The 60,948-nt window shown below is 42.0% G+C and overlaps 1 protein-coding gene across 3 annotated transcripts; it reads right to left on the bottom strand.

The window, feature by feature from the left end:
* Positions 1-3,477: 3,477 nt before the first annotated feature.
* LOC149290129 (seizure 6-like protein) lies at positions 3,478-28,151 on the bottom strand. Of its 3 annotated transcripts, none has more exons than XM_089490015.1 (16): positions 27,940-28,151; positions 20,085-20,603; positions 18,385-18,518; positions 16,962-17,169; positions 15,497-15,682; positions 15,082-15,414; positions 14,623-14,817; positions 13,389-13,527; positions 12,182-12,378; positions 11,157-11,402; positions 10,886-11,077; positions 9,834-10,028; positions 9,649-9,681; positions 8,775-8,889; positions 5,228-5,330; positions 3,478-4,940 (listed from the first exon to the last, which is right to left on the bottom strand). In XM_089490015.1, the coding sequence occupies exons 1-16, from the start codon at positions 28,013-28,015 to the stop codon at positions 4,911-4,913; spliced, it is 2,901 nt and encodes a 966-aa protein (XP_089346141.1). In that variant the 5' UTR covers positions 28,016-28,151; the 3' UTR covers positions 3,478-4,910. The 3 variants fall into 3 exon arrangements, with proteins under 3 accessions (XP_089346141.1, XP_089346142.1, XP_089346143.1); XM_089490016.1 differs by having other exon boundaries at positions 11,157-11,351; XM_089490017.1 differs by lacking the exon at positions 20,085-20,603.
* Positions 28,152-60,948: the final 32,797 nt, after the last annotated feature.

Here is a 60,948-nt window from a genome sequence, read left to right as displayed (position 1 = left end):
TTGGGAGCGATCATGTCTATAGCTCTGGTGACGTTGTTATTCCATAAATTAACCAGAACTTCAACAGAGTCACTGGCACTGCCAACCATAGAACCCCCTAGGGCTTCTTGGAACCTAATGGGTTCCATCAGCCTTCGAGGTGGACCATTCTAATTGGTCCTCCACCCCTAGAGGGAGGAATAGTAGTCTCCAGACCAACCTTAACCAGGAAATGATCCGTCCATGATAATGCGCAGATACTAGTTATTTCTGCCCACGGATATGCCTGTTCAGTACAGAAGACCACATCAAGAGTATGACCTGCAGAATGCGTGGGCTCAGAGACTATCTGGGAGAGGCCCATGTTTGTCATGAAACCTATGAACTCCCGAGCCGCACCAGTAAGATTAGTCAAATCACCCTTGAGAGGGATGTTGAGGTCACCCAGGACTAATAGCCTAGGCGATTCCAACATCAGCTCTGAGACTAGTTGTGTATCATTCTTATGTGAAAGTATTGAGCTGCCAAATGCCAAAACCACCTATAAAACGTTCCAAAATCAAGTAAATAAATGACCACAGACCCAGAAATAAACAAGGATTTTTAATAATAATAATAATAATGATTATTATTATTATTGCACCAGGTACAAGAGCCACAAACATTTCCCAGGGACTTCCTTTTAAAAACATGGATTTTTTTTGCCCTAATTTTTACCCTCTCCCAAAATTAAATATCAAAATTATTTTTTTAAACAATCAATTTTAAAATTAAAATTTAAAATCAAAATTAATAAATAATTTAACAAATTCATATTGTTATTTAAAATTTAAAATCAAAATTAATTTTCTTAAATTAAATTTTAATATTAAATTTAAAATCAAAATTATTTTTAAATTAAATTTTAAAATTAAATTTAAAATAAAAACCAAAATAAATAATTTAACAAATTATTTTATTATTTAAAATTTTAAATCAAAATTATTTTTTTAAAAACATTAAATTTTAAAATTTAATTTAAAATCAAAATTAATAAACAATTTAATACATTATTATTATTATTTAAAATTTTAAATCAAACTTTAATTTTTTAAAATTAAAATTAAAAATTAAAGTCAAAATTAATAAATAATTTAATAAATAATAATAATTATTAATGTTTTGTTAAATTGAGGGGAAAGAAGCAAACAGACAATAAATGACATTAAACTACACTTCGATACTAAAACGAATTAAAATTATTTTGGTGAGAACATGCCAAAAATTATTATTATTATTATTATTATTATTAAATTTTCGGGGTTTAAACAGCACAATTTTTTTTCCAAATGCTTTTTAAATTCTGCATCCAGTGAAATTCTTTAAAACTCTTTTCTTTTAAATTTTTTGTTTTAAGGATTAAAATATTTTTTAAAATATTAAATTAAATTAATTAAAATTTTAAAATAATAAATACATGAGTAATCAATTAAAATAAAAATGAATTTATTTATTAAATTTTAAAAATTAAGTAACAAATAAATAAATTCAAATAAAAATTAATCTGTTAATAAATGTAATTAATTTAACTTTAACGGATTATTTATTTACTTATATTTTACTTTTAAAATTTAATTAAAGTTATCTAATTAAATTAAAAAATTAATATAATTAAATAAATAATAGATTAAAATTAAATTAATTAAATTACATTTCAAATAAATAAAATTAAAACCTAAAAATAAATGTAAATAAATAAAATAAAAATTATTAACAATTAAATTAAAAATAAATAAATAAGTAAATTAAAATTCATCAAATTTAATAACAAAACAAATTATAAACATTCAAATTAATGAAATTCAAATTAAAAAGAAATAAATTAAAAATTACAATATTAATTAAATTATTATTTTTTAATCAAACGCTGGGACGATTTCTGAGTGCGAATGGCAGATGCAGAAATTTCCTCTTAAACTTGATTATTCTTGAAGCTAAATAACAGGAATATTCAAGACACAAATCCTCTAGAAAATAATTAAATTAAATTAAATTAAAAACCCTCTCAAAACACGTTCCCCCGACATTTAAAAATATATTTGTATATATATTTATATTACAATACCTTTTATATCAAGGTTACTCACAACAAACTCTGGTTTTTATAGTTTTAAAAAATAAATTTAATCCCTATCATGTCTTATAAAAAATAGAAAAACGAGGAAAAATTAAAAAAAAGGAGAGGAAAATAATTTGGGGGATTTATTGAAATTTATTTATTTATTTAAAATAAAATTTTAAAATAAAATTTAAATTCAAAAGTACTTTTTTAAAAAAAATTAAATTTAAAATCAAAATTAATTTTTTTAAAAATTCAATTTAAAATCAAAATTAATTTTTTAAAAATTCAATTTTAAAATTCAATTTAAAATCAAAATTATTTTTTTAAAAAATTCAATTTAAAATCAAAATTATTTTTTTAATTCAATTTTAAAATTCAATTTAAAAATCAAAATTAAATTTTAAAACATTAAATTTTAAAATTCAATTTAAAATCAAAATTAATTTTTAATTAAATTTTAAAATTAAATTTAAAATCAAAATTTAATTTTTATAAATTAAATTTCAAAATTAAATTTAAAATCAAAATTAACATTTTAAAATTTTAATTTAATTCTCGCTTTCGACACAAAAATCCCTATTTCTTCTTTTTAAAAATAAAAAAAATTAAAAGGACAAAAAGAAATAAATTAAATAATTAAATAAATTATTAATTAAATCATAATTCATATTATTTATTTTATTTAATTTGATTTAAATTAATAAAATGATAAAAATTTATTTGTATCCTGCTTCTTCAAAAAAAAAAAGGGGGGACCAATGATAAACATCCATAAAATACAATTAAAATACAATTATAATTATTAACGATCATTTAAAAAAACAATTAATAATTAGCAAGTTTTCTGGAAACGCCCAAATATCAAAGGGTTTTTATCTTCCTTCCTCTCTTTACATTCTGCTCTCTCTCCCTTTCTCCTTCCTTCCTCCTCCCTCCTCCTTCCCTTCCATCCCTCCTTCCTTCCTTCCTTTATCCCTTCCTTCTCTCCCATACACCATCTTCCTTCCTTTCTCACTTCCTCCTTCCCCCTTTCCTACTTACTATCTCCTTCCTTCCTTCTGTTTGTCCTTCTCCTTCTCTCTTTCCTACTTACCATCTCCTTCATTTCTTCTCTCTCCTCCCTTCGTCCCTCCTTCCCTCTTTCAATCTCCTTCCTTCCTTTCTCCTCCCTTTATATCTTCCTCTTTCCTTCTTTCCCATCTGCCATCTCCTTCCTTCCTTCCTTCCTTCTCCTCCCTTTCTCCTTCCCTCTTTCCCATCTACCATCCTTCCTCCCTTTTTTTGGCTCTTCCTTCTTTCCCATTTATCCTCTTAATTTTTTCTCCTCCCTTTGTCCCTTCCTCCTTCCCTCTTTCCCATCTACCATCTCCTCCCTCCCTCCCTCCCTTTGTCCCTTCCTTCTTTCCCATCTACCATCTCCTTCCTTCCTTCTTCCCTTTGTCCCTTCCTTCTTTCCCATTTCCCATCTTCCTTCCTTCCTTTTCCTTCCCTCTTTCCCATCTACCATCTCCTTCCTTCCTTCCTTCCTTCCTTCCTCCCTTTGGCCCTTTCTTCTTTTCCATTTCCCATCTTCCTTCCTTCCTTTTCCTTTCCTCTTTCTCATCTACCATCTCCTTCCTTCCTTCCTTCCTTTTCCTTCCCTCTTTCCCATCTACTATCTCCTTTCTTTCTTCCTTCGTTCCCCTCCCTTCCTCCTTCCCTCTTCCTTCCTTCCTTGTCCTCCCTTTATCTCTTCCCCTCTTTCCCACCTTCCTTCCTTCCTTCCCCCTTTCCTAAAACCAGTCCTTATGAATCATGGACCGCCATGGAAGGCAACCAGAGAGTCAGCTGCGCAAGGGATGCTTTCTCCGCGCGGCGGCCATATTGGTTGCCTCAATAGACCCCCTCGGTCCGAAGACTTCCTTCTCCCGTTCTTGCGGCCAGTCTGAATAACAGCGTCTCGTGACGAGAGGATCCCTTCTCGGCCCTTTTGTCCAAAATCCCAAACAAATCGACGCGATGGTCGGCCGAGGATCACCCAAATCCCTTGCCGTATTCCTTCCTCGCGAGAAAACGAAGAACCGGTCGGCTCCTTTCCACTCTAAAGCCCATCATCCTGCGCCTTAAAACCCGGCGTTTCTTCCCCGGATCGAACTTTCCCAGTACTTCCCGTTCCCTTGCGAGAAAAATCTCCAATGGTGAACAATCCGGCGAGTGCAAAAACGAGGCCGTAAAACTGCGCCGATCTGTAACGTTCGCCGTTAACTATGGTGACCCGTTGAGAACAAGATGGCGTTTCTTGAAAGACTTTGGAAAAGACTGAAATCAGTAGGAAAATTAAACGATCGCAAAATGTCCTGCGATAAATCCCCGTTTTCCAGAAGTCCTCTCCGAAATCGATTGATCCGAACGAATCAAAATTAAAAATTAAGAGTAAAAGGAAGGCAGTAAATATTCACAAAGGGTTTATTCCAATTGCTTCCCTCCTTTTAGGAGATTACGAGCTGATTAATTACCTCCCAAATAACCTCATAATTTTTCCTGATGCTCGGGCGACTTTCTGACAAGTCACAATAAACAAATAAATAGGTAAATAAATAATCCATCCGTCAACGAACGAGAGCCTTCTTTGTGAAAAGGTGTGACTTTTGAAGACTTTAAATCGAATATACTGTTTAATTACGGAAAACGAGAGGAGAGAAAAAACGAGTCCAAAAATGAAGGAAATCTGGACCAGAAAGTAAAAGGTAAAGAAAAAAACGAGTGTCCAAAAATATATAGATATATATGTGATTTGTGTGTATTTTTGAAAGACGGAGACCACGATGACAGCCGACGCAGCGGATGTGATTTATATGGAGACTTCATATTCCCGTGTTTCCTACGGAAAGAGGAATGATCCACGGTTAGTGCCTCCGAATCGGGCGCCGTTTGCTCATGGGGGAAAGGGACCTGAGCCTAATTAACCCGAACTTAACCGACCTTAACCCTGACCAACCCTAACCCTAACCAACCCTATTCCCAATCCCAACCCTAACTAATCCTAATCTAACCCTAATCTTCAAAAGAGCCTTGACGGTTCACATTAAAACCCGGGACAGACGCAGGAGGTGGGCTGAGGAAGAGACGGCAAACCCAGGTGTCGCGTGCTTTAACCCGCCGACTCACCCCGGTTTCGTAAATGGGGTTGTCGAACTCGGTCTCCACCGTAATCTGGCTGTACGGGTGCGAATAGATGAGCGGGAGCCGGAGGCTGGAGTAGTAGCGACACCTGGATGGAGAGAAAGGGAGAAGAAAGGATGAAGAAAAAGAGGAGGAAGGGTGAAGGAAGGACGGAGAAATAGAAGAGCAAGACCCAGAAGAAAAGTCCTCCGACCGCAAACTGATGGATGAGTAGAATGGGTAAATGCTATAATGGACAATTAATTCCCCCGTTCACCGTAAACCGAAGCGATTGACGACGGAGATAGTAAACGATGACGACAACAACAATGACGACAATGACAACTACGACGACAACTACGATGACGACGACGACGACAACTATGATGACCACGATGAAAACGACCGCAAACTGATGGATCAGTAGAGCGGGTAAATGCTATAACGGCCAATGAATTCCCCCATTTGCTGTAAACCGTGGTGGGTTTGGGCTGTTTGAAGACCTGTGAGTGTTTGTTCCTCCCTTGCTTCACCACCTGCCTCAGGGAGGATATAAGCAAGCCTGCCTTTTTCTTTTCTGTTGGACTAAGGCTGCTTGAAGACCTGTGAGTGTTTGTTCTTCCCTTGCTTCACCACCTGCCTCAGGGAGAATATAAGCAAGCCTGCCTTTTTTCCTTTGTGGGTTTGGGCTGCTTGAAGACCTGTGAGTGTTTGTTCCTCCCTTGCTTCACCACCTGCCTCAGGGAGAATATAAGCAAGCCTGCCTTTTTTCTTTTGTGGGTTGGGATGCTTGAAGACCTGTGGGTGTTTGTTCCTCCCTTGCTTCAACACCTGCCTCAGAGGAGCGAGAGGCAGAGGACACCGAGCAACACCAGTAGCAGACCTGCTCCAGAGGAAACTCCCAAGACACCTGTGGACTTTTGGGGCTACAAAAGGCCCTCTTACTCTTATGTTTTGTAGTTGGCCTTACGTGCTCTTTTAATAATAGTCCGATTAGGGATTTTACCTTGTATTTTTGCTCTTTCCCTTACTATAAGAATTCTGTTGAGGTGCCTTAGTTTGGTTGGATACCTGGATATCCAATGACAATATGGTAGTCAAGAATAGCATTAAGCGGAAAAGGAGGTTAGCTAAAAAAGACATTTGTTCAAATTTTAAAAGGCCTAAGAAACCTGGTAAGAACTCAATTGCAAGTACAATGAACCCAGAAGTATTGGAGGCTGCTACTACTCTGAAACAATTAACAATGGAGGAGCTATTCCTTCCTAAAGACATTGATAAGTCCACTACAGGCCGGTTACAAACTGGCACTTGGGACGTCCGCAGGACATCCCATTTTAAAAAAGGGGCGTCTCTTCTAGACGCCCCTGGGTCTAAAACGGACTCTGTCCGTACAATATGGCGCCGGCCGTTCCACACGGCCGGCGCAATCTTTACGTATCGGACGCTGTGCATCCGAACGTGTCGCGGCACCTGTGACGTCGCGAATGCGCCCCTGGTGCCTCGCGACGTCACAGAGGCACCGCAGAAAGAAGCTCCATTTTGGAGCTTCTTTTTTGCTCCGTAAGGGAGCCGCGCGGTGTGGCTGCAACGGCTCCCTTACGGAGCAAACGGCGGCGGAGGCAGACCGCCTCAAAGCGGCAGTCTATAACCCACCACAGAAACATCTTTTCTTGCCATGCATGAAGCGCCAGCCCTAAACCTCGACACAGATACCAGCATTAACCATATGACTGATTTAGACACAGTTGCTAGGAATTGTTTACTTACTGCAAGAACGGTAATTGCTATTTTTGGCAAATTAACAAGCATAGATCAGAAACTCGATGGGTTAAAAGACCTTATGACCAAGCCCAAACATTTATCAAATTCAGGAGCATCACTCAACAAAAAAGACTCTGAACAAATACAAAAGGAGCCCTGGTGGCGCAGTGGTTAAATGCCTGTACTGCAGCCATTTACTCAAAACCACAAGGTTGCAAGTTCAAGACCAGCAAAAGGGCCCAAGCTCGACTCAGGCTTGCATCCTTCCGAGGTCGCTAAAATGAGTACCCAGACTGTTGGGGGCAAATTAGCGTACTTGCTAATTAGCTTACTTGCTGTTCACCGCTATGATCTTTGCAATAGCGGTATATAAAAAACAAAAACAAAAACAAAAAAACAATGCTAAAGCTAGGAATAGGGATAAGCTAGAGCTATCACAAAATAACATAGCACTATTAGTGGCCAACAATCACTACAACCATGCCAGATGGCACAATAAGCTCATTATATTACATTCACTTTCTCTTCTTTTACACCGGCACCTGCAATATAATGAGCTACTCGGAATTGATTGGCTGCCTTCCCATAACAACTTTAAGAGAATTGTTTTGCGGTTTAAAAACGCCATAATACCCTCCCTGATTTTGAAAAATTGGAGTTCATTTAAGGAATATTCAATTACGCCAGTACGTGTTTTCCGGAATACCAATATCCAGCCTTTGTTTAAGTCCAACTTAAGATGTGAAGCTCCTCCCCAGAAAGTGAACTCCAATGAGGACGGCAGGAGGACAATACCAATCCCTGAGAGTCTCCTTGAAGATGATGGGCAATTGGCTGAGATGTTTGGCTCCCTTTCTGGTGAGGAACAAAAGCAAATACTAAACAGACTCGACGCTGTTAAATCTATGCTGATGTCAGTAACAACTGCAACTATGACTATTAAGGATTTATTGTCCACTAGCTGCTCCTTACCTGATCCTCTGTTACAACCTAAAAATGGACTTAAAAGGCGCATTGGTGAGGAGGAGAATGATCTGATCCCTCTAATGTACATGTCTCCCAAACGCCCAGTGGACCACCTAGCAAATCCCCTCATTCCATTGACTCAAACTTCTTCTAATCATATGATTGATTACCATAGTGAGTCCTTACAATCTATAGCCTAAACCCACCAAGTATCCACAATTCCCCAAGACTAAGAAAAGGAGATGTCTTAAATCAAAACCCTCTGCAGTAATGACAATTAACCAGAATTTATCGGATAGTCTAATCAACCTAGTTTCAGAGAAGGGAACTACACCTAGTGGCAATATAATTGTCAATGAATCGCAAGCCTCCTTACCCCTGGAACAGTCTGTGATAATCTCAGATAATTGACATTCAATCGACCTGTCCCTTCTGTCTATTATTTCATGGAACGTAGCTGGTTGGAAGCCCAGATGCAAGGACCCTACCTTTATGCCTTTTGTCAACAGACATAATAGTATTCTTCTACAGGAAACGTGGCTGTAAACTGAAGCGATTGACGATGGCGATAGTAAACGACAGTGACAACAATGACGACAACAGTGACGATAACAACAACGACAACGACCACAAACTGATGGAGCAGTAGAGCAGGTAAATGCTATAATGGACAATAAAGTCTCCCGTTTGCCGTAAACCGAAGCGATTGATGACGACGATAGTAAACGATGACAACAACAACTACGAAGATGATGACTACGATGACAGCAATAACGACAACGACGAGAACAATGATGACGCCAACAATGACAACAACAACTACCTTGTGATGTAGACGTAGGCGCCGCCAAGGAGCAAGGAGACGACCAGGACCGGGATGAAGATGGCCAGCGCCATGTTGCAGCCTTCCAAGGAGGTCTCCGCGGCCGCTTCAGCTACTAGAGAGAAAGAGAGTTTCGGGGAAGATGTTTATCTATCTGTCTGTCTGTCTATCTATCTATGATCTGTGTGTCCATCTATCCATCCATCCGTCTGTCAGACGAGTATGCCATCTATCTGTATCTATAAATAACATAAGTATTATTTATCTTCCTATCCAAACATGAGTGCTATCTATCTATCTATCTATCTATCTATCTATCTATCTATCTCTATCTACTATCTTCTAAAATCAGGATGTCGTCTATCTGTTTATCTATCTTCAGCGTGTCATCTGTTCATCTATCTATCTATCTCATCTAAGATTAGTGTGTCAACTATTTGTCTGTTTATCTACAGTGTGTCATCTATTCATCTATCTATCTATCTATCTATCTATCTATCTATCTATTATCTTCTAAGATCAGTGTGTCTGTCTATCTATCTATCTATCTATCATCAATCAATCTATCTATCCATCTATCAGTCTATCATCTATCTATCTATCTATCTATCAGTGTAATCTATCTATCTACAGCCGTGGGCCATCTACAATAACAATAACAATAATAATTTCAATAATCCCCAATTGACACAGTCCTGAACTTTCACAGATTGGCCACTATCTGTCATGTATGTATATCATCTATCTGTCTGTATCTATAAATAACATTATTTATCCTTGATCTTCATTCCAAAGGAACCCCCCAAAACTTGGGTCCCTTTGTCCCTTGACCGCCCAATTCCGGCCGGTGATGACTGACTGACTGGCGGCTCACCTTCCAAGGCGTGTTCGAAGCTCTCTTGGTTCACTGGGAAGAAAAGAAGAGAAGAAGCAGAAGAAAGAAGGGATGAAAATACTCAAAGGGTTAAGCGTCGCAAGAAGGTACTAGGTCCCATCATCCCCAGCAAAATGCCATAGCGGTCAATGGAGGCAGGAGGTGAGTCTGTGGATGAGGGTCACCTTTGCAGATGGGGAGAGGTCCGCTCCATCGGGAGGGCTGTCCCAGGATGCACTTGATGGTCACTTGGCCGGTCAGTTGGAAGCCTTCGTAACACATGAAGGTCAGGGATTCGCCCGGGAGATAGAGCCGCTTGTAGAGGATCTGGTAACCATTCTCCGGGAGACCCGGGTTCTCGCACGCCAAGGACTCCTCCGCTAAGAGGATAGAATGGAATAATAATAGAATAATGATATAATAATAAAAATAATAATTAATTAATCAATTGATCAATACAATTAATAAATATAAATATAATAACTATAATATAAATATAATAGATAAATATAACAAATATAATAATATAGTAATAATATTATAATAATATAATAATAATAAATATAGTATAAATATAATAAATAATATAATAAATATAAATATAACAAATAAAAATAAATAATAAATATAATATAAATATAATATTATAAATAAATATGAAAGGTATAAGAAATATAATAAATAAATATAATAAATAGATAAATAGATAAGAAATATAAAAATGATAATAAATAAATAAATAAAATAATATAAATATAATAAAGAAATATAAAGAAATATAATAGTGATATAAATAAAGAAATATAATAAATATATAATAATTATAAATGTAATAACTATAAATATGATAAATAAAATAAAGAAAAACAATAAAGAAATATAATAAATAAAATAAATACAATAAATATTAATATAATATAAGAATAAATATAAGAAATAAATATAATTAATATAAATATAATATAATAAATAAAATAGGTAAATATAAAAATAAATATATAAAAATATAAATATAAATAAATAAATATAAAACTATATCAATAATATAAATATAGTAAATAAATGTAATAAATAAATATAATAATAAATATAATAAAATACAATAAAGCATGCACAAAATGGCCGCCGACTGCAATGACCACCCAATGGTCAAGTATTCCCCAATGATTCCCTATGGGTCAAATTTTCCCCATCGTCTCCCTCCGTGCAAACCGCCGCGGCAGAGGTCCGAACTCACAGACGCAGTGGGGGGTCCTGGAGGTCCAGATGGGGGTCCCGGTCTCGCGGCTGTAGCAGGTCAGGAGCGAACTCCCTTCCAGGACGAAACCCACGTTGCAAGTGTATTGGATGGTGGTCCCAACCAGCAGGACTGGGTCTGAAATCAACCGGGTCGAGTGGTCAACCTGACCGGGGTCCGTGCAATACATAACTAGAGTGGAGACAAAATGGCGGAACGTCAATACAGAGCGCGATGCAACACGATTCCAACCGCCATGCGTTTTACGTACTCTTCTCGCAGAATGGCAGTTCGCTGCTCCAGGTGAGGTCCCATTGACAGGTGAGGGTCTCGCTCCCGACGACATCATAACCCGGGTCACACTGGTATGTGATTTTCGCCTCGCGGACGAGCTCCGCATGTGAAGTCGTCTTCCAGCCATTCTGGATCTCTGGCAAGTCGGCGCAAGAGTCGTTGCGGGAGATTTCTGCGGCAGGAAAAAAATGCGGCGAGGACGCAAAAGCGAGATTAATAACCTCTGCGAGGAAATATAATGAGACGGAAATTAATAAATATAATAAATGTAATAAATAAATAAATATAACAAATGTAATAAATAAATAAATATAAGAAATAATATAAGAAATATAATATAAGAAATAAATATAAGAAATGTAAGGAATACATAAATATAATAATAATAAATGTAATAAATAAATAAATATAATAATAAATAATATAAGAAATAAAGATAAGAAATATAAATATAAGAAATATAAGAAATAAATATAATAAGAAATAAGAAATATAATAAATAAATATAAGAAATGTAATAGGAATACATAAATATCATAAATAAAAATAATTATAATATAAATATATAACAAATAAATGAATAAATAACATAAATAATATAAATATAAATAAATAAATATCACATATATTAAATAAATAAATATAATAAATAAATAAATATAATAAATGTGAAATAATAAATAAATATAAATATAATAAACATAATAAACACAATAAATAAAAATAAATAAAAATAATATAAATATAAATAAATAAATACATATATAAATATATAAATAATATAAATATGGATAAATATCAGATAATAAATAAATGAATAAACATAATAAATATAATAAATAAATATAATAAATGTTAAATATACATAAATATAATAAAATATAATAAATATATATTAAATAATATAATAAATATAATATAAATATAATAATTATACATATAATATATAAATAATATAAATATAAATATAAAAACGAGTGCTAGGAAAAGGGATTGACCCACCGATGTAGTTCATGACAAACCCCTGTCCCTTTCTGAACAGGACTCCGGCCGGATCGGAGTGGAACTGGACAGTCAAGTCCGGAGTGGAAGAGTAGAGCTTCTGAGGACCGCCGGACCCCAAATACTGACCCAGGATGTGGTCGCTGGGGTCGTCCCCGTCGTAAACGGTCAGGATGTCGCTGTTGCTGAGGTTCAATCTGGGAGTATTATGGCGCGGCCGGGGAAAAGGAACGAGGGATAAAACGAAGGATAAAATGAGAGAAATAAAACAAAATAAATTATGTAATTTCCACTGCCTTTCTAAAATAATAATAATATAAAATAATAATAAAATATAAAATAATAAAAATAATAAATTCTATAATAAAAGATAATATTAATAAATAAAATAATAATTATAAAATATAAAATAATAATATAAAATAATAGATAATAATATTAATAATAAATAAAATAATAATTATAAATTATAAAATAATAATAAAATAATAAATTATAAAATAATAATAATAATAAATTATAAAATAATAAAAATAACCCTAAAATAATTAAAATGTAAAATAAATAATAAAATTAATATTCCATTGCCTTCCTAAAATAAAATAAAATAATTCCATTTCCATTGCCTTTCTAAAATAATAATAATAATAACGATTCCATTAATTAAAACCCTAACCCTAAAATAAAACAATTAAAATAAATAAAACAAGTAAAACACAAACTAAAGTAAATTATTCCATTTCCATTGCCTTTCTAAAATAATAATAATAATAATAAATCCCTAAAATAAAATAATTAAAATAAAATATATAAATTAAAATTAAAAATGAAATAAATATTTCCATTGCCTTCCTAATAAAATAAATAATTCCATTTCCATTGCCTTTCTAAAATAATAATAATAAAAAAACTCTAAAATAAAATAATTAAAATAAAAAATATAAAATAGATTAAAAAATAAATAAAAATAAATAATTCCATTGCATTGCCTTCATAAAATAAAATAAATAATAAAATAAATAATTCCATTGCCTTTCTAAAATAAAATAAAAAATAAAATAAATAATTTAATTGCCTTCCTAAAATAAAATAAAATAATGTAATTCCATTAATTCCATTGCTGTCCTACGATAAAAATAAAATGACCATTGGGCATCGCTACCATTTTGGACCACTCCCCAGTATGTACTGGTCCCATTAAACTCACAGCTGGATGTCCAGCAAGACCTTCTTCTCTTCTCCGACGCGGACATGCCAGACGCAGTCCTCCCCTTCGGCATACGGCTCCGGCCAGTTCGGCGAAAGTATGACCCCTGTGGCCGCAGTCAGCTCCCCTCCGCACACAGCTGGAAGGACAAGAGGCGTTTCCTTGGGTGAGTTGTCGCGATTCGAACACAGAACTGTTGTTATAAATGGTATTCATATAAAATTTATTTATTTATTTATTCATTCATATAAAATTGTTATTTTTATTAGAAATTTCTAGGAAAAGCTAAGATAGCAAAATTGATTCATTTATTTCATATATATATATATATATATATATATATATATGGCTTTGAAGATTCAGGAAGGACTCATCCCGCGCTTTGTACAAGCAGCATTGGTGACTAAAAAGGCCAATCCGGGACAAACAGGTCCGGTTGCAGAAAGCAGATTGGAAAGTCTCCTTGGGTGATGTTTCCGGGTTGCAGTTCTTTCTGCGTTGTCGTTTCTCTTCGGGACTGGTTAGGCGTGAGCTTTCGGAAAAAAGCTGCAGCATTGTGGATAGTGCGTCTCCATGCCTCCCAATGCAAGGCCAGGGCAGACCATTGTTGGTGATCAATTTGGCCAAGCCTGAGATGTTGTTTCAGGGAATCCTTGTATCTCTTCTTTGGGGCGCCCCTCTTACGCTATATGTATATATTATAATTATATATATTATTTTATTTATTGCATATAATATAATTTATTTATTTTTTATTTAAAATTTTATAAAATTTTTTCGAGTGAATGGCTGCAGTACAGGCATTTAACCACTGCGCCACCAGGGCTCCTTATATAGTATAATTATTATATATTATTATTAAATATAACTAATTATAATATATAATTATATACAATTATTATATATAATAAAATTATTTATTATATATATATATATATAATTTTAGTATATCTAATAATAATTTATAATTATTATATATTATCATTTTATTATATATATACTATATAATAATAGTAAAATAATATATAATTATAATTATATAATAATAATTATATAAAATTAAATGATATATTAATATATGTATATATTATAATAATAATTAGAATATACTATAATATATATACAGTATATATATAATTTATTTATCTATTTAATATTCTATTTTTTTAGACATTATTTTTTCCGTTGGTGTAAATCCCATCGTCCTCGCCGTCCTTCGTCGTCCTCTGCCTACCTCTGCACAGGGGCTCCGTGTCATTCCAATACGGATCCCGGATGTTGACACACTCGATGGCGGCCGGCCCTTGCTCCAAGGTGTGCCCCGGGTCGCAGGCGAACGCCACCACCGCGCCGAGGTCGTAGGTCGGGTCGGAAGTCGTGAAGTTCCCATTCTGGAGGTACGGCTCGTAGCAGTGGCCCTTCGCGAACGCTGGAAGGCAACTCTATAGTCAATTCGGCCCTAATTGAGTCATAGACTCGCACTGGAGGACCTAGAAACTCTATTCTCAATTGGCCCTCAGTGAGTCATAGACTCGCATTGGAGGACCTCGAAATGCCTCTCTAGGAATCCCCCAATGCAACTCTATGGTCAATTGGCCGTAAGTGAGTCATAGACTGGCATTGGAGGACCTAGAAATGCCTCTCTAGGAATCCTCTAATGCAACTCTATGGTCAATTCGGCCCTCATGTTTACCTTCGAAATGGATGTTAAACGTCGAACCCACACCGGCCACGTCGAACTCAAACTCAACCCGCAAGGATTCCCCGTCGCTGATCAACCCCTCGAAGGGGACGCCATCACCATTCCGCGAGTCGTAGAGCGCCGTTGAATGGTTTACGTTGCTGCCGTAAACCGCCAACCGCTCTTTCTCTCCCAGCACCAGCCGCTCGAAATGCAAGTGGAGCCTCTGTCCCGGCGGCGCAGCGACATCCCAAACGCACGCCATGCGCTCCGTCAGGTTCACCGAACGTGTCGGCGCCAGGATGCGCCCGATTGTGGCATTGTGGACCGCACCGCCGCAAGGCGCTGGGAATGGAGAGCAATGGTTAGAGTCCCGAAACGAACTCAGGTTTCCGCTTTAACCAGGTTTCTAGACCCAGTCTCTCACCTGCGCAGACGGGTTCTGGAGCACTCCAGTGCGGCTTGGAGGCATTGACGCAGGTCAGGGTTTCGGGGCCCTCAATCTGGTACCCCAAATGGCAACGGAAACGGGCCTGTCCCCCCGGGTGCAGGCCCAAAACAGCGACGTCCCCAAACTCGGGTCTCCGCGGGAAGCCGCAGCTGAGCATAAAGACTGCGAGGAGGATTATATATATAAAAGTATTAAATATTAATATTATTAATTTGATATTAATAATTAATATTAATTAATGTAATAATAGAATAATATTAAAAATAGAAAAAATAATTAGAATGATATGAATAAATGAATACTTATTAATATTAAACATTAAAATATTTAATATGAATGATATTAATATTATTGATTTAATATTGATAATAATTAATATTAATTTAATTTAATAATAAAATATTAAAAATAGAATAAAAATAGTTAAATAAAATAGTATAAATATATATATTTATTAATATTAAATATAAATTTATTTATAACACATAAACAAAAATTGAAAAATAGTAAAATACAATAATAAAAATATATTATTTTATTCTATTAATATTTATTAATATAAATATAAATTCATTTATAAAATATAAAAAATAGAATAAAAATAGTAAAATACAATAATATAAATGTATATTTATTAATATTAAAAACATAAAAAATAGAATAAAAATAGTAACATGATATAAATAAATGTATATTTAATAGTAAATATAAATTTATTTATAAAATATAGACAAAATAGAATAAGAATAGTAACACAATAGTATAAATAAATGTATATTTCTTAATATTAAATATATTTTCTAAAATATAAATAAAATAGAATAATATAATATAAATAAATGTAAACAATATTAAATATAAATTTATTTATAAAACATAAATAAAAAATAGTATAAAAAATAATAAAATACAATATATACATTCGTATTTTTGTATTTTCTATTTGTATTATATTAATATTTATTAATATTAAATATGAATTCATTTATAAAATATAAAAATAGAATAAAAATAGTAAAAATAAATGTATATTTATTAATATTTAGTTGTAAAACATAAATAAAAAATAGAATAAAAATAGTAAAATAATATACATTTATTTATATTATTGTATTTTACTTTTTTCTATTCTATTAATATTTATTAATTGTAAATATAAATTCATTTATAAAATATAAATAAAAATAGTATAAAAATAGTAAGACAATAAATGTATATATATTAATATTAAATATAAATTCATTTATAAGATATAAATAAAAATAGAATAATAAATAGTAATACAATTTATAAATAAAAAATTAAATAAAAATAGTAAAATACAATAATAATAATAATAAATAGAAAAATAGGGAAATAATAATAATAATAATAATAACAATAACAATAATAATTATTATTGTGTCCCTATATTATTATTATTTTGGACGCCGGAGCTGACCTTGGTAATGGAGCTGGAAGTTTCCCGTCATGGCATTGTCGTCGTCGTCGTCCCGGAATGCGCGGAAGAAGACAGAGATGGTGTTGGTCAAGCTCCGGATGACCTGCCCTTCCACCAGGAGGGTCTGGTTGGCCAGGACCGCCATCCGGCCGCCATCCACGCCACGGATAGACAGCAGCTCGCCCTCCGAGAGGTTGACGCTCTTCACCTGGAAGGACAGTCGCATTTGAATCCACCCAATTGATTGCATTAAGTGCAATGCAGCCCATAAAGCGACACGGAAAATGACGTGGTACGCCGTTATTGGGGTCGCGGGGAGATCTTCGCCGATCTTCACCGGGTCTTTTCCTCCTCCAGATGTGTTTGAAAACATCTCCCTTTTTTGCAAATTATTTGCAACTGGTTTATTTTATCTATAATATATATATATATATATATTAAATATATAAATATATATGTAAAATATAATATAAATATATATATAATATATACATATTTTATATATATATTACATATAAAATATAATAAAATAAATAAAATATATATGTATATAATATATATTAAATATATATTATATTATTTTATATATTATTTATATTTATATATTTATACCTATATATTATATTTATTATAATATATTTATTGTATTATATTTATAATGCAATAACATATAATATAATATAATACAATAATATAATAATATATTTATATTTATTATATATTTATATTGTAACTATATTTTCATATATATTATTTATACATACACACATATATATAATACATATATATATATTCAAATTTATATATTTTATTTTATATATTGTATATTTTAATAATATATAATATCTGTAATATATAATATATATTATATTATATATTACAGATATTATATATTATTAAAATATTTATACATTATATATATATTATTTTATATGTGTATATATATATGTATTTATATATATTATGTTTATATTTGTATATCATATTTTTACATATATATATGTAAAATATATATATCGTATTTATAAATTGTATTTTATATATTTTATTACTTTATATATTTTAAAATAAATAACTTATAAAATAATTTATTTATAAACAAATTTTTAATAAGTTCTCTATCGAGAGAAAAGCGTCCCGTGAATAAAAACAAAAACCAATAAGAATAAGAAACTGGGAAGGGAATTAAATCCAATGCAAACTGACTGGCTTCGATACTTCTGACCAATATTCACCCAAAAATGCAAAGAAAACACTCCTATTTGTCCCCATTTCAAACAGTCATGCTGCAGCAACGAAGGCGAATACGATCCTATTTAACATTAAAATTATAGCTCCCAGGATAGAGACAGAGACCTGGCGTTTTGTCCGCTTAGGAGAAAGGAGAGCAGGGTTTGAACGCAACCCCAAACCCGGGTCCTACCTGCAACTCGACCCCGAATCCGGTGTAGACTGTAACGTTGTAGGTACACTCCAAAAAGCGGCCCCGGGGCGACGGCGGGTAGTCAGTCGAGTCCAGGTAGCCCTCAGGTTCGTAGAAATTCACCCCGCAGAGACCTGGAACGAAAAAGACACTTCATGAGATCGTAAAGTTCGGAGTAGAATCCGGAGGGGATTTGCCCAATAGATTCATTAAATCCATTCATTTTTGGACTAATGTTCGCTGTTAACGTTTGGAGTACAATCCGAAGCGGATTTGCCTAATATGTTCATTCATTAATGTGTGAAAGTAAAGTGTTTTTGGAAAAAAATACACGATACTATACAAAAAAAAAATAAGAGTTAAATAGCCTATGACACCGGAACTCTATCTCCTTAATATGACCACATTTATGGGGGCAGAACCAGAAAAAAAAACATTGAAAAACAATGCTATATTTTGTAACAGCGGCTAGGATACTCCTAGCCAAATATTGGAAAGTTAAAAAATTACCTAATATAGATGAATGGATACAAAAGGTATTGGAAATCCAAGAAATGGACAAGCTAACTGCACTACTGAAGGACGAGGATTATGAAAGTAACATTTGGACACCTTTTGAACAATATGTGAATAAGAAGTGGAATGTAAGATTGTAGTGCATTATGTTAGAAATAAATGATGGATGTATAGAACAAGGGAAAGAATGTTTGAAACAGAAGATTATGCTGGTACATCAATACATTTGTAATATATAGCACATGTTGATATAAGGAGAATGTATAAATTAATATAGGAGTGTTATGCAACGAAGAGTTATAACATAATTAGAGTTTAATAGTGATTGACAAAATGATTCAAATAGTGAGGATCAGCAAGGATGTATTTAGGCTCATTAATTATATTTCTGTACTTAAGATCGGTAACGGATAAAGAAGATGAACTGGATAATATTGGATTGATAGGATCTAGACTTAAGTTGTATACAACTATAATGTCAAGTAAGATAATGTAGTGATATGGAATTGATGTAATATTATTTCAATCATATTGATTTGTTTGTTTTATATATATTGATAATAAAGATATTAATCGGAAATTTTAATGTTTGGAGTAGAACCCGGAGCGGATTTGCTGTATAGGTTCATTAAATCCTTTAATGTTCGGAGCAGAACCCAGAACGGATTCATTCCAGTTCACCATTAACGGTCGGAATAGAATGCGGAGCAGATTTGCTTAATAGGTTCATTCATTAATTTAATGTTCAGAGTAGAACCTGCAGCGGATTTGCCTAATATGTTCATTAATTAATTTAATGTTCGGAGTAGAAGCCAGAAGGGATTCACTTGATAGGTTCATTAATTAACTTATTGTTCGGAGTAGAATCCAGAACGGATTTGATCAATAGGTTCATTAATTAACTTAATGTTTGGAGCAGAACCCGGAGCAGATTTGCTTAATAGGTTCATTAATTAACTTATTGTTCGGAGTAGAACCCGGAGCGGATTCGATCAATAGGTCCATTAATTAATTTAATGTTCGGAGTAGAACCTGGAACCGATTTGCTTAATAGGTTCATTAATTAACTTAATGTTTGGAATAGAACCCAGGGCGGATACGATCAATAGGTTCATTAATTAACTCAATGTTCAGAGTAGAACCTGGAGCGGATTTCCCCAATTAGCTTTAATTACAGGCCTTACTCGGACTTTGCTTGGCGGCGTTGACCACGGCAGTGGTGGTTGTAGTGGTCAGTATGGTGGACGTAGTACTGGATGCTTGACCGCCTTCCTTGGTGGAGGAAGACCCTAGCTTCTCCTCTGTCTCCTCCTTCATCTTCTCCATCACCATCCAACTCGATCTGTCCTCCGCGACTTCCGCCGCGTCCGACGGCGCGATCTGGAGATGCGAATGCGTCGTGATGCCATCTTCAGTGGCGGTCTCGCCGTTGCGAGCCACGGCGGACATGACGCCTTCGAAGCCGTCCGCAGAGGCCGTGAGACCCGAGTTCGAGTGTCCCCGAGTCTCTTTCAGTCTCCGATACCCCCGTTGCGGTGGCGGCGGCGTCTTCCGTGTCCTGGCGGCGTACGGCGACGGGAGACTCTGCGTCGGGGCATAATTCAAACCTGGAACCTCTCCGAGGAGCAAAGTGCGGTTGGCGGCTTCTTCCGAAGGCGAAGGGAAAGCGTCGGGGGGACTGCCATTTTCTGCGGAATTCGCGTCTGGAACGGGGATATTTCATTTTATTAAATTTATTAATTCCATTTATTAATTAAACAATTTATTTAGTTAATTATTTATCAAATTATTAATTTTATTAATTGAATAAAATAATTAATGAAATAAATTATTTAATTAATTCATTTATATGTTTTTATTTTATTTAATAATAATAATTTAATAAATGTATTAATTAATAAGTAAATGAATAAATTTCAATAAATTTATAAAATAAATTTAATAAATTTATGAATTAAAGTTATTAATTAAATAATTCACTGGTTAAATAATTTATTTTTTATTTTATTTAATAATAATAATTTAATAAATGTTAATTAGTAAATGAATAAATTTCAATAAATGTATAAAATAAATTAATAAATTTAATAAATGTATTTATTAAAGATATTAATTTAATAATTTATTGGTTAAATAATTTAAATGTTTTATATTATTTATTAATAATAATTTAATAAATGTATTAATTAATAAATGAATTTCAACAAATGTATGAAATAAATTTAATAACTAATGTATTAAAGTTATTAATTAAATAATTCATTGGTTAAATAATGTATTTGTTTATTTTATTTAATAATAATTTAATAAATATATTAATTAGTAAATGAATAAATTTCAATAAAAATATAAAATAAATTTAATACATTTAATAGTGAATTAATAAATGAATAAATTTCAACAAAGGTGTAAAAATTTTTATAAACAATAAATGTCAATTAGTTATTAATTAAATATTTTATTCGTTAAATAATTTATTTATTTTTTATTTTATTTATTAATTAAATATTTTTAAAAATTAAATAAAAATTAAATAATAAATAAATATATTTTCAATGGATGATTTTAGAGCAAGCTTAAAAATTAGGGAAGCAAGAGGAAAGCTTTCTCTCTTGTTTCCACAGTTTTATTTCCCTTTCAAAAGCATTAGGAAGCCTTAAAAACAGGGTTGATTACAGGTCTTTTGATGGAGAATTGTTCCCAAATCCACCCAAAAAACCCAGTTTTCACCCCAGGAGCGATTATTTGCAAGCCAAAAAGTATTTTTCTTTTTTCCGGAGCAATTTTCCCAGTTGGGTGGCTTTCGAATACGTGACCAGAAATAATAATAATAATAATAATAATAATAATAATGGAGCAAAAAGCCAGACGCAGGAATAATTTTGGAGCTGATTAAAAATATGGACAAAATGTGGGAAGCGATTGCAATTAAATTAAATTAAATTAAAATAATTCCATTAATTCCATAGTCTTTCTAAAAATAAAATAAAAATAAAATAGTTCCCTTATTATTTTATTTTATTTTCCCTTTTCTAAAATAAAAAATAAAAATAAAATTATAAGGGAATTATTTTATTTTATATTTATTTTATTTTCTATTACCAAAATAAATAAAAAAAATAAAAAATAAAAATATAATTGTAAAGGAATTATTTTATTTTATTTTTATTTATTTTCCATATTTTATTTTATTTTATTTTCCATTACCTTTTCTAAAATAAAAATAAAATAAAATAAAAAGGGAATTATTATTTTATTTTATTTTCCATATTTTATTTTATTTTCCATTACCTTTTCTAAAATAAAATAAAACAAAATAATTCCATGGCCTTTATAAAATAAAATAAAATAAAAATAAAATAATTCAAAATAAAATAAAATAAATAATTGTATGAATTCCATTGCCTTTCTAAAATAAAATAAAACAATTCCATTAATTCATTTCCAAAAATAAAATAAAATAAAATAAAATAATTCCATGAATTCCACTGCCTTCTTAAAATAAAATAATTCCTTTAATGCCACTGCCTTTCTAAAAAAAAATTAAAAATCCCATTGCCTTTGTAAAATAAAATAAAATATATTTTTTCCTATGCATCTATAGTTTGCAGTATTTTCCCTATGCATTTATAGTTGCATCCTCCTTCCCTATACATTTATATATTCTTCCCTATGCATTTATACTTTGCATTATTCTTTCCTAGGCATGCATGGTTTGCAATGTTTCTTCCCTTTGCTTTGCATTCTCCTTCCTTATGCATTTATGGCCCTTAAGCATCAAAGGAGGAAAAGGTCGGCTCCCCAATGGAGTGGCAAAAAGGGAGAACTAGAAATCCCCCGCGGAGAAGCCAAGTACATGCGGCGCTTTCAAAAAGACGCCGGAGGAAGATGGCAGGAGGCGCAAAGATGAAAGATGCAGCACGGCGCAACCGTGCTGCGCAAACGGTTGCTTTGCAAAAGATGTGACGGAGACCTTCGTATTTGTTTTGTTTTATTATATTATATTTCAATGTATTTATTTTATTATATTATAATGTTTTTAATTTATTTTTATTTTAGAAAGGCAATGGAATTATTTTATTTTATTTGTATTTATTTTATAATGTTATATTTTAAAGTATTTATTTTATTTTTATTTTGGAAAGGCAATGGAATTATTTTATTTTATTTTAATGTTTTTATTTTATTTTATTTAAAGTATTTAATTTATTATGTTATATTTTAATGTATGTATTTAATTTTTATTTTGGAAAGGCAATGGAATTCATGGAATTATTTATTTTATTTTATTGTAATTATTTTATTGTAATTATTTTATTTTATTTTTATTTTAGAAAGGCAATGGAACTAATGCAACTATTTTATTTTATTTTATTTTATTTGTTTCATTTCATTTCATTTTAGAAAAAGTAATAGGTTTCCTGGAATTATTTTATTTTATTTTAATTATTTTATTTTTATTTTAGAAAAGCAATGTAATTAATGGAATTGTTGTATTTTATTTTATTTCAGAAAAGAAACGGTATTATTTATTTCTATTTTATTTTTAGAAAGGCAATTTTATTTTATTTTACAATTGCAATGCAATTCATGAAATTATATATTAATTTATTAATCAATTGATTAATTTTAGAAAGGCAATGAAATTCATGGAATTATTTATTTTATTTTAATTATTTTATTTTAATTATTTTATTTTTATTTCTAGAAAGGCAATGGAATTAATGCCATTATTTTATTTTATTTTAATTATTTTATATTATTATTATTTATTTAATTTAATTTAATTAATTAATCGGTTGATTAATTTTATAAAAGCAATGGAATTTTGTACAGATTCGTTCTGGCTCCTTCCTACCTTGTTCTCTGTATTCCTGCATGGCATTTTTTCCCCCTTCTTATTTTTTTGTTCACCTTCTGGACAGCAATCTGTGCGTCGGTGACAACATACGCGACGCGGCCAAGGAAATGATTGCAACGAAAAATATATAAGGCGGCGGATGTCGAAAATGAGTACAAATGACTCATCCACAAAATGCCTTTAATACACACACACACACACACACACACGCACGCACACCCCTGGCATTTATTCATTTTAGGAGGAGTGTGAGTAATATAAAATAATAATAATAATAATAATAATAATAGTAAAATAAAAAATAAAAATAATACAGGGAGTCAATAATAATAATAATAATAATAATAATAATAATATAAGGAGTGAACAATAATAATAAAAATAAAATAACAATAATAAAGTAATAAATAAAAATAGCAAAAAATAAAAAATAATATAGAGAGAATAATAATAATAGAGCAAAATAATAAAATAATAAATGAAATAAAAATGGTAAAATAAAATAAAAATAATATAGGGAGTCAATAAATATAAAAATAAAAGCAAAATAAAAATAATAAAATAATATATAAAAATAGGAAAATAAAATAAAAAATAATATAGGGAATGAACAATAATGTAATAATAAAGCAAATTAATAAAATAATAAATAAAATAAAAGTAAAATAAAATAAAAAATAATATAGGAGCAATAATAATAATAATTAATAATAATTTGTTTTATTTATATACCGCTATTCCAAAGATCATAGCGGTGAACAGCAAGTAAGCTAATTAGCAAGTAAGCTAATTTGCCCCCAACAGTCTGGGTACTCATTTTAGCGACCTTGGAAGGATGCAAGCCTGAGTCCTAATTAAAATAAAAGCAAAATAATAATAAAATAAAAAAAATTATATAGGGAGTGAATGCAATAAAAATACAATAAAATGCGTTAAAATGATATAAATAATAAAATGAGTAATAATAAAAATAGAAAAATAGAAAATGTTAAAAAAATAATAATATAAACATTAAATAAATATAAAAATATAAATATAAAAATTAATTAAAAATTAAAAATTCCGTTTGCAAGGATTGTCAAGTTTTTTTGGTTGCGCAACATCCAATATTGTACATTGTATATAATAAATAACATATATTGTATTATATACACACACACACACACATATAATAAAAATAATGTAATAATATAAATTATTCGATTTCAGCACATTGGCCAGCAGCCATATATATATATATATATATATATATATATATATATATATATATATAATAAAAACATTGTAATAATAAAAATAATATAATATATAATTTTATATTGTAATATATATAATAAAAATAATATTATAATAATATAAATTTTATATATATATATATATATATATATATATATATATATATATATATTAGACCAGCACTTTGGAATATATAATTATTATTATTATTATTATTATTATTAATTTATATTTCACTATTTTACATATTATATAGGTATGCTATAAATTATTTGGAGAGATATAATATATAATAAAAATATCTGAATTTAATATATTTAAAATAAATAATACAATAATAAATTATATAAATAATAAAATATCAGCAATTATCTACCTGCCCATATATATATATATATATATATATATATATATATAATACTATAAAATCAAATAATAAAATACTATAAAAATAATAAAATACTATTATAATATATATTAATATAAATATTATATTTATTATAGTAATATTATCATTTACTATATTATTGATAATATTTTATAATATAGTAATTTATTATTTACAACATTATTATATTCATTATTTATTTATAATATCCCTCTTTCCAGCCATCTATCTATCTATCTATCTATCTATCTATCTATCTATTATTAAATAGCATTAAAGACTGAGATAACGTAATCAATAACTTTCGTTTTGGCAAAAATGGTCCCAGGTCCCGGGTTTGAGATGGGAAGAACTAAGGGATTATGGGACTCCCTAAAATTGAGATAGGGATTAAAGAGGGGATTATAGGACTCTCTAAAATTGAGATGGGAAAAAACTAAGGGATTATGGGACTCCCTAAAATTAAGGTATGGATTAAAGAGGGGATTATGGGGCTCCCTAAAGTTGAGATGGGAAGAACTAAGGGATTATGGGACTCCCTAAAATTGAGATGGGAAGAACTAAGGGACTCCCTAAAATTGAGATGGAAGAAAGTAAGGGATTAAGGGACCCCCTAAAATTGAGATGGGAAGAAACTAAGGGGTTATGGGACCCCCTAAAATTGAGATGGAAAGAAAAAGGAATTATGGGACCCCCTAAAATTGAGATGGGAAGAAAGTAAGGGATTATGGGAACCCCTAAAATTGAGATGGGAAGAAAGTAAGGGATTACGAGACTCCCTAAAATTGAGATGGGAAGAAACTAAGGGATTATGGGACCCCCTAAAATTGAGATGGGAAGAAACTAAGGGATTATGGGACCCCCAAAAATTGAGATGGGAAGAAAATAAGGGATTATGGGACCCCCTAAAATTGAGATGGGAAGAAACTAAGGGATTATGGGACTCCCTAAAATTGAGATGGGAAGAACTAAGGGATTATGGGACTCCCTAAAATTGAGATACGGATTAAAGAGGGGATGATGGGACTCCCTAAAATTGAGATGGGAAGAAAGTAAGGGATTATGGAACCCCCTAAAATTGAGATGGGAAGAAACTAAGGGATTATGGGACCCCCTAAAATTGAGATGGGAAGAAAGTAAGGGATTATGGGACTCCCTAAAATTGAGATGGGAAGAACTAAGGGATTATGGGACTCCCTAAAATTGAGATGGGAAGAAACTAAGGGATTATGGGACACCCTAAAATTGAGGTAGGGATTAAAGAGGGGATTATGGGACTCCCTAAAATGGGAAGAACTAAGGGATTATGGGACCCCCAAAATTGAGATGGGAAGAAAGTAAGGGATTATGGGACTCCCTAAAATTGAGATGGAAAGAAAGTAAGGGATTATGGGACTCCGTAAAACTGATATGGGAAGAAAGTAAGGGATTATGGGACCCCCTAAAATTGAGATGGGAAGAAAGTAAAGGATTATGGGACCCCCTAAAATTGAGATGGAGGGGGTTTATGGGACACTAAAATTGAAATGGGGAGCAAAGGGGGTTTCTGGGACCCCTTAAAAAGACCCCTCATAAAAGGCTGACATGCATCTTTGAGGGCGTTCACACGTTCGTTTGTCCCCCAAAATAAACGGAGGTCGATTAGGGGAGAAGGACCCCCCAAATTGAAATATATGGGTCTTTTTTTAGGGGGGTGTCTTCCTATTCTTCCTATTGAAACAAAGGGAAGGGTCCTTTAATAGGGGAGGGGTCTGTTATATGATTATGGGACCCCCTAAAATTGAGATGGGATGAAAGTAAGGGTTTATGGGACTCCCTAAAATTGAGATGGGAAGAACTAAGGGATTATGGGACTCCCTAAAATTGAGGTACGGATTAAAGAGGGGATTATGGGACTCCCTAAAATTGAGATGGGAAGAACTAAGGGATTATGGGACTCCCTAAAATTGAGATGGAAGAAAGTAAGGGATTATGGGACCCCCTAAAATTGAGATGGGAAGAACTAAGGGATTATGGGACTCCCTAAAATTGAGATGGGAAGAAAGTAAGGGATTATGGGACCCCTAAAATTGAGATGGGAAGAAAGTAAGGGATTATGGGACCCCCTAAAATTGAGATGGGAAGAAACTAAGGGATTATGGGACCCCCTAAAATTGAGATAGGGATTAAACAGGGGATTATGGGACCCCCCAAATATTGGGGAGAGAAAGGAGGGGGTTTATGGAACACTAAAATTGAAATGGGGAGCAAAGGGGGTTTCTGGGACCCCTTAAAAAGACGCCCCCAAAGGCTGACATGCATCTTTGAGGGCGTTCACACGTTCGTTTGTCCCCCAAAATAAACGGAGGACGATTAGGGGAGAAGGACCCCCCCAAATTGAAATATATGGGTCTTTTTTTTAGGGGAGGTCTTCCTATTCTTCCTATTGAAACAAAGGGAAGGGTCCTTTAATAGGGGAGGGGTCTGTTATATGATTGTTGTTGTTGTTGTTGTTGTTGAAGACCCCCAAAAAAGACCCCATTTGGGGGGGCATATTTTGGGGCGGGGTACTTACCTTGGAGATGCTCTTCTGCTTTGCTTCCGAGGAAGAAGAAGAGGAAGAGGAAGCAGGAAGCGGAAGTGGGCAACATGGCGGGGGTCCCCCTGAAATAAAAGGGTTCCCCTCTAAATTTGGGGGGGTTTCGTCGGAGGAAAGAGAGAAGGAGAAAGAGAAGGAGCAGGAGAAGGAGGCTTTGGAAAAGGCGAAGAAAAGGGAAGGGAGGGAGGAAGGAAAGGGGGAGGGGGAGGGGCCAATGGAGGCCACACCCACCTTCCAAAAAACAGAGCGGGAGGGGGAGGGAAGGGAGGGTGACACGCATCTATTCCGTTCACACGTGACACGAAAAAAGGAAGGAGAACTGGCATCCCCTACCCCCTTTTATTCCTCCTTTCGCACTCCTCCTTTTCTCTTCGTTCGTCCTTTCTTTTCTTCCTGGGAGAAGAAAGGGGGAAGAGGAGGAGGAAGGAAGGAAAGAAGGGAGGGAGGGAGGATGAAGAGGAGGAGGAGGAGAAAGAAGAGAAGGAAAGGAGGGAGGAGGGATAGGAGGAGGCGGACGGAAAGAAAGGAGGGAGGAGGAGGAAAGAAAGAAAGAAAGAAGCAAGGAAGGAAAGAAAGAAGGGGGGAGGAGGGAAAGGAGGAGGAGGAAGGAAAAAAAGAAAGGAAAGAAGGGAGGGAGGGAGGAGGAGGAGGAGAAAGAGGAGAAGGAAGGAAGGAAAGAAGGGAAGGAGGGAGGGAGGAGGGATAGGAGGAGGAGAAAGGAAAAAAAGGGAGGGAGGAGGAGGAAAGAAGGAAGGAAGGAAGGGAGGGAGGGAGGGAGGGAGGGAAGGAGGAGGAGGAGGAAGGAAAGAAAGGAGGGAGGAAAGATGGGAGGGAGGGAGGAGGAAGAATAGGAGGAGGAAGAAGAAGAGAAGGAAGGAAGGAAGGAAAGAAGGGAGGGAAAAGGGAAAGGAGGAGGAGGAAGGAAGGAAGGAAGGAAAGAAAGAAAGAAAGAAGGAAGGGAGGAGGAAGAGGAGGAGGAAGGAAAGAAAGAAGGGAGGGAGGAGGAAGAGGAGGAAGGAAAGAAAGAAGGGAGTGAGGGGGAAGAGGAGGAGAAAGAAGAGAAAGAAGGAACGAACAAACGAAAGAAGGGAGGGAGGGAGGGAGGGAGGGAGGAGGAAGAGGAAGATGATCAGGAGGGAAATAGGAGCGGAAGAAGAGGAAGATAAGAGAAGAGGAGGAAGAAGAGGAAGATCAGAAGAAGGGAAAGAGGAAGATCAAAAGAAGAGGAGAGGAGGAAATGGAGGAGGATGGTGAGGAGGAAGAAGATGTTCTTCCTCCTCCTCCTCCTCTTCCTCTCTGGAGGAAGAAAAGAAAGAAGGGAGGAAAGAAGGGAGGGAGGAAGAGGAGGAGGAAGACAATGAGAGGGGAGAGGTAGGGGAAAGAGGAAGATCAGGAAGAGGAAGATGTTCTTCTTCTTCCCCCTTTTCCTCCTCTCTGGAGGAAGAAAAGAAGAGAGGAGGAAGAGAGGGAAGATAATGTGCAGGGAGGGAGGAGGGGAAAGGCGGAAGAGGAAGGAGAAGAGGAAGAGAGGATATGGAAGAAGAAAAGGAGGAGGAAGAGGAGGAGGAAGAGGATGTTCCTCCTCCTCTTCTTCCTCCTCTCTGAAGGAAGAAAAGAAAGAATGAAGAAAAGAAAGGAGGAGGAAAAGGAGGCCCAGGAAGTGGAAGAGAAGAAGAGGATAGTCTTCCTCCTCCTTTTCCTCTCTGGGGGAAGAAAAGAAAGGAGGAAAGAAGGGAGGGAGGAGGAAGAGGAAGAGGAGGAAAAGGAAGGTCAAGAGAAGGGAGGGGGAGGGAGATCAAGAAGAGGAGGAAGAGGAAGATAGGAGACAAAGAGGAAGAGGAGGAAGAGGGGGAGGAGGAGGAGAAGGAGGAAGGTCAGGAGAGGAAGAAGAGGAGAAGGAGAGGAAGACCAAGAGGAAGGGGATGAAGAGGTGAAGGAAGAGGGGGAGGAAGAAAAGAAAGAAGGGAGGAGGAGGAGAAAAAGAAGATGGGGAAGGAGAGGAAGAGGAGGAGAAGGAAGTGGTCTTCCAAAACGAATGAATTTCAGTTTTGCTTTCTGTAACCCGTTTCCTACTCACTCCCTACTCCTTCCTTACACTGCTGCCTTAATAACAAACCCTCTATTTTCTATTACCTGTCGGATGCAATTACTCTGAAATTTTGGTTGCCAGGGGCAACAGCCATCACAAAGGCGGGTATCATCAGGAGAGAAGGAAAGGGAAAGGAGGAAAGAAAGACTGGCGGGGAGGGGGAGACGGAGACGGAGGAGAGACACCCACGAAGAATGCTCTGCGGGCTTCTGCTCGGTTCTCGTCGATCGGCGGACTCCCATCCAATGGCTGTCCGGGCCCGACCCTGCTTAGCATGCAATATCGGACTGGATTCTGGTGCATTTAGAGGCATTTAGGCCCTATGAGTGTCAATAGGTGCCTTCGGATCATTTCAAGGTGTCAATTTCCATTGGCGGTCTCCCATCCAAGGGCCGTCCGGGGCCGACCCTACTTAGCATTCAATATCGGACTGGATTCTGGTGCCTTTTGTGGCATATAGGCCCCCAAATGGTCCAAAAGGTGTGAATGTGTGCCTTCAAGTCATTTTGATATGTCGGCGGACTCCCATCCAAGGTCCATCCAGGGCCGACCCTGCTTAACATTCAATATCGGACTGGATTCTGGTGGCTTTTGAGGGTTATTAGGGCCCTAAATCCTCCAATGAGTGTAAATAGGATCATTTTGAGGCATCAAGCTTCATTGGCAGTCTCCCATCCAAGGGCCGTCCAAGGCCGACCCTGCTTAGCATCCTAGATCGGAGTGGATTCTGGTGCATTTAGGTCCAACGAGTGTGAATGTGTGCCTCTGAGTCATTTAAGTGTGTCAATCTCATTGGCGGTCTCCCATCCAAGGACCGTCCAGGGCCGACCCTGCTTAGCCTCCAAGATCGGACTGGATTCTGGTGCATTTTGAGGCATTTGGACCCTAAACGGTCCAATGGATGTGAATGTGTGCCTTCAAGTCATTTTGATATGGCGGCAGTCTCCCATCCAAGGACTGCCCGGGGCTGACCCTGCTTAGCATCCAAGATCAGATAGGATTTTAATGCCCTTTGGCAGGTATTTGTGCCCCAAATTTGAGTGGCGCTCCAATTGCGCCAAGGACGGAAAGATACAACGTGTCCCTGCCACACATTGATTTTTCTGTTTGCATTCGTCCTTTCGTTGACTGCTGCATTCCCTCTTTCCCTCTGAGCCAGATTGCAGTAAATGCATGCAAAAAATGGAAGGAAGGAAGGAAGGAAGGAAGGAAGGAAGGAAGGAATAATAAAATAAAAGAGCAAGGGAGGAAGCAAAGGAAGGAAAGGTACAAAGGAAGAAAGGATAAAAGGAAGGAGGTGGGAGGGAAGGAGGAATAAATGAAAGAAGGAAGGATAAAAGGAAGGAAGGAAGGAAGAAACGAAAGAGGCAGGCAGGAAGGCTTAAAGGAAAGAGGAAGGAAGGAAAGAAGGAGGGAGGGAATGCTGAAAGGAAAGAGGAAGGAAGGCTGAAAGGAAAGAGGAAGGAAGGAATGGAAGGAAGGCTGAAAGGAAAGAGGGAGGAAGGAAAGAAGGAAGGAAGGCTGAAAGGAAAGAGGAAAGAAGGAAGGAAGGAAGACCTGAGCAGGGCCACCTTGGTCTCCTTCCTTCTTTCCTTTCTTCCTCCATCCCTTCCTTCCTTCCTTCCTCCCTCCCTCTGTCCCTTCCTCCCTCCCTTCCCTTTGAGGAAAACCTTCCTTGACAGAGAGCCCTGCAGCAGCCCTTCCTTTCCTTAATGCAAACTGAAAGCATAAACCGCATCGCGCCAAACGCGTTCCAACGGAGGTGGAGAAAAGTGGCCTAGATTTGTGTGTGTTTGTGGCAACAGGTGTCCATCTGTCCATCCACGGTGACGGTTGCCATGGGAACCTCAGGACGGTCCTTTCCATCTCCAGGCCTCCTTTCCTTAAAGGCAGCCCCTGAAACGCCAAAAACGCAGCGAAGCACGGCCGAAGCAGCCATCCTGATGGAAAACCATGCCAATTAAAACGTCGCGGGGATAAAAAAGAGGGGGATGTTTGTTATTAGATATTAGTAATTGCGAAGGGTAAAAGTGACCGTTACGAGTGGCGTGGCGCAATCGCGTTGCGTTGCCGCCATTTTAGGCAAGTCTGGCACTGTGCGATTGCGTCGCATACCCACCGTTTTATGCATGTCTCACATAAGCGCAATTGCATCAAACGGCCGCCATTTTGTGTACATACAATGCAATACAATGGTGTTGCATCCTGCCGTTTTGTGCAAGTCATGCATGGTGCGATTGTGTCGCGTCACCACCATTTAGTGCATTGCTTGCAAGGCGCAATTATGTGCCATACTCATATGTGTGTGTGTGTGTGTGTGTGTGGACAGGATCAAAATTCAAAATGACCTGAATAGACTAGAAAGCTGGGCCACAGCTAACAAAATGAACTTCAACAGGGAGAAATGTAAGGTACTGCACTTAGGGCGAAAAAATGAAATGCACAGATATAAGATGGGGGACACCTGGCTTAAGGAGACAACATGTGAAAGAGATCTAGGAGTCCAGGTAGACCACAAGTTGAACATGAATGAACAGTGCGATGTGGCAGCTAAAAAGGCCAATGCAATTTTAGGCTGCATCAATAGTATAGTGTCTAGATCAAGAGAAGTAATAGTGCCACTCTATTCTGCTTTGGTCAGGCCCCACCTGGAATACTGTGTCCAGTTCTGGGCCCCACAATTCAAAAAGGACATTGAGAAACTGGAGCCATGTGTCCAAAGGAGGGCGACTAAAATGGTGAAGGGTCTTGAAACCATGCCCTGTGAGGAACAATTCAGGGATCTGGGTATGTTTAGCTTGGAGAAGAGAAGGTAAAGAGGTGATATGATAACCCTACCTAAATATTTGAAGGGATGTCATATTGAGGAGGGAGCAAGCTTGTTTTCTGCTGCTCCAGAGAACAGGACCCGGAGCAATGGATGCAAGCTGCAGGAAAAGAGATTCCAGCTCAACATTAGGAGGAACTTCCTGACAGTAAGGGCTGTTCGACAGTGGAACACACTTCCTGGGAGTGTAGTGGAGTCTCCCTCCTTGGAGGTCTTCAAACGGAGGCTGGATGGCCATCTGTCGGGGATGCTTTGATCTGGATTTCCTGCATGGCAAAATGGGGTTGGATTGGATGGCCCTTGCGGTCTCTTCCAACTCTATGATTCTACAATATGTATTCCTGCATGGCAGAATGCTTTTGTTTATGCACAAAGGAAGGAAAACAGTGTGGAGCCTCTGCATTCAAGGCGAGAGGGACTCCGGCGGTTGCGTTATTTTGTGTGCTTTGAACAGTTTGTTCTGATGCTTAATGGGCTTTCGGAGGACAAATTTGGAGGCAGCAGCGTTGGCTGGAAGCGCGTTCCTCCCTCCCTCGCTCCCTCCCTTGCCCTTTTAGCTCCCCAAAAGCTAAAAATAAAGACTCCCGGTATTTGGGAGGAGAACATGTATTCCTGCATGGCAGGAGGGTCCTATGTATTCATGCATGGCAGGAGGATCCTATGTATTCCTGCATGGCAGAAGAATTCAATGTATTGCTGCATGGTAGGAGGATCCTATGTATTCCTGCATGCAATAAGGATCCTATGTATTCCTGCATGGCTCTAGGATCCTATGTATTCCTGCATGGCAAGAGGAGCCTATGTATTCCTGCATGGAATAAGGGTCCTATGTATTCCTGCATGGTTGTAGAATCCTATGTATTCCTGCATGGCAGAAGGATCCTATTTATTCCTGCATGGCAGAAGGATGCTATGTATTCCTGCAAGGCAGAGGGAGGGATAGACTCTATGGCCCTTAGTAGTCCCTTCTGACTCTAGGATCCTATGTATTCCTGTAAGGGAGAGGGAGGGATAGACTCTATGCCCCTTAGTAGTCCCTTCTGACTCTAGGATCCTATGTATTCCTGCAAGGCAGAGGGAGGGATAGACTCTATGGCCCTTAGTAGTCCCTTCTGACTCTAGGATCCTATGTATTCCTATAAGGGAGAGGGAGGGATAGACTCTATGGCCCTTAGTAGTCCCTTCTGACTCTAGGATCCTATGTATTCCTGTAAGGGAGAGGGAGGGATAGACTCTATGGCCCTTAGTAGTCCCTTCTGACTCTAGGATCCTATGTATTCCTGTAAGGGAGAGGGAGGGATAGACTCTATGGCCCTTAGTAGTCCCTTCTGACTCTAGGATCCTATGTATTCCTGCAAGGCAGAGGGAGGGATGGACTCTATGGCCCTTAGTAGTCCCTTCTGACTCTAGGGTCCTATGTATTCCTGCAAGGCAGAGGGAGGGATGGACTCTATGGCCCTTAGTAGTCCCTTCTGACTCTAGGATCCTATGTATTCCTGCAAGGCAGAGGGAGGGATAGACTCTATGGCCCTTAGTAGTCCCTTCTGACTCTAGGATCCTATGTATTCCTGCATGGCTGAAGGAGGGTTGCACACTATGGCCCTTAGTAGTCCCTTCTGACTCTAGGATCCTATGTATTCGTGCAAGGCAGAGGGAGGGATGGACTCTATGGCCCTTAGTAGTCCCTTCTGACTCTAGGATCCTATGTATTCCTGCATGGCTGAAGGAGTGTTGCACTCTATGGCCCTTAGTAGTCCCTTCTGACTCTAGGATTCTATGTATTCCTGCAAGGCAGAGGGAGGGACAGACTCTATGGCCCTTAGTAGTCTCTTCTGACTCTAGGGTCCTATGTATTCCTGCATGGCTGAAGGAGGGTTGCACTCTATGGCCCTTAGTAGTCCCTTCTGACTCTAGGATCCTATGTATTCCTGCAAGGCAGAGGGAGGGATAGACTCTATGGCCCTTAGTAGTCCCTTCTGATTCTAGGATCCTATGTATTCCTGCAAGGCAGAGGGAGGGATAGACTCTATGGCCCTTAGTAGTCCCTTCTGACTCTAGGATCCTATGTATTCCTGCAAGGCAGAGGGAGGGATGGACTCTATGGCCCTTAGTAGTCCCTTCTGACTCTATGATCCTATGTATTCCTGCAAGGCAGAGGGAGGGATAGACTCTATGGCCCTTAGTAGTCCCTTCTGACTCTAGGATCCTATGTATTCCTGCAAGGCAGAGGGAGGGATGGACTCTATGGCCCTTAGTAGTCCCTTCTGACTCTAGGATCCTATGTATTCCTGCATGGCTGAAGGAGGGTTGCACTCTATGGCCCTTAGTAGTCCCTTCTGACTCTAGGATCCTATGTATTCCTGCAAGGCAGAGGGAGGGATGGACTCTATGGCCCTTAGTAGTCCCTTCTGATTCTAGGATCCTATGTATTCCTCCATGGCAGAGGGAGGGATGGACTCTATGGCCCTTAGTAGTCCCTTCTGACTCTAGGATCCTATGTATTCCTGCAAGGCAGAGGGAGGGATAGACTCTATGGCCCTTAGTAGTCCCTTCTGACTTTAGGATCCTATGTATTCCTGCATGGCTGAAGGAGGGTTGCACTCTATGGCCCTTAGTAGTCCCTTCTGACTCTAGGATCCTATGTATTCCTGCAAGGCAGAGGGAGGGATGGACTCTATGGCCCTTAGTAGTCCCTTCTGACTCTCGGGTCCTATGTATTCCTGCAAGGCAGAGGGAGGGATGGACTGTATGGCCCTTAGTAGTCCCTTCTGACTCTAGAATCCTATGTATTCCTGCATGGCTGAAGGAGGGTTGCACTCTATGGCCCTTAGTAGTCCCTTCTGACTCTAGGATCCTATGTATTCCTGCAAGGCAGAGGGAGGGATGGACTCTATGGTCCTTAGAAGTCCCTTCCGACGCTAGGATGCTATGTATTCTGCATGGCTGAAAGAGGGTTGGACCCTAAGGCCCTTAGCAGTCCCTTCTGACTCTAGGATCCTATGTATTCCTGCATGGCAGTGGGAGGGATGGACTCTATGGTCCTTAGTAGTCCCTTCCGACGCTAGGATGCTATGTATTCCTGCATGGCTGAAAGAGGGATGGACCCTATGGCCCTTAGTAGTCCCTTCTGACTCTAGGGTCCTATGTATTCCTGCATGGCAGAAGGAGGTTTGGACTCTATGGCCCTTAGTAGTCCCTTCCGACTCTATGATACTATGTATTCCTGCATGGCAGAGGGACGGATGGACTCTATGGTCCTTAGTAGTCCCTTCTGACTCTAGGATCCCATGTGTTCCTGCATAGCAGAGGGAGGGATGGACTCTATGGCCCTTAGTAGTCCCTTCTGACTCTAGGATCCCATGTATTCCTGCATAGCAGAGGGAGGGATGGACTCTATGGCCCTTAGTAGTCCCTTCTGACTCTAGGATCCTATGTATTCCTGCATAGCAGAGGGAGGGTTGGACTCTATGGCCCTTAGCAGTCCCTTCTGACTCTAGGATCCTATGTATTCCTGCATAGCAGAGGGAGGGATGGACTCTATGGCCCTTAGTAGTCCCTTCTGACTCTAGGATCCTATGTATTCCTGCATAGCAGAGGGAGGGTTGGACTCTATGGCCCTTAGCAGTCCCTTCTGACTCTAGGACCCTATGTATTCCTGCATAGCAGAGGGAGGGATGGACTCTATGGCCCTTAGTAGTCTCTTCCGACGCTAGGATATTATGTATTCCTTCATGGCAGAGGGAGGGATGGACTCTATGGCCCTTAGTAGTCCCTTCTGACTCTAGGGTCCTATGTATTCTTGCATGGCAGAGGGAGGGATGGACTCTATGGCCCTTAGTAGTCCCTTCTGACTCTAGGGTCCTATGTATTCCTGCAAGGCAGAGGGAGGGATAGACTCTATGGCCCTTAGTAGTCCCTTCTGACTCTAGGATCCTATGTATTCCTGCAAGGAAGAGGGAGGGATGGACTCTATGGCCCTTAGGAGTCCCTTCTGACTCTAGGATCCTATGTATTCATGCATGGCTGAAGGAGGGTTGCACTCTATGGCCCTTAGTAGTCCCTTCTGACTCTAGGATCCTATGTATTCTTGCATAGCAGAGGGAGGGATGGACTCTATGGCCCTTAGTAGTCCCTTCTGACTCTAGGATCCCATGTATTCCTGCATAGCAGAGGGAGGGATGGACTGTATGGCCCTTAGTAGTCCCTTCTGACTCTAGGATCCTATGTATTTCTGCATGGCTGAAGGAGGGTTGCACTCTATGGCCCTTAGTAGTCCCTTCTGACTCTAGGATCCTATGTATTCCTGCAAGGCAGAGGGAGGGATGGACTCTATGGTCCTTAGAAGTCCCTTCCGACGCTAGGATGCTATGTATTCCTGCATGGCTGAAAGAGGGTTGGACTCTAAGGCCCTTAGCAGTCCCTTCTGACTCTAGGATCCTATGTATTCCTGCATGGCAGAGGGAGGGATGGACTCTATGGTCCTTAGTAGTCCCTTCCGACGCTAGGATGCTATGTATTCCTGCATGGCTGAAAGAGGGTTGGACCCTATGGCCCTTAGTAGTCCCTTCTGACTCTAGGGTCCTATGTATTCCTGCATGGCAGAAGGAGGTTTGGACTCTATGGCCCTTAGTAGTCTCTTCCGACTCTATGATACTATGTATTCCTGCATGGCAGAGGGAGGGATGGACTCTATGGCCCTTAGTAATCTCTTCCGACGCTAGGATACTATGTATTCCTTCATGGCAGAGGGAGGGATGGACTCTATGGCCCTTAGTAGTCCCTTCCGACTCTAGGATACTATGTATTCCTGCAAGGCAGAGGGACGGATGGACTCTATGGTCCCTAGTAGTCCCTTCTGACTCTAGGATCCCATGTATTCCTGCATAGCAGAGGGAGGGATGGACTCTATGGCCCTTAGTAGTCCCTTCTGACTCTAGGATCCCATGTATTCCTGCATAGCAGAGGGAGGGATGGACTCTATGGCCCTTAGTAGTCCCTTCCGACTCTATGATACTATGTATTGCTGCATGGCAGAGGGAGGGTTGGACTCTATGGCCCTTAGCAGTCCCTTCTGACTCTAGGATCCTATGTATTCCTGCATAGCAGAGGGAGGGATGGACTCTATGGCCCTTAGTAGTCCCTTCCGACTCTATGATACTATGTATTGCTGCATGGCAGAGGGAGGGATGGACTCTATGGCCCTTAGTAGTCTCTTCCGACGCTAGGATACTATGTATTCCTTCATGGCAGAGGGAGGGATGGACTCTATGGCCCTTAGTAGTCCCTTCTGACTCTAGGGTCCTATGTATTCTTGCATGGCAGAGGGAGGGATGGACTCTATGGCCCTTAGTAGTCCCTTCTGACTCTAGGGTCCTATGTATTCCTGCAAGGCAGAGGGAGGGATAGACTCTATGGCCCTTAGTAGTCCCTTCTGACTCTAGGGTCCTATGTATTCCTGCAAGGCAGAGGGAGGGATAGACTCTATGGCCCTTAGTAGTCCCTTCTGACTCTAGGATCCTATGTATTCCTGCAAGGCAGAGGGAGGGATGGACTCTATGGCCCTTAGGAGTCCCTTCTGACTCTAGGATCCTATGTATTCATGCATGGCTGAAGGAGGGTTGCACTCTATGGCCCTTAGTAGTCCCTTCTGACTCTAGGATCCTATGTATTCTTGCATAGCAGAGGGAGGGATGGACTCTATGGCCCTTAGCAGTCCCTTCTGACTCTAGAATCCCATGTATTCCTGCATAGCAGAGGGAGGGATGGACTCTATGGCCCTTAGCAGTCCCTTCTGACTCTAGGATCCTATGTATTCCTGCATGGCAGAGGGAGGGATGGACTCTATGGCCCTTAGTAGTCCCTTCTGACTCTAGAATCCCATGTATTCCTGCATAGCAGAGGGAGGGATGGACTCTATGGCCCTTAGCAGTCCCTTCTGACTCTAGGATCCTATGTATTCCTGCATGGCAGAGGGAGGGATGGACTCTATGGCCCTTAGTAGTCCCTTCTGACTCTAGGGTCCTATGTATTCCTGCATGGCAGAAGGAGGTTTGGACTCTATGGCCTTTAGTAGTCCCTTCTGACTCTAGGGTCCTATGTATTCCGGCATGGCAGTGGGAGGGATGGAGTCTATGGCCCTTAGTAGTCCCTTCCGACTCTAGGATACCATGTATTCCTGCAAGCCAGAGGGAAAGATGGACTCTATGGCCCTTAGTAGTCCCTTCTGACTCTAGGATCCTATGTATTCTTGCATGGCAGAGGGAGGGATGGACTCTATGGCCCTTAGTAGTCCCTTCTGACTCTAGGGTCCTATGTATTCTTGCATGGCAGAGGGAGGGATGGACTCTATGGCCCTTAGTAGTCCCTTCTGACTCTAGGGTCCTATGTATTCCTGCAAGGCAGAGGGAGGGATAGACTCTATGGCCCTTAGTAGTCCCTTCTGACTCTAGGGTCCTATGTATTCCTGCAAGGCAGAGGGAGGGATAGACTCTATGGCCCTTAGTAGTCCCTTCTGACTCTAGGATCCTATGTATTCCTGCAAGGCAGAGGGAGGGATGGACTCTATGGCCCTTAGGAGTCCCTTCTGACTCTAGGATCCTATGTATTCATGCATGGCTGAAGGAGGGTTGCACTCTATGGCCCTTAGTAGTCCCTTCTGACTCTAGGATCTTATGTATTCTTGCATAGCAGAGGGAGGGATGGACTCTATGGCCCTTAGTAGTCCCTTCTGACTCTAGGATCCCATGTATTCCTGCATAGCAGAGGGAGGGATGGACTCTATGGCCCTTTGTAGTCCCTTCTGACTCTAGAATCCCATGTATTCCTGCATAGCAGAGGGAGGGATGGACTCTATGGCCCTTAGCAGTCCCTTCTGACTCTAGGATCCTATGTATTCCTGCATGGCAGAGGGAGGGATGGACTCTATGGCCCTTAGTAGTCCCTTCTGACTCTAGGGTCCTATGTATTCCTGCATGGCAGAAGGAGGTTTGGACTCTATGGCCCTTAGTAGTCCCTTCTGACTCTAGGGTCCTATGTATTCCTGCAAGGCAGAGGGAGGGATGGACTCTATGGCCCTTAGGAGTCCCTTCTGACTCTAGGATCCTATGTATTCATGCATGGCTGAAGGAGGGTTGCACTCTATGGCCCTTAGTAGTCCCTTCTGACTCTAGGATCCTATGTATTCTTGCATAGCAGAGGGAGGGATGGACTCTATGGCCCTTAGTAGTCCCTTCTGACTCTAGGATCCCATGTATTCCTGCATAGCAGAGGGAGGGATGGACTCTATGGCCCTTAGTAGTCCCTTCTGACTCTAGAATACCATGTATTCCTGCATAGCAGAGGGAGGGATGGACTCTATGGCCCTTAGCAGTCCCTTCTGACTCTAGGATCCCATGTATTCCTGCATAGCAGAGGGAGGGATGGACTCTATGGCCCTTAGTAGTCCCTTCTGACTCTAGGATCCCATGTATTCCTGCATAGCAGAGGGAGGGATGGACTCTATGGCCCTTAGTAGTCCCTTCTGACTCTAGAATCCCATGTATTCCTGCATAGCAGAGGGAGGGATGGACTCTATGGCCCTTAGCAGTCCCTTCTGACTCTAGGATCCCATGTATTCCTGCATAGCAGAGGGAGGGATGGACTCTATGGCCCTTAGTAGTCCCTTCTGACTCTAGGATCCCATGTATTCCTGCAAGGCAGAGGGAGGGATGGACTCTATGGCCCTTAGGAGTCCCTTCTGACTCTAGGATCCTATGTATTCATGCATGGCTGAAGGAGGGTTGCACTCTATGGCCCTTAGTAGTCCCTTCTGACTCTAGGATCCTATGTATTCTTGCATGGCAGAGGGAGGGATGGACTCTATGGCCCTTAGTAGTCCCTTCTGACTCTAGGGTCCTATGTATTCTTGCATGGCAGAGGGAGGGATGGACTCTATGGCCCTTAGTAGTCCCTTCTGACTCTAGGGTCCTATGTATTCCTGCAAGGCAGAGGGAGGGATAGACTCTATGGCCCTTAGTAGTCCCTTCTGACTCTAGGGTCCTATGTATTCCTGCAAGGCAGAGGGAGGGATAGACTCTATGGCCCTTAGTAGTCCCTTCTGACTCTAGGATCCTATGTATTCCTGCAAGCCAGAGGGAGGGATGGACTCTATGGCCCTTAGGAGTCCCTTCTGACTCTAGGATCCTATGTATTCATGCATGGCTGAAGGAGGGTTGCACTCTATGGCCCTTAGTAGTCCCTTCTGACTCTAGGATCTTATGTATTCTTGCATAGCAGAGGGAGGGATGGACTCTATGGCCCTTAGTAGTCCCTTCTGACTCTAGGATCCCATGTATTCCTGCATAGCAGAGGGAGGGATGGACTCTATGGCCCTTTGTAGTCCCTTCTGACTCTAGAATCCCATGTATTCCTGCATAGCAGAGGGAGGGATGGACTCTATGGCCCTTAGCAGTCCCTTCTGACTCTAGGATCCTATGTATTCCTGCATGGCAGAGGGAGGGATGGACTCTATGGCCCTTAGTAGTCCCTTCTGACTCTAGGGTCCTATGTATTCCTGCATGGCAGAAGGAGGTTTGGACTCTATGGCCCTTAGTAGTCCCTTCTGACTCTAGGGTCCTATGTATTCCTGCAAGGCAGAGGGAGGGATGGACTCTATGGCCCTTAGGAGTCCCTTCTGACTCTAGGATCCTATGTATTCATGCATGGCTGAAGGAGGGTTGCACTCTATGGCCCTTAGTAGTCCCTTCTGACTCTAGGATCCTATGTATTCTTGCATAGCAGAGGGAGGGATGGACTCTATGGCCCTTAGTAGTCCCTTCTGACTCTAGGATCCCATGTATTCCTGCATAGCAGAGGGAGGGATGGACTCTATGGCCCTTAGTAGTCCCTTCTGACTCTAGAATCCCATGTATTCCTGCATAGCAGAGGGAGGGATGGACTCTATGGCCCTTAGCAGTCCCTTCTGACTCTAGGATCCCATGTATTCCTGCATAGCAGAGGGAGGGATGGACTCTATGGCCCTTAGTAGTCCCTTCTGACTCTAGGATCCCATGTATTCCTGCATAGCAGAGGGAGGGATGGACTCTATGGCCCTTAGTAGTCCCTTCTGACTCTAGAATCCCATGTATTCCTGCATAGCAGAGGGAGGGATGGACTCTATGGCCCTTAGCAGTCCCTTCTGACTCTAGGATCCCATGTATTCCTGCATAGCAGAGGGAGGGATGGACTCTATGGCCCTTAGTAGTCCCTTCTGACTCTAGGATCCCATGTATTCCTGCAAGGCAGAGGGAGGGATGGACTCTATGGCCCTTAGGAGTCCCTTCTGACTCTAGGATCCTATGTATTCATGCATGGCTGAAGGAGGGTTGCACTCTATGGCCCTTAGTAGTCCCTTCTGACTCTAGGATCCTATGTATTCTTGCATAGCAGAGGGAGGGATGGACTCTATGGCCCTTAGTAGTCCCTTCTGACTCTAGGATCCCATGTATTCCTGCATAGCAGAGGGAGGGATGGACTCTATGGCCCTTAGTAGTCCCTTCTGACTCTAGAATCCCATGTATTCCTGCATAGCAGAGGGAGGGATAGAGTCTATGGCCCTTAGTAGTCCCTTCTGACTCTAGGATCCTATGTATTCCTGCAAGGCAGAGGGAGGGATGGACTCTATGGCCCTTAGGAGTCCCTTCTGACTCTAGGATCCTATGTATTCATGCATGGCTGAAGGAGGGTTGCACTCTATGGCCCTTAGTAGTCCCTTCTGACTCTAGGATCCTATGTATTCTTGCATAGCAGAGGGAGGGATGGACTCTATGGCCCTTAGTAGTCCCTTCTGACTCTAGGATCCCATGTATTCCTGCATAGCAGAGGGAGGGATGGACTCTATGGCCCTTAGTAGTCCCTTCTGACTCTAGAATCCCATGTATTCCTGCATAGCAGAGGGAGGGATGGACTCTATGGCCCTTAGCAGTCCCTTCTGACTCTAGGATCCCATGTATTCCTGCATAGCAGAGGGAGGGATGGACTCTATGGCCCTTAGTAGTCCCTTCTGACTCTAGGATCCCATGTATTCCTGCATAGCAGAGGGAGGGATGGACTCTATGGCCCTTAGTAGTCCCTTCTGACTCTAGAATCCCATGTATTCCTGCATGGCAGAGGGAGGGATGGACTCTATGGCCCTTAGTAGTCCCTTCTGACTCTAGGGTCCTATGTATTCCTGCATGGCAGAAGGAGGTTTGGACTCTATGGCCCTTAGTAGTCCCTTCTGACTCTAGGGTCCTATGTATTCCTGCATGGCAGTGGGAGGGATGGAGTCTATGGCCCTTAGTAGTCCCTTCCGACTCTAGGATACTATGTATTCCTGCAAGCCAGAGGGAAAGATGGACTCTATGGCCCTTAGTAGTCCCTTCTGACTCTAGGATCCTATGTATTCTTGCATGGCAGAGGGAGGGATGGACTCTATGGCCCTTAGTAGTCCCTTCTGACTCTAGGGTCCTATGTATTCTTGCATGGCAGAGGGAGGGATGGACTCTATGGCCCTTAGTAGTCCCTTCTGACTCTAGGATCCTATGTATTCATGCATGGCTGAAGGAGGGTTGCACTCTATGGCCCTTAGTAGTCCCTTCTGACTCTAGGATCCTATGTATTCTTGCATAGCAGAGGGAGGGATGGACTCTATGGCCCTTAGTAGTCCCTTCTGACTCTAGGATCCCATGTATTCCTGCATAGCAGAGGGAGGGATGGACTCTATGGCCCTTAGCAGTCCCTTCTGACTCTAGAATCCCATGTATTCCTGCATAGCAGAGGGAGGGATGGACTCTATGGCCCTTAGCAGTCCCTTCTGACTCTAGGATCCCATGTATTCCTGCATAGCAGAGGGAGGGATGGACTCTATGGCCCTTAGTAGTCCCTTCTGACTCTAGGGTCCTATGTATTCTTGCATGGCAGAGGGAGGGATGGATTCTATGGCCCTTAGTAGTCCCTTCTGACTCTAGGGTCCTATGTATTCCTGCATGGCAGAGGGAGGGATGGACTCTATGGCCCTTAGTAGTCCCTTCTGACTCTAGGGTCCTATGTATTCCTGCATGGCAGAAGGAGGTTTGGACTCTATGGCCCTTAGTAGTCCCTTCTGACTCTAGGGTCCTATGTATTCCTGCATGGCAGTGGGAGGGATGGAGTCTATGGCCCTTAGTAGTCCCTTCCGACTCTAGGATACTATGTATTCCTGCAAGCCAGAGGGAAAGATGGACTCTATGGCCCTTAGTAGTCCCTTCTGACTCTAGGATCCTATGTATTCTTGCATGGCAGAGGGAGGGATGGACTCTATGGCCCTTAGTAGTCCCTTCTGACTCTAGGGTCCTATGTATTCTTGCATGGCAGAGGGAGGGATGGACTCTATGGCCCTTAGTAGTCCCTTCTGACTCTAGGGTCCTATGTATTCCTGCAAGGCAGAGGGAGGGATAGACTCTATGGCCCTTAGTAGTCCCTTCTGACTCTAGGGTCCTATGTATTCCTGCAAGGCAGAGGGAGGGATAGACTCTATGGCCCTTAGTAGTCCCTTCTGACTCTAGGATCCTATGTATTCCTGCAAGGCAGAGGGAGGGATGGACTCTATGGCCCTTAGGAGTCCCTTCTGACTCTAGGATCCTATGTATTCATGCATGGCTGAAGGAGGGTTGCACTCTATGGCCCTTAGTAGTCCCTTCTGACTCTAGGATCCTATGTATTCTTGCATAGCAGAGGGAGGGATGGACTCTATGGCCCTTAGTAGTCCCTTCTGACTCTAGGATCCCATGTATTCCTGCATAGCAGAGGGAGGGATGGACTCTATGGCCCTTAGCAGTCCCTTCTGACTCTAGAATCCCATGTATTCCTGCATAGCAGAGGGAGGGATGGACTCTATGGCCCTTAGCAGTCCCTTCTGACTCTAGGATCCTATGTATTCCTGCATGGCAGAGGGAGGGATGGACTCTATGGCCCTTAGTAGTCCCTTCTGACTCTAGGGTCCTATGTATTCCTGCATGGCAGAAGGAGGTTTGGACTCTATGGCCCTTAGTAGTCCCTTCTGACTCTAGGGTCCTATGTATTCCTGCATGGCAGTGGGAGGGATGGAGTCTATGGCCCTTAGTAGTCCCTTCCGACTCTAGGATACTATGTATTCGTGCAAGCCAGAGGGAAAGATGGACTCTATGGCCCTTAGTAGTCCCTTCTGACTCTAGGATCCTATGTATTCTTGCATGGCAGAGGGAGGGATGGACTCTATGGCCCTTAGTAGTCCCTTCTGACTCTAGGGTCCTATGTATTCTTGCATGGCAGAGGGAGGGATGGATTCTATGGCCCTTAGTAGTCCCTTCTGACTCTAGGGTCCTATGTATTCCTGCAAGGCAGAGGGAGGGATAGACTCTATGGCCCTTAGTAGTCCCTTCTGACTCTAGGGTCCTATGTATTCCTGCAAGGCAGAGGGAGGGATAGACTCTATGGCCCTTAGCAGTCCCTTCTGACTCTAGGATCCTATGTATTCCTGCAAGGCAGAGGGAGGGATGGACTCTATGGCCCTTAGGAGTCCCTTCTGACTCTAGGATCCTATGTATTCATGCATGGCTGAAGGAGGGTTGCACTCTATGGCCCTTAGTAGTCCCTTCTGACTCTAGGATCCTATGTATTCTTGCATAGCAGAGGGAGGGATGGACTCTATGGCCCTTAGTAGTCCCTTCTGACTCTAGGATCCCATGTATTCCTGCATAGCAGAGGGAGGGATGGACTCTATGGCCCTTAGTAGTCCCTTCTGACTCTAGGATCCCATGTATTCCTGCATAGCAGAGGGAGGGATGGACTCTATGGCCCTTAGTAGTCCCTTCTGACTCTAGGATCCTATGTATTCCTGCATAGCAGAGGGAGGGTTGGACTCTATGGCCCTTAGCAGTCCCTTCTGACTCTAGGATCCTATGTATTCCTGCATGGCAGAGGGAGGGATGGACTCTATGGCCCTTAGTAGTCCCTTCTGACTCTAGGATCCCATGTATTCCTGCATAGCAGAGGGAGGGATGGACTCTATGGCCCTTAGTAGTCCCTTCTGACTCTAGGATCCCATGTATTCCTGCATAGCAGAGGGAGGGTTGGACTCTATGGCCCTTAGCAGTCCCTTCTGACTCTAGGATCCTATGTATTCCTGCATGGCAGAGGGAGGGTTGGACTCTATGGCCCTTAGCAGTCCCTTCTGACTCTAGGATCCCATGTATTCCTGCATAGCAGAGGGAGGGATGGACTCTATGGCCCTTAGTAGTCCCTTCTGACTCTAGGATCCCATGTATTCCTGCATAGCAGAGGGAGGGTTAGACTCTATGGCCCTTAGCAGTCCCTTCTGACTCTAGGGTCCTATTTATTCTTGCATGGCAGAGGGAGGGATGGACTCTATGGCCCTTAGTAGTCCCTTCTGACTCTAGGGTCCTATGTATTCCTGCAAGGCAGAGGGAGGGATAGACTCTATGGCCCTTAGTAGTCCCTTCTGACTCTAGGATCCTATGTATTCCTGCAAGGCAGAGGGAGGGATGGACTCTATGGCCCTTAGGAGTCCCTTCTGACTCTAGGATCCTATGTATTCATGCATGGCTGAAGGAGGGTTGCACTCTATGGCGCTTAGTAGTCCCTTCTGACTCTAGGATCCTATGTATTCTTGCATAGCAGAGGGAGGGATGGACTCTATGGCCCTTAGTAGTCCCTTCTGACTCTAGAATACCATGTATTCCTGCATAGCAGAGGGAGGGATGGACTCTATGGCCCTTAGTAGTCCCTTCTGACTCTAGGATCCTATGTATTCCTGCATGGCTGAAGGAGGGTTGCACTCTATGGCCCTTAGTAGTCCCTTCTGACTCTAGGATCCTATGTATTCCTGCAAGGCAGAGGGAGGGATGGACTCTATGGTCCTTAGAAGTCCCTTCCGACGCTAGGATGCTATGTATTCCTGCATGGCTGAAAGAGGGTTGGACCCTAAGGCCCTTAGCAGTCCCTTCTGACTCTTGGATCCTATGTATTCCTGCATGGCAGAGGGAGGGATGGACTCTATGGTCCTTAGTAGTCCCTTCCGACGCTAGGATGCTATGTATTCCTGCATGGCTGAAAGAGGGTTGGACCCTATGGCCCTTAGTAGTCCCTTCTGACTCTAGGGTCCTATGTATTCCTGCATGGCAGAAGGAGGTTTGGACTCTATGGCCCTTAGTAGTCTCTTCCGACTCTATGATACTATGTATTCCTGCATGGCAGAGGGAGGGATGGACTCTATGGCCCTTAGTAGTCTCTTCCGACGCTAGGATACTATGTATTCCTTCATGGCAGAGGGAGGGATGGACTCTATGGCCCTTAGTAGTCCCTTCCGACTCTAGGATACTATGTATTCCTGCAAGGCAGAGGGACGGATGGACTCTATGGTCCTTAGTAGTCCCTTCTGACTCTAGGATCCCATGTATTCCTGCATAGCAGAGGGACGGATGGACTCTATGGCCCTTAGTAGTCCCTTCTGACTCTAGGGTGCTATGTATTCCTGCAAGGCAGAGGGAGGGATAGACTCTATGGCCCTTAGTAGTCCCTTCTGACTCTAGGGTCCTATGTATTCCTGCAAGGCAGAGGGAGGGATAGACTCTATGGCCCTTAGTAGTCCCTTCTGACTCTAGGGTCCTATGTATTCCTGCAAGGCAGAGGGAGGGATAGACTCTATGGCCCTTAGTAGTCCCTTCTGACTCTAGGATCCTATGTATTCCTGCAAGGCAGAGGGAGGGATGGACTCTATGGCCCTTAGGAGTCCCTTCTGACTCTAGGATCCTATGTATTCATGCATGGCTGAAGGAGGGTTGCACTCTATGGCCCTTAGTAGTCCCTTCTGACTCTAGGATCCTATGTATTCTTGCATAGCAGAGGGAGGGATGGACTCTATGGCCCTTAGTAGTCCCTTCTGACTCTAGGATCCCATGTATTCCTGCATAGCAGAGGGAGGGATGGACTCTATGGCCCTTAGTAGTCCCTTCTGACTCTAGGATCCCATGTATTCCTGCATAGCAGAGGGAGGGATGGACTCTATGGCCCTTAGTAGTCCCTTCTGACTCTAGGATCCTATGTATTCCTGCATAGCAGAGGGAGGGTTGGACTCTATGGCCCTTAGCAGTCTCTTCTGACTCTAGGATCCTATGTATTCCTGCATTGCAGAGGGAGGGATGGACTCTATGGCCCTTAGTAGTCCCTTCTGACTCTAGGATCCCATGTATTCCTGCATAGCAGAGGGAAGGTTGGACTCTATGGCCCTTAGCAGTCCCTTCTGACTCTAGGGTCCTATGTATTCCTGCAAGGCAGAGGGAGGGATAGACTCTATGGCCCTTAGTAGTCCCTTCTGACTCTAGGATCCTATGTATTCCTGCAAGGCAGAGGGAGGGATGGACTCTATGGCCCTTAGTAGTCCCTTCTGACTCTAGGATCCTATGTATTCCTGCAAGGCAGAGGGAGGGATGGAGTCTATGGCCCTTAGTAGTCCCTTCCGACTCTAGGATACTATGTATTCCTGCAAGCCAGAGGGAAAGATGGACTCTATGGCCCTTAGTAGTCCCTTCTGACTCTAGGATCCTATGTATTCTTGCATGGCAGAGGGAGGGATGGACTCTATGGCCCTTAGTAGTCCCTTCTGACTCTAGGGTCCTATGTATTCTTGCATGGCAGAGGGAGGGATGGACTCTATGGCCCTTAGTAGTCCCTTCTGACTCTAGGGTCCTATGTATTCCTGCAAGGCAGAGGGAGGGATAGACTCTATGGCCCTTAGTAGTCCCTTCTGACTCTAGGGTCCTATGTATTCCTGCAAGGCAGAGGGAGGGATAGACTCTATGGCCCTTAGTAGTCCCTTCTGACTCTAGGATCCTATGTATTCCTGCAAGGCAGAGGGAGGGATGGACTCTATGGCCCTTAGGAGTCCCTTCTGACTCTAGGATCCTATGTATTCATGCATGGCTGAAGGAGGGTTGCACTCTATGGCCCTTAGTAGTCCCTTCTGACTCTAGGATCCTATGTATTCTTGCATAGCAGAGGGAGGGATGGACTCTATGGCCCTTAGTAGTCCCTTCTGACTCTAGGATCCCATGTATTCCTGCATAACAGAGGGAGGGATGGACTCTATGGCCCGTAGTAGTCCCTTCTGACTCTAGGATCCCATGTATTCCTGCATAGCAGAGGGAGGGATGGACTCTATGGCCCTTAGTAGTCCCTTCTGACTCTAGGATCCTATGTATTCCTGCATAGCAGAGGGAGGGTTGGACTCTATGGCCCTTAGCAGTCTCTTCTGACTCTAGGATCCTATGTATTCCTGCATTGCAGAGGGAGGGATGGACTCTATGGCCCTTAGTAGTCCCTTCTGACTCTAGGATCCCATGTATTCCTGCATAGCAGAGGGAAGGTTGGACTCTATGGCCCTTAGCAGTCCCTTCTGACTCTAGGGTCCTATGTATTCCTGCAAGGCAGAGGGAGGGATAGACTCTATGGCCCTTAGTAGTCCCTTCTGACTCTAGGATCCTATGTATTCCTGCAAGGCAGAGGGAGGGATGGACTCTATGGCCCTTAGGAGTCCCTTCTGACTCTAGGATCCTATGTATTCATGCATGGCTGAAGGAGGGTTGCACTCTATGGCCCTTAGTAGTCCCTTCTGACTCTAGGATCCTATGTATTCTTGCATAGCAGAGGGAGGGATGGACTCTATGGCCCTTAGTAGTCCCTTCTGACTCTAGGATCCCATGTATTCCTGCATAGCAGAGGGAGGGATGGACTCTATGGCCCTTAGTAGTACCTTCTGACTCTAGAATCCCATGTATTCCTGCATAGCAGAGGGAGGGATGGACTCTATGGCCCTTAGCAGTCCCTTCTGACTCTAGGATCCTATGTATTCCTGCATGGCAGAAGGAGGTTTGGACTCTATGGCCCTTAGTAGTCCCTTCTGACTCTAGGGTCCTATGTATTCCTGCATGGCAGTGGGAGGGATGGAGTCTATGGCCCTTAGTAGTCCCTTCCGACTCTAGGATACTATGTATTCCTGCAAGCCAGAGGGAAAGATGGACTCTATGGCCCTTAGTAGTCCCTTCTGACTCTAGGATCCTATGTATTCTTGCATGGCAGAGGGAGGGATGGACTCTATGGCCCTTAGTAGTCCCTTCTGACTCTAGGGTCCTATGTATTCCTGCAAGGCAGAGGGAGGGATAGACTCTATGGCCCTTAGTAGTCCCTTCTGACTCTAGGGTCCTATGTATTCCTGCAAGGCAGAGGGAGGGATAGACTCTATGGCCCTTAGTAGTCCCTTCTGACTCTAGGATCCTATGTATTCCTGCAAGGCAGAGGGAGGGATGGACTCTATGGCCCTTAGGAGTCCCTTCTGACTCTAGGATCCTATGTATTCATGCATGGCTGAAGGAGGGTTGCACTCTATGGCCCTTAGTAGTCCCTTCTGACTCTAGGATCCTATGTATTCTTGCATAGCAGAGGGAGGGATGGACTCTATGGCCCTTAGTAGTCCCTTCTGACTCTAGGATCCCATGTATTCCTGCATAGCAGAGGGAGGGATGGATTCTATGGCCCTTAGTAGTCCCTTCTGACTCTAGGATCCTATGTATTCCTGCATAGCAGAGGGAGGGTTGGACTCTATGGCCCTTAGCAGTCTCTTCTGACTCTAGGATCCTATGTATTCCTGCATTGCAGAGGGAGGGATGGACTCTATGGCCCTTAGTAGTCCCTTCTGACTCTAGGATCCCATGTATTCCTGCATAGCAGAGGGAAGGTTGGACTCTATGGCCCTTAGCAGTCCCTTATGACTCTAGGATCCTATGTATTCCTGCATGGCAGAGGGAGGGATGGACTCTATGGCCCTTAGTAGTCCCTTCTGACTCTAGGATCCTATGTATTCCTGCATTGCAGAGGGAGGGATGGACTCTATGGCCCTTAGTAGTCCCTTCTGACTCTAGGATCCCATGTATTCCTGCATAGCAGAGGGAGGGTTGGACTCTATGGCCCTTAGCAGTCCCTTATGACTCTAGGATCCTATGTATTCCTGCATGGCAGAGGGAGGGATGGACTCTATGGCCCTTAGTAGTCCCTTCTGACTCTAGGATCCTATGTATTCCTGCACAGCAGAGGGAGGGTTGGACTCTATGGCCCTTAGCAGTCCCTTTTGACTCTAGGACCCTATGTATTCCTGCATGGCAGAGGGAGGGATGGACTCTATGGCCCTTAGTAGTCCCTTCTGACTCTAGGATAATATGTATTCTTGCATAGCAGAGGGAGGGATGGATTCTATGGCCCTTAGTAGTCCCTTCTGACTCTAGGATCCTATGTATTCCTGCATAGCAGAGGGAGGGTTGGACTCTATGGCCCTTAGCAGTCCCTTCTGACTCTAGGATCCTATGTATTCCTGCATAGCAGAGGGAGGGATGGACTCTATGGCCCTTAGTAGTCCCTTCCGACTCTATGATACTATGTATTGCTGCATGGCAGAGGGAGGGATGGACTCTATGGTCCTTAGTAGTCTCTTCCGACGCTAGGATACTATGTATTCCTTCATGGCAGAGGGAGGGATGGACTCTATGGCCCTTAGTAGTCCCTTCTGACTCTAGGGTCCTATTTATTCTTGCATGGCAGAGGGAGGGATGGACTCTATGGCCCTTAGTAGTCCCTTCTGACTCTAGGGTCCTATGTATTCCTGCAAGGCAGAGGGAGGGATAGACTCTATGGCCCTTAGTAGTCCCTTCTGACTCTAGGATCCTATGTATTCCTGCAAGGCAGAGGGAGGGATGGACTCTATGGCCCTTAGGAGTCCCTTCTGACTCTAGGATCCTATGTATTCATGCATGGCTGAAGGAGGGTTGCACTCTATGGCCCTTAGTAGTCCCTTCTGACTCTAGGATCCTATGTATTCTTGCATAGCAGAGGGAGGGATGGACTCTATGGCCCTTAGTAGTCCCTTCTGACTCTAGGATCCCATGTATTCCTGCATAGCAGAGGGAGGGATGGACTCTATGGCCCTTAGTAGTCCCTTCTGACTCTAGGATCCCATGTATTCCTGCATAGCAGAGGGAGGGATGGACTCTATGGCCCTTAGTAGTCCCTTCTGACTCTAGGATCCTATGTATTCCTGCATAGCAGAGGGAGGGTTGGACTCTATGGCCCTTAGCAGTCTCTTCTGACTCTAGGATCCCATGTATTCCTGCATAGCAGAGGGAAGGTTGGACTCTATGGCCCTTAGCAGTCCCTTATGACTCTAGGATCCTATGTATTCCTGCATGGCAGAGGGAGGGATGGACTCTATGGCCCTTAGTAGTCCCTTCTGACTCTAGGATCCTATGTATTCCTGCATTGCAGAGGGAGGGATGGACTCTATGGCCCTTAGTAGTCCCTTCTGACTCTAGGATCCCATGTATTCCTGCATAGCAGAGGGAGGGATGGATTCTATGGCCCTTAGTAGTCCCTTCTGACTCTAGTATCCTATGTATTCCTGCATGGCTGAAGGAGGGATGGACTCTATGGCCCTTAGTAGTCCCTTCTGACTCTAGGATCCCATGTATTCCTGCATAGCAGAGGGAGGGTTGGACTCTATGGCCCTTAGCAGTCCCTTCTGACTCTAGGATCCTATGTATTCCTGCATGGCAGAGGGAGGGTTGGACTCTATGGCCCTTAGCAGTCCCTTCTGACTCTAGGATCCCATGTATTCCTGCATAGCAGAGGGAGGGATGGACTCTATGGCCCTTAGTAGTCCCTTCTGACTCTAGGATCCCATGTATTCCTGCATAGCAGAGGGAGGGTTAGACTCTATGGCCCTTAGCAGTCCCTTCTGACTCTAGGGTCCTATTTATTCTTGCATGGCAGAGGGAGGGATGGACTCTATGGCCCTTAGTAGTCCCTTCTGACTCTAGGGTCCTATGTATTCCTGCAAGGCAGAGGGAGGGATAGACTCTATGGCCCTTAGTAGTCCCTTCTGACTCTAGGATCCTATGTATTCCTGCAAGGCAGAGGGAGGGATGGACTCTATGGCCCTTAGGAGTCCCTTCTGACTCTAGGATCCTATGTATTCATGCATGGCTGAAGGAGGGTTGCACTCTATGGCGCTTAGTAGTCCCTTCTGACTCTAGGATCCTATGTATTCTTGCATAGCAGAGGGAGGGATGGACTCTATGGCCCTTAGTAGTCCCTTCTGACTCTAGAATCCCATGTATTCCTGCATAGCAGAGGGAGGGATGGACTCTATGGCCCTTAGTAGTCCCTTCTGACTCTAGGATCCTATGTATTCCTGCATGGCTGAAGGAGGGTTGCACTCTATGGCCCTTAGTAGTCCCTTCTGACTCTAGGATCCTATGTATTCCTGCAAGGCAGAGGGAGGGATGGACTCTATGGTCCTTAGAAGTCCCTTCCGACGCTAGGATGCTATGTATTCCTGCATGGCTGAAAGAGGGTTGGACCCTAAGGCCCTTAGCAGTCCCTTCTGACTCTTGGATCCTATGTATTCCTGCATGGCAGAGGGAGGGATGGACTCTATGGTCCTTAGTAGTCCCTTCCGACGCTAGGATGCTATGTATTCCTGCATGGCTGAAAGAGGGTTGGACCCTATGGCCCTTAGTAGTCCCTTCTGACTCTAGGGTCCTATGTATTCCTGCATGGCAGAAGGAGGTTTGGACTCTATGGCCCTTAGTAGTCTCTTCCGACTCTATGATACTATGTATTCCTGCATGGCAGAGGGAGGGATGGACTCTATGGCCCTTAGTAGTCTCTTCCGACGCTAGGATACTATGTATTCCTTCATGGCAGAGGGAGGGATGGACTCTATGGCCCTTAGTAGTCCCTTCCGACTCTAGGATACTATGTATTCCTGCAAGGCAGAGGGACGGATGGACTCTATGGTCCTTAGTAGTCCCTTCTGACTCTAGGATCCCATGTATTCCTGCATAGCAGAGGGACGGATGGACTCTATGGCCCTTAGTAGTCCCTTCTGACTCTAGGGTGCTATGTATTCCTGCAAGGCAGAGGGAGGGATAGACTCTATGGCCCTTAGTAGTCCCTTCTGACTCTAGGGTCCTATGTATTCCTGCAAGGCAGAGGGAGGGATAGACTCTATGGCCCTTAGTAGTCCCTTCTGACTCTAGGGTCCTATGTATTCCTGCAAGGCAGAGGGAGGGATAGACTCTATGGCCCTTAGTAGTCCCTTCTGACTCTAGGATCCTATGTATTCCTGCAAGGCAGAGGGAGGGATGGACTCTATGGCCCTTAGGAGTCCCTTCTGACTCTAGGATCCTATGTATTCATGCATGGCTGAAGGAGGGTTGCACTCTATGGCCCTTAGTAGTCCCTTCTGACTCTAGGATCCTATGTATTCTTGCATAGCAGAGGGAGGGATGGACTCTATGGCCCTTAGTAGTCCCTTCTGACTCTAGGATCCCATGTATTCCTGCATAGCAGAGGGAGGGATGGACTCTATGGCCCTTAGTAGTCCCTTCTGACTCTAGGATCCCATGTATTCCTGCATAGCAGAGGGAGGGATGGACTCTATGGCCCTTAGTAGTCCCTTCTGACTCTAGGATCCTATGTATTCCTGCATAGCAGAGGGAGGGTTGGACTCTATGGCCCTTAGCAGTCTCTTCTGACTCTAGGATCCTATGTATTCCTGCATTGCAGAGGGAGGGATGGACTCTATGGCCCTTAGTAGTCCCTTCTGACTCTAGGATCCCATGTATTCCTGCATAGCAGAGGGAAGGTTGGACTCTATGGCCCTTAGCAGTCCCTTCTGACTCTAGGGTCCTATGTATTCCTGCAAGGCAGAGGGAGGGATAGACTCTATGGCCCTTAGTAGTCCCTTCTGACTCTAGGATCCTATGTATTCCTGCAAGGCAGAGGGAGGGATGGACTCTATGGCCCTTAGTAGTCCGTTCTGACTCTAGGATCCTATGTATTCCTGCAAGGCAGAGGGAGGGATGGAGTCTATGGCCCTTAGTAGTCCCTTCCGACTCTAGGATACTATGTATTCCTGCAAGCCAGAGGGAAAGATGGACTCTATGGCCCTTAGTAGTCCCTTCTGACTCTAGGATCCTATGTATTCTTGCATGGCAGAGGGAGGGATGGACTCTATGGCCCTTAGTAGTCCCTTCTGACTCTAGGGTCCTATGTATTCTTGCATGGCAGAGGGAGGGATGGACTCTATGGCCCTTAGTAGTCCCTTCTGACTCTAGGGTCCTATGTATTCCTGCAAGGCAGAGGGAGGGATAGACTCTATGGCCCTTAGTAGTCCCTTCTGACTCTAGGGTCCTATGTATTCCTGCAAGGCAGAGGGAGGGATAGACTCTATGGCCCTTAGTAGTCCCTTCTGACTCTAGGATCCTATGTATTCCTGCAAGGCAGAGGGAGGGATGGACTCTATGGCCCTTAGGAGTCCCTTCTGACTCTAGGATCCTATGTATTCATGCATGGCTGAAGGAGGGTTGCACTCTATGGCCCTTAGTAGTCCCTTCTGACTCTAGGATCCTATGTATTCTTGCATAGCAGAGGGAGGGATGGACTCTATGGCCCTTAGTAGTCCCTTCTGACTCTAGGATCCCATGTATTCCTGCATAGCAGAGGGAGGGATGGACTCTATGGCCCGTAGTAGTCCCTTCTGACTCTAGGATCCCATGTATTCCTGCATAGCAGAGGGAGGGATGGACTCTATGGCCCTTAGTAGTCCCTTCTGACTCTAGGATCCTATGTATTCCTGCATAGCAGAGGGAGGGTTGGACTCTATGGCCCTTAGCAGTCTCTTCTGACTCTAGGATCCTATGTATTCCTGCATTGCAGAGGGAGGGATGGACTCTATGGCCCTTAGTAGTCCCTTCTGACTCTAGGATCCCATGTATTCCTGCATAGCAGAGGGAAGGTTGGACTCTATGGCCCTTAGCAGTCCCTTCTGACTCTAGGGTCCTATGTATTCCTGCAAGGCAGAGGGAGGGATAGACTCTATGGCCCTTAGTAGTCCCTTCTGACTCTAGGATCCTATGTATTCCTGCAAGGCAGAGGGAGGGATGGACTCTATGGCCCTTAGGAGTCCCTTCTGACTCTAGGATCCTATGTATTCATGCATGGCTGAAGGAGGGTTGCACTCTATGGCCCTTAGTAGTCCCTTCTGACTCTAGGATCCTATGTATTCTTGCATAGCAGAGGGAGGGATGGACTCTATGGCCCTTAGTAGTCCCTTCTGACTCTAGGATCCCATGTATTCCTGCATAGCAGAGGGAGGGATGGACTCTATGGCCCTTAGTAGTACCTTCTGACTCTAGAATCCCATGTATTCCTGCATAGCAGAGGGAGGGATGGACTCTATGGCCCTTAGCAGTCCCTTCTGACTCTAGGATCCTATGTATTCCTGCATGGCAGAAGGAGGTTTGGACTCTATGGCCCTTAGTAGTCCCTTCTGACTCTAGGGTCCTATGTATTCCTGCATGGCAGTGGGAGGGATGGAGTCTATGGCCCTTAGTAGTCCCTTCCGACTCTAGGATACTATGTATTCCTGCAAGCCAGAGGGAAAGATGGACTCTATGGCCCTTAGTAGTCCCTTCTGACTCTAGGATCCTATGTATTCTTGCATGGCAGAGGGAGGGATGGACTCTATGGCCCTTAGTAGTCCCTTCTGACTCTAGGGTCCTATGTATTCCTGCAAGGCAGAGGGAGGGATAGACTCTATGGCCCTTAGTAGTCCCTTCTGACTCTAGGGTCCTATGTATTCCTGCAAGGCAGAGGGAGGGATAGACTCTATGGCCCTTAGTAGTCCCTTCTGACTCTAGGATCCTATGTATTCCTGCAAGGCAGAGGGAGGGATGGACTCTATGGCCCTTAGGAGTCCCTTCTGACTCTAGGATCCTATGTATTCATGCATGGCTGAAGGAGGGTTGCACTCTATGGCCCTTAGTAGTCCCTTCTGACTCTAGGATCCTATGTATTCTTGCATAGCAGAGGGAGGGATGGACTCTATGGCCCTTAGTAGTCCCTTCTGACTCTAGGATCCCATGTATTCCTGCATAGCAGAGGGAGGGATGGATTCTATGGCCCTTAGTAGTCCCTTCTGACTCTAGGATCCTATGTATTCCTGCATAGCAGAGGGAGGGTTGGACTCTATGGCCCTTAGCAGTCTCTTCTGACTCTAGGATCCTATGTATTCCTGCATTGCAGAGGGAGGGATGGACTCTATGGCCCTTAGTAGTCCCTTCTGACTCTAGGATCCCATGTATTCCTGCATAGCAGAGGGAAGGTTGGACTCTATGGCCCTTAGCAGTCCCTTATGACTCTAGGATCCTATGTATTCCTGCATGGCAGAGGGAGGGATGGACTCTATGGCCCTTAGTAGTCCCTTCTGACTCTAGGATCCTATGTATTCCTGCATTGCAGAGGGAGGTATGGACTCTATGGCCCTTAGTAGTCCCTTCTGACTCTAGGATCCCATGTATTCCTGCATAGCAGAGGGAGGGTTGGACTCTATGGCCCTTAGCAGTCCCTTATGACTCTAGGATCCTATGTATTCCTGCATGGCAGAGGGAGGGATGGACTCTATGGCCCTTAGTAGTCCCTTCTGACTCTAGGATCCTATGTATTCCTGCACAGCAGAGGGAGGGTTGGACTCTATGGCCCTTAGCAGTCCCTTTTGACTCTAGGACCCTATGTATTCCTGCATGGCAGAGGGAGGGATGGACTCTATGGCCCTTAGTAGTCCCTTCTGACTCTAGGATAATATGTATTCTTGCATAGCAGAGGGAGGGATGGATTCTATGGCCCTTAGTAGTCCCTTCTGACTCTAGGATCCTATGTATTCCTGCATAGCAGAGGGAGGGTTGGACTCTATGGCCCTTAGCAGTCCCTTCTGACTCTAGGATCCTATGTATTCCTGCATAGCAGAGGGAGGGATGGACTCTATGGCCCTTAGTAGTCCCTTCCGACTCTATGATACTATGTATTGCTGCATGGCAGAGGGAGGGATGGACTCTATGGTCCTTAGTAGTCTCTTCCGACGCTAGGATACTATGTATTCCTTCATGGCAGAGGGAGGGATGGACTCTATGGCCCTTAGTAGTCCCTTCTGACTCTAGGGTCCTATTTATTCTTGCATGGCAGAGGGAGGGATGGACTCTATGGCCCTTAGTAGTCCCTTCTGACTCTAGGGTCCTATGTATTCCTGCAAGGCAGAGGGAGGGATAGACTCTATGGCCCTTAGTAGTCCCTTCTGACTCTAGGATCCTATGTATTCCTGCAAGGCAGAGGGAGGGATGGACTCTATGGCCCTTAGGAGTCCCTTCTGACTCTAGGATCCTATGTATTCATGCATGGCTGAAGGAGGGTTGCACTCTATGGCCCTTAGTAGTCCCTTCTGACTCTAGGATCCTATGTATTCTTGCATAGCAGAGGGAGGGATGGACTCTATGGCCCTTAGTAGTCCCTTCTGACTCTAGGATCCCATGTATTCCTGCATAGCAGAGGGAGGGATGGACTCTATGGCCCTTAGTAGTCCCTTCTGACTCTAGGATCCCATGTATTCCTGCATAGCAGAGGGAGGGATGGACTCTATGGCCCTTAGTAGTCCCTTCTGACTCTAGGATCCTATGTATTCCTGCATAGCAGAGGGAGGGTTGGACTCTATGGCCCTTAGCAGTCTCTTCTGACTCTAGGATCCCATGTATTCCTGCATAGCAGAGGGAAGGTTGGACTCTATGGCCCTTAGCAGTCCCTTATGACTCTAGGATCCTATGTATTCCTGCATGGCAGAGGGAGGGATGGACTCTATGGCCCTTAGTAGTCCCTTCTGACTCTAGGATCCTATGTATTCCTGCATTGCAGAGGGAGGGATGGACTCTATGGCCCTTAGTAGTCCCTTCTGACTCTAGGATCCCATGTATTCCTGCATAGCAGAGGGAGGGATGGATTCTATGGCCCTTAGTAGTCCCTTCTGACTCTAGTATCCTATGTATTCCTGCATGGCTGAAGGAGGGTTGCACTCTATGTCCCTTAGTAGTCCCTTCTGACTCTAGGATCCTATGTATTCCTGCATGGCAGAGGGAGGGTTGGACTCTATGGCCCTTAGTAGTCCCTTCTGACTCTAGGATCCTATGTATTCCTGCATGGCTGAAGGAGGGTTGCACTCTATGGCCCTTAGTAGTCCCTTCTGACTCTAGGAGCCTATGTATTCCTGCACAGCAGAGAGGGATGGACTCTATGGCCCTTAGTAGTCCCTTCTGACTCTAGGATCCTATGTATTCCTGCATAGCAGAGGGTTGGTTGGACTCTATGGCCCTTAGTAGTCCCTTCTTTATCTAGGATCCTATGTATTCCTGCAAGGCACAGGGAGGGATGGACTCTATGGCCCTTAGGAGTCCCTTCTGACTCTAGGATCCTATGTATTCCTGCATGGCTGAAGGAGGGTTGCACTCTATGGCCCTTTGTAGTCCCTTCTGACTCTAGGATCCTATGTATTCCTGCATGGCAGAGGGAGGGATGGACTCTATGGCCCTTAGTAGTCCCTTCCGACGCTAGGATGCTATGTATTCCTGCATGGCTGAAGGAGGGATGGACTCTATGGCCCTTAGTAGTCCCTTCTGACTCTAGGGTCCTATGTATTCCTGCATGGCAGTGGGAGGGATGGAGTCTATGGCCCTTAGTAGTCCCTTCCGACTCTAGGATACTATGTATTCCTGCAAGCCAGAGGGAAAGATGGACTCTATGGCCCTTAGTAGTCCCTTCTGACTCTAGGATCCTATGTATTCTTGCATGGCAGAGGGAGGGATGGACTCTATGGCCCTTAGTAGTCCCTTCTGACTCTAGGGTCCTATGTATTCTTGCATGGCAGAGGGAGGGATGGACTCTATGGCCCTTAGTAGTCCCTTCTGACTCTAGGGTCCTATGTATTCCTGCAAGGCAGAGGGAGGGATAGACTCTATGGCCCTTAGTAGTCCCTTCTGACTCTAGGGTCCTATGTATTCCTGCAAGGCAGAGGGAGGGATAGACTCTATGGCCCTTAGTAGTCCCTTCTGACTCTAGGATCCTATGTATTCCTGCAAGGCAGAGGGAGGGATGGACTCTATGGCCCTTAGGAGTCCCTTCTGACTCTAGGATCCTATGTATTCATGCATGGCTGAAGGAGGGTTGCACTCTATGGCCCTTAGTAGTCCCTTCTGACTCTAGGATCCTATGTATTCTTGCATAGCAGAGGGAGGGATGGACTCTATGGCCCTTAGTAGTCCCTTCTGACTCTAGGATCCCATGTATTCCTGCATAGCAGAGGGAGGGATGGACTCTATGGCCCTTAGCAGTCCCTTCTGACTCTAGAATCCCATGTATTCCTGCATAGCAGAGGGAGGGATGGACTCTATGGCCCTTAGCAGTCCCTTCTGACTCTAGGATCCTATGTATTCCTGCATGGCAGAGGGAGGGATGGACTCTATGGCCCTTAGTAGTCCCTTCTGACTCTAGGGTCCTATGTATTCCTGCATGGCAGAAGGAGGTTTGGACTCTATGGCCCTTAGTAGTCCCTTCTGACTCTAGGGTCCTATGTATTCCTGCATGGCAGTGGGAGGGATGGAGTCTATGGCCCTTAGTAGTCCCTTCCGACTCTAGGATACTATGTATTCGTGCAAGCCAGAGGGAAAGATGGACTCTATGGCCCTTAGTAGTCCCTTCTGACTCTAGGATCCTATGTATTCTTGCATGGCAGAGGGAGGGATGGACTCTATGGCCCTTAGTAGTCCCTTCTGACTCTAGGGTCCTATGTATTCTTGCATGGCAGAGGGAGGGATGGATTCTATGGCCCTTAGTAGTCCCTTCTGACTCTAGGGTCCTATGTATTCCTGCAAGGCAGAGGGAGGGATAGACTCTATGGCCCTTAGTAGTCCCTTCTGACTCTAGGGTCCTATGTATTCCTGCAAGGCAGAGGGAGGGATAGACTCTATGGCCCTTAGTAGTCCCTTCTGACTCTAGGATCCTATGTATTCCTGCAAGGCAGAGGGAGGGATGGACTCTATGGCCCTTAGGAGTCCCTTCTGACTCTAGGATCCTATGTATTCATGCATGG

Source organism: Sceloporus occidentalis, unplaced genomic scaffold (genome assembly GCF_023333645.1).
Source record: "Sceloporus occidentalis isolate IW3139 unplaced genomic scaffold, rSceOcc1.0.p SCAF_41, whole genome shotgun sequence".
NCBI lineage: Eukaryota > Metazoa > Chordata > Lepidosauria > Squamata > Phrynosomatidae > Sceloporus > Sceloporus occidentalis.
The sequence above is the reverse complement of the archived record's forward strand: the minus strand, read 5'-3'. Positions and strand labels throughout refer to the sequence as shown.

Bases quoted from the DNA above. Each gene is read 5' to 3' on its own strand.
- LOC149290129 (XM_089490015.1), bottom strand. From the start codon at position 28,015: ATGTTGCCCACTTCCGCTTCCTGCTTCCTCTTCCTCTTCTTCTTCCTC. The intron at 8,890-9,648 runs GTGAGCCGCCAG...CTTTCTCTCTAG, and splicing joins CTTCGAACACGCCTTGGAAG to TAGCTGAAGCGGCCGCGGAG. The intron at 5,331-8,774 runs GTAGTTGTTGTT...CTCTCCATCCAG, and splicing joins GCCTACGTCTACATCACAAG to GTGTCGCTACTACTCCAGCC.